The 72,089-nt window shown below is 33.5% G+C and overlaps 1 protein-coding gene across 3 annotated transcripts; it reads right to left on the reverse strand.

The window, feature by feature from the left end:
- Nucleotides 1–8,572: 8,572 nt before the first annotated feature.
- On the reverse strand, nucleotides 8,573–59,988 carry prkcq (protein kinase C, theta). Of its 3 annotated transcripts, none has more exons than XM_056455468.1 (18): nucleotides 59,927–59,988; nucleotides 42,339–42,720; nucleotides 35,801–36,000; nucleotides 33,420–33,480; nucleotides 33,067–33,247; nucleotides 31,411–31,442; nucleotides 31,214–31,299; nucleotides 29,457–29,586; nucleotides 26,487–26,596; nucleotides 24,699–24,837; nucleotides 19,563–19,720; nucleotides 17,960–18,133; nucleotides 16,483–16,574; nucleotides 16,317–16,379; nucleotides 14,883–15,021; nucleotides 13,292–13,480; nucleotides 13,086–13,214; nucleotides 8,573–10,387 (listed from the first exon to the last, which is right to left on the reverse strand). In XM_056455468.1, the coding sequence occupies exons 2-18, from the start codon at nucleotides 42,454–42,456 to the stop codon at nucleotides 10,229–10,231; spliced, it is 2,160 nt and encodes a 719-aa protein (XP_056311443.1). In that variant the 5' UTR covers nucleotides 42,457–42,720; nucleotides 59,927–59,988; the 3' UTR covers nucleotides 8,573–10,228. The 3 variants fall into 3 exon arrangements, with proteins under 3 accessions (XP_056311443.1, XP_056311444.1, XP_056311445.1); XM_056455469.1 differs by lacking the exon at nucleotides 59,927–59,988 and adding an exon at nucleotides 44,251–44,293; XM_056455470.1 differs by lacking the exon at nucleotides 59,927–59,988 and adding an exon at nucleotides 44,199–44,246.
- Between the last annotated feature and the right edge of the window lie 12,101 nt (nucleotides 59,989–72,089).

Consider the following 72,089-nt stretch of genomic DNA (forward strand, 5'->3'; position numbering starts at 1 on the left):
GCATGATGCTGCCACCACTGTAGGGATGGTATTAGCCTGGTGATGAGCCATGCCTGGTTTTCTCCAAATGTAGCGCCTGGCATTCACTCCAAAGAGTTAAATTTTAGTCTCATCAGACCAGAGAATTTTGTTTCTTATGGTCTGAGAGTCCTTCAGATGCCTTTTGGCAAAGTCCAGGTAGGGAGTGGCTTCCGTTTGGCCACTCTATCATACAGGCCTGATTGCTGGATTGCTGCACAGATGGTTGTCCTTCTGTAAGGTTCTCCTCTCTCCATTGAAGAACGCTGTAGCTCAGATAGAGTGACCATCGGGTTATTGATCACCTCACTGACTAATGCCCTTCTTCTCCCGATCACTCAGCTTAGATGGCCGGCTAGCTCTAGGAAGAGTCCTGGTGGTTCCAAACATCTTCAACTTGCAGATGATGGAGGCCACTATGCTCATTGGAACTTTCAGAGCAGCAGAAAGTTTTCTGTTACCTTCCCCAGCCTTGTGCCTCGAGACAATTCTACAGTAAATTCCATTGGCTTCATGCTTGGTTTGTGCTTTGACATGCACTGTCAACCCTGGAACCTCATATAGACAGGTGTATGCCTTTTCAAATCATGTCCAATCAACTGAATTTACCACAGGTGAACTCCAATTAAGCTGCTGAAACATCTGAAGAATGATCAGTGGAAACAGAATGGACCTGAGCTCAATTTAGAACTTCACGGCAAAGGCTGTGAATACTTTGTACATGTGATTTTTCAGGTTTTTTATTTTTAATAAATTTGCAACAATTTCAAAAAATCTTTTTTCACATTGTCATTATGGGGTATTGTGTGTAGAATTTTGAGAAAATAAATAAATTGAATTCATTTTGGAATAAGGCTGAAACGGTGCAAAGACATGTATGCAGACAGACAGAAGTACAGGGAGGTAGACAGATAAATAGATTGATAGACAGACAAAAAGGGTGACAGACAGACTTTGAGCATTATGACAATAAGTCTCTTAGGGACAAAGTACTTCCTCTACAGTGACATGGCTACTTTCTTTAACCTTGACCAAAGTGGAGTTACTCCTGTGCGAGTGAGTGAGTGAGTGAGTGAGAGAGTGAGTGTTTATGGAGTCTTTGAATATACAAACGGAGTAATCGCTCTACTTGGAAATGGGTCAATTGCTCTTTATACATGTGATGCCAGGGGAAGGGTGATTTGCAGGGTGTGACTGAGAGTTTGCATCAGCTCAGAGAGCAGAGGTCATGCATTTACCTAAAACAACCCACTATTCTTTCTCAACAACTATTAATGAGCATTATGAAATAGTGTTTGTACACATACAGTACATGCATACTTAAACATTAAATGTGTATAGAACAGAATAAAACAAATATAAAAGTTGTAAGTTTAATAAAAATAAAAAAAAAGTAATTTCCCCCCCTAAAAAATGTTATTCCACCGAATATCGATTTCGTAACTATTCAGAAGTTAAAACATTGGTATTGATGTTTAAAGCTGAATATAAACAGGACACTTTTTAGTTATTTCATGCAAAAAATAGCATTTAAAATTTTGAAGAAATGCCATCAGTTTATAGAATAAAAAAAAATCAAACACACAACTATAAACGGATATCTACACTGTTAAAAATGATATCATCAGTTAGTGAAGACAGCATTATGTTTTTAATTCATTGTGACTTATTAAACTAAGTTAGTCATGTTCTAATTTAATTTTATAAGTTATTCAAGCTGTTTTAGGTCAGTTTAACAAGTTTAATGGACTCATTTTTAAGCTGAATTAAATTAACATTTTAAGGCAAAATGATATGATCAATTATTCAATAGTTTACTTTACTTCTTAAACCAAGTTAGTCATGTACTAACTTAATTTTTTTAATTATACAAACTGTTTTAAGTTAGTTTAACATAGTATAAGTTCAATTGACTTTTTTTAAAGATGAATCAAATTAACATTTTAAGGCAACCAGGACTTTTTTTTTACAGTGTATAATAGTAATTACACATTTCATAACAGAGCAGCCAGACAGCACGTGACAAAAATTCACTACCTTTTATGGTCTTGCACCTGCAAAAGCATCAAAGTGGACCATGTGTTTGTGTGTGTTTATTCAAGGTGTGTATTGTAGAGGAAATGTCACGGAGTCAGAGTGCGCGACAGTTTACAAGTTCAAGGTGATGAAATTTGTTGTCTGAGGGTGAAAGATAAGTTAGTCGGTCCAGTCAGGGCATCTAAGGAAACAGTCGCGACAATAATCTATTTCAGCCAATGGACACTCTTTATGTAGCTACGAGTAGTACAATGCAATGCAAACAAAAAAGAAAACGACCAAAGTGACTTCTGCGGGATAGGACGAAAAATCACATATTTCCGTCAATATTGTTATATCACAATGACATGCGACTCTGACTCATTTTTCCTAACTGTGATGACTCAGTGGTCATGTGCGCTAAACATTCGGCTTTGTGCTTCCTGTCTTTCCGATTTCATTTTGTTGTACATATACTGAACTCTAGTGGACGCTTAATGTCATTGTAGACCTTGAGGAGAAATTTGCTCTTTTTTTTTTTTTTAAACTAAACAAAAGCACTTAATGGATGGAAAGCACTTTACATGTTTCTGTTGTCGCACTTCATCAGTTTGTGTCTGTGGACTTCAGTTACAATATGCTACTCATTTTAAGGGTAGGTTTTTTTTTTTTTATTTTTAGTTAATTCACCAGATCTTACATACAGTACACCCAACTTTTATAGTTTTATTAAATATCAATCTGAAGGTTTGTACAGAGATGTTCATATATGAAGAGTTCAGATGCAAAACTTTAAGTGCCGTCTGAAATTTCCATAGAAAATTAAAAAAAATTTCAGCCTCTTTGTTGACTTATTTCACTTCAAAGACTCAAAGAGGGCTTAATCTATGCCCCAAAATTGATATTACTGTACCTATACACAGGAGCCGGATAAAAATGCAAATTTTAGAAGAAAAATTCAGATGACATGTACAGGTTTTTGCATCTGAACTCTTCATATTGTTTCCAACATGACAAAATAATGTAGTAGGGGAGACCGGGGTAGTTGTAACATTAAAAAAGAAATCTTTCTTTATCTTTAAAAACATTTGAGCCAGTGTGTTCAAAATTTGATTAAATCTTTTTACAAGTGTCTGCTTAATGTCATAAATGTTATCTTTGCAGCACAAGCAGACAATGCACAGTTTAGTTTCAAACCGGAGTGAAATATTGCAATTCACCCCATAGTCTGGGTTAGTTGTAACACAACCTTGGGTGAGATATAACATGATTTCTACCGGGGTAAGATGTAATATTCTAAAATAAGAATTACGACCAAAAATGGATTTGAAAGCTTTTTATTCAACACTAAACTTTGTATAATGGTGTGTCTTTGTGTTACCAAGTCAAAATCCAAATCAAGCATTGCTATCCCGAAAAATAATTTAATTAATTAAAAAAAAAGATTCTTTTCTTAGCTGAAACTTTTTTTTTTTCCATCAAACATCTGCTGTGTATGCCACAGAACTCTACTTTTTTGTTGAGCAAAAAGAACTTAAAGACTTTAATCATTTTTGCAAGAAAATATATTGATGATCCCCCTAAGATTGTTGGGAAAATGTGGATTGACAAGACAAAAGTTAAACTTTTTGGAAGGTGTGTGTACCATTATGTGTGGCATCCCATTTTAGAAAAAGAACATTATATTAACAGTAAAATGTGGTGGTAGTGTGATAGTCTGCAGCTGTTTTGCTGCAATTAAATAGAACCATAAATTCTGCTGTAAACCAATATATCCTGAAGGTGAATGTCTGGCCATCTGCAAATGACCTCAAGCTAAAACAAGCTTGGGTTCTCCAGTAGAACAATGATTAAAGCACACCAGCATGTCCACTTCTGAATGGCTGACGATAAGTGGCCTGACCTGAATACAATTTAGATGAATATTCAATATATGACATTGCTGCAAAGAAGAGTGAGCCACAATTTCTCCATAGCACTTTAACAGACTCTTTGCTAGTTATTGAAAATGTTTGATTGCAGTTGTTACCGCTAAGGGTGGTACAATTAGGTTTAGGGTGAAAACACTTTTTCATATAGGGCTATGTAGTTTTGTATTTTGTTTTCCGTTAAAAACAAAAACATTTTAAAATGGCATCATGTGTTTACTTGTGTTAGCTTGATGATCTAAAACATTAAAGTGTGACAAATATGCAAAACATAAGAAATCAGTAACTTTTTCACACTGTGTGTAGATGTATAAATAAAAATAATGTCAGTGTTCCCTGTAAATGAAAAAGCTTCATAATAGCCCTGCTTCATAATTTCTATAACAGCAAACATGCCCTTTGTAAAAATAAAATCACAGTTTAACTATAAATAAAAAAAAAAAAACAATCATGTTTACTGCAGTTAAACCATGGTAACCACAAATCGCCCATGGTTTTGCAACACTAACCATAACCTTTGTTTGAAGTAAAAATGTGGTTTATACAATTGGTAATCTTCGTGCCATAAAACCTTTTTTTTTGTAATAAACCACAATAGCCTTACATTCTGTGCTTATTTAAAATATTAACCGCTTTTTATTTGTTTTTGTTTGTTTTTATAAACTTACCTACATACTGTAACTTTATACCTTGATTATTTTGTCTCAAAAAAGAGGTCACTCAAAACTGAAACATTAGTTTTTTTTTTTTTTTTGGTTTAAGCTTGTTGTAGCACAATTTAATTTATTCAGAAATGAGGTTTGAATTGTCCATGCACTGTAAAATGATCATACACATAATGAAAAGGAATCACATACTGTATAAGCAACAATTAATCATAATGCCGACTATACAGAAAACACAAATTTATAACCAGTCTAAATGTATTCAGTTTTTAAGCACTACACATTATTTTTCAACAATTCATATATAAACAAAAATCAGTATTATGGAACACATAACAATCATTATTCAACATATGAACAACAGCACATTAATTAACAAACTGAGTCTAAAAAAAATGATTCATGTAAACCCTATGTTGATAATTACCTGCTCAAACAAACACAAACCATCACAATATGAAATGTATTTGAAGTTTTATATTATTAATCACGTATATGTATATATTATTGTTATATACATATACAGCGGATTCTGTTAAAAAAAGCTTCTTTTTTTTGCCTGGCAACTGTAAATGTGGCCATGCCTTTAGTTCTGGATAGACATTTCACATTTAAATATGTTTATATTTCTGGAACTTAGTATCCAACTACCCCATACACTCCTCAAATTTATTAACTTTAATGAAACAGAAATGTGCATCAAAGCAGCATGCAAGTACAATTACAGACTCTTAATTCATTACGAGACATTCAGACAATGCCCAGTAATTTAATTAACTGTGTTTTTACAACTATGCTAACAACAAATTAACCATGATTTTGCTATGCTAACCTAATGGTAATCAACAAAAGATATTACTACAGTTTTAGTATTTCAAGTTTATTTGAAGTAAAACTAAAAGGGTAGGCTAAGAACCATTTGATGGTGATAAGGAAAAAAAATGGGTGGAAGAAATAAAAATGTATGGGAGGAAAAAAAACTGAGTGATAGGAAGATGTATTTTTTTAAAGTTTTAGTGTTCCCTTGCAAAGGTGTTTTGTGAGGGAATGCAAAGATGTTTTGCATTCCCTCACAAAACTGTTTTTCCACAAACACTTCCTGTTCACTTCATTCATGTCATCCGTTGCGTTTTTGTCTGGATTCTCCCGTATTTTACCATTCTATCTCGCTATCATCCTATCATTAAGTATTTTCCTATATTTTTAATCTTGGGAGCACGTTGAAATTAATATGAAAAAAAAAAACAGGAGGGTTTGAAATGATCTGAGTGGGGATCGAACCCGGATCTACGGTGTGGTTAGCAGTAGTTCAGAGACATGTCTTATTAGTAGTATTAGTATTAGTATTAGTATTAGTAGTTCAGCTGTCTGGTTCATAGTGGGAAGCTTGGGTAATGGTAACAGGTGACACATCTTACAGAACCTGTCCACCACCACAAGGATTACTGTATTTCCCTGAGACGGAGGCAATCCTGTAATAAATTCAAGAGAAATATGGGACCAGGGTCGACTCGGGATGGATAGTGGGTGAAGGAGTCCCTTGGGTCGAGTTCGAGGTTTTTTGCTCTGAGCACAGGTGAGACAACTAGAAACAAACTCTTGCACGTCTTTCCGCATCATTGGCCACCAGAACTTCCTCAAAATCAATTTGTAGGTTCTGGTAATACCGGGGTGCCCTGAGGGGGAGGAGGAATGTGCCCACTGTAAGACATCAGAACGCATAGAGTTAGGGACAAATAAGCGTCCAGATGGTCCATTTCCTGGATCAGGGTGATGTTGCTGAGCCTTTCTGATTGAGTATTCCAGATCCCACAATATTGGAGCCACAATTCTGGAGCCAGCCACGATGGGTTCAGGGCAGCATGGCTTCTCAAAAGGTTCGAACTGGCCTTATAGTTACAGGTGAAAGGAGTATTGCCTTCTTGGTCAGGGAAGTTAGTGGTTCGGCAATAGAACTGAAGTTCCTAATAAACCTCCTATAAAAATTTGCAAACCCTAGGAAACGCTGCACCTCTTTGATAGAGGTAGGCTGCGGCCAATCCAGCACTGCCCTAATCTTGCTGGGATCCATCTGCAAGCTGCCCTTAGATACAATGAATCCAAGAAAAGAGACAGAGGAGACATGAAACTCACTTTTCTTTAGCTTCACGAATAGCCCATGTTTGAGAAGTTCTATCAATACCTTCCGAACATGTTTCACATGTACATGGTGGTTATGAGAGAAGATGAGAATGTCGTCCAAATAGACAAAGACAAAGATGTTAAGCATCTCTCGAAGTACATTATTAATAAACGACCGGAAGACAGCTGGCGCGTTGGCTAGTCCAAAGGGCATAACTTGGTACTCATAGTGGCCAGTGGGATTGTTAAACGCAGTCTTCCACTCATCCCCTTGCCTGATCCTGACGAGATGGTATGCACTACGGAGATCCAGCTTGGTAAAGATGGTAGCTCCTTGTAGAATCTCAAAGGCTGTTGTCATTAGAGGAAGAGGGTAGCAATTCTTGATTGTAATGCTGTTGAGACCTCTATAGTCAATGCAGGGTCTAAGTGAGCCATCCTTTTTATCAACAAAGAAGAATCCTGGTGACATGGAGGGGTGGATAAAACCACTATCTAGGGACTCTTTTAGATACTTCTCCATAGCCACTCTTTCAGGGCCAGAGAGGGAATACAACCTTCCGCGGGGTGGGCAGGTTCCCGGTAATAGATTAATGGGGCAATCATAAGGCCTGTGAGGGGGCTGTGAGGCTGCTCGAGTCTTACTGAAGACCTCAGCTAAGTCAGAGTATTCGGGGGGAACTCAGGATAACTCGGGGGAAGAATTGAATAACTTGGGAACAATCTGTGGCTTGGGAATAGTCATGATGTCCAAGGGGATGGCCTCTGTGTGCCTGGGGGGTTCTGGTTGAGTCACAAGGGGAAGAGGATAATGGCAGAGGGTGGAACCCTTGGTTGACTGGCCCGACATGGTGTTCAAACCGACACCATTACATCCCCAACTTACTATAACTCCTTTAGACCAATCAATAAGTGGGTTATGGGTGACTAACCATGAATGTCCCAGGATTATGGGGATCTTGGGGGAATGAATGATGTGAAATGGAAGGTTTTCTTGATGATCTCCAATTCTCACTTGGAGTGCTAATGTGCATTGGTGGATGTGGCCTAAGCCTAGCGGATTGCCGTCTACTGCTGAGACTTTAAGGGGGGTTTGCAGGGGTAGGAGATCAAAGGAAAGACCTTGAGCACACTTGAGGTCCATAATGTTTCCTGCTGCACCAGAGTCAATGAAGATCTCCACCTGGTGGGGTTGTTTGAGGGAAATGACTGCCTGGAGGGTCAAACCAGAGAAAATGAGACAGGGAATTACACCTACTCTCGCCCCGGGGCCCCTACACCGGAACGAGATCTGACTTTTCCCGACAACTCTGGGCACGTTGCACGGAAATGACCCGGCTTTCCACAATAAATGCAGCACCTCTCCTTCATTCGTCTGGTTCTTTCAGAAAGGGAGATCCTTGTAGCCCCTAGTTGCATGGGTTCCTCAGGATCCAGTGTGGGATAAACAATATTGTCATGATGGGTCATGACTGTGTCCTGCTCTTTCTCGGTCTACCGCTCCTTAAGGCGGTTGTCCACCCGAATGGCTAAACCAATGAGGGACTCAAGGTCTGATGGGGAGTCTCTGAATGCCAGTTCATCCTTAAGCCTGGAGGACAATGCATTGAGGAAGATCGCTCTAAGTGCAGATTCACCCCACCCACTCTCGGTGGCCAGAGTACGGAACTCAATGGCAAACTCAGCAGCACTGCGGGAACCCTGAGATAGTCTTAGGAGACGTCGTCCTGCCTCTCCACTGTTCGCTGAATGGAGGAACACTCTCTTCATCTCTGCTAGGAAGAGCTGGAGATTGGTGGTTACAGGGGACTTCTTATCCCACAATGCTGAGGCCCAATCCAGGGCCTTGCCTGTGAGGAGTATGATTATATACGTCACCTTACTGCAGTCAGTTGGAAAACAACTGGGTTGTAGTTAAAAGATCAGAGTGCACTGAGTAAGGAATCCCCTGCAGTTCTCGAAACTGCCATCAAAGCGCTGGGGAGGGGGCAACTTGGGCTCAGGTGTTGACAAGGGGACTGACTGTCGACTAACAACCTGGGCCATTGTGGTCTGAGAGTGGGGATTCAAGAGGCAAAGGATTTCTGATAAAGTTTGATCATGCTGCTGAATAGTGGTGGCTTGTTCGGAAAGTGCAGCAAGAATGCGATCCACATTTGAGACTGGTGCAGCCTCCTCTGCTGGGCGGGTTTCCTTGGTTACCTGCTGCAATGATCTGAGTAGGGATCGAACCCGGGTCTACAGTGTGGTTAGCAGTAGTTCTAACTACATGAGGTAAGTCAACAACTGGTGGCCCAAGAGCAGAGGAGCAACAAAGGTAGTCCACAACGTATGAATTCCGAAAAAAAAAATAGAGAGGAGAACTTTACAAAAAGGAGAGACATTATATCTCTCTACAGCTAGGGTTTAAAAAAGTACAACAAAAATAAGAAAGCCAAGCTTCCTAAAACAGACACGAGGGTCTCAGAACAATCAAACAGGAATCTAGCAAGCAAAAAAGCTTGAGAATAACTTAACTGGACTCTGGACGAGGCAGCAAGAGATAGAGTTCAGGACTGAACACAGAGTAGGATATAAAGCAGTCTTATATATAGCAAAGAACAGGTGGTGGTGATTAGGCTGATTACAGGGGAGTTTAGAGGAACAAGAGTCACTACCGCCATCTAATGTTGAGGAGTATAGGGCAATATCTGCGCCCCCTGGTGGGTTGGAGGACGTGATAAAGTGCTGAGATATTACAGGGTTGACATGTATGCAATGAACAGCAAGAGTTTGTGGACAAAACATCTTTGCTAGATAACGCAAAACATCTTTGCAAGGGAACGCAAAAACTATATATATATATATCAACTTTCCTCAGTCTCAGAATTTGGCCATTTGAATAATAAAAAAATAAACAAACTTAATAATGTAGAGCTTCATGCTTTTTTCTATCTTTTTCGAGCCTAATACGTATTAGTATGGGCCACTTTTGGTGCTTTACAACCTTTTATTGGTCATTTTGTCTTTCAAGAATAAGATTTAGAATAATATTTATTTAGAACTATTCTTATAAATTTAGAACTTTCTTATAAAATGTTTTCTCTATAACAACAATACAGTGAGAATTGACTTGCATCAGATTCTGCATGCATGGTCTTAAAGCTTTTTTGATGGGTTATTTTGATAACTTATGATGACATTCATTATGGGACAAATGTTCTGATGTATAAAACAAATACTGGCTACGGGCCTGTTTAATCACAATAACCAAATATATACTTTTTTATTTTTAATATAAAAGGCTGAGGCACCAAATAAGAAGTCAAACAGTATACATTTTATTTTAGGTATTTTGTTCACTGCCTATAGCATGAAGTGAGGTTACAGTAACTAGGCTGGTATATAATGTTCAGTACGGTGCAGTATGAGTGTTTGCTTTTTGTTTTGGACTATTCACAGTGTTTGCACGAATGTCTTTTATGAATGTTAGTTAGTGAATCAGGGGCTCTTGAGACGGGTCATGATAGGGTTTATGAAGGAGAAGTTTTCAAACATGCTCTGATCCATGCTGTTGATCATCATACGATCTGTGACGGAGAGTCTAGGCTTCTCATTTATGAACTCCTTATCGAAGTTACTGCAGTCATTGGCTGATTTCTGTAACAAAAAAAAAAAAAAACCATAGTCAGTCACAGATAAATGTTTGCGACAAATCTCCAAAATCTATTGTGAAATGCTGCCTTCAGTTTTATTGTCTACTACAGACACCAAAATGTATGTAATTCAAATTATCTACACCAGCGTTAACAGTGCTCAACACTGAAAAAATGCAATTTTAACATGTTGCTAAGCTAAAAACACAACACTCAGATAATTAAAAATATACTTTGTTAATATATATATATATATATATATATATATATATATATATATATATATATATATATATATATATATATATATATATATATATATATCCTTTCTCAGAGCCAATGTGTTTTCTGTCTTTGACCTCAGTAACCTACAAACTAAATATATGTTAAATCCCTGTTTCCAAACAAAAAAGATGCTAGAAACTTGTATTATTGTCAGCTAAGTGAAGTAACAGCTAGTTTTTGAACTAACTTAGAATAGTGCCTCAGTGCCTGTGCCTCAATGTGTGCACACTTTCCACCATAAATTATTGAATATTAGAAATGTTATATACCATTTAGATCAAAAAGGTGGGTATGCACGTTGAGACACAGAGATATCAATGGTTCACACGAGTCGTTCATAAAAGATTCATTCATTCTCACTCCATTAGAACTAGAAGTGAATGCCGGACATGGATTATATCAAATTTAACAGGGAAGGAGGGATACTACATTTCCATGCAAACGCTCTTTGTTGGCAATGCCAGTGTGGTCACTTATCCTTCAATATAGAAAAGTGATGTAATATTATAATTTTCATAATTTATAAAATTTTTGCATACTGACCACTGGGAAAACTTCAGATGAAAGATATATGTATATTTGTTGATATATCTATGGCTCCGGATGGCCAGTCTTCTACTACATCTTGGTCCCACATTCATTTCAAAGGAGCACTATCCTGTAGTAAAATGGCGGCTCTATTGACGCATTCCTTTCAATAGACGACAATAGCATAGGTGACATCTAATGATCTGAGGTTAACTGCTCATGCTTCTGTAATATGGCAGTAAATGTCATGTAAAAGGTATTTAAACTCACATTGGTAGCGTTTAACACTGAATGAAGCACATAATCTACCTGAGGTGATCAATGTCTTAGTAGTATGTGCTGTAGTTTAAGCTGCAATGTCACAAAAATAGAAAGCATTTCTAAAATGTAAATTTCATGCATTGCCATCACAGATAGTTAGGACAAACTCATTTTAACATGGAAAAGATACATTTTATTGGATGTCGCAGCATAGCATCGCATGTACTTAGAACAGCACCAGTTTGTACCAGTAGGCAATTCAATAAATATTAGTATGTAACTACAAATTATAGCATCTGTAAATAAATAAATACAAGTATCTAATGAATAAGTATTTAATAGTGAATACTATTATCTAATAATAATAAAAAAAGTTGCATCTAAACCAGGGGTGTCCAAACCTTTTCTTATGAAGGTCCAAAAACCAAACTTGATTGAGGGTGGTGGGCCGACACTAAATATACCAAACTGTACTCCATTATTTGCCATGGTAAGTTACTAATTTAAAAATATTTAAAGACAAATTGCAAAAAAATATTTAATCGTATTAATAATGAGGACTTTTTTACATTATTGTACTTACAGTATAATACAAAAAAAACTATAAACAATCTCATTAGTAACACAATGGAGTTCCAGGCTTTTTTTTTTTTTATTTACAAAAATAACCATTTTTCACTCTATAGTGAAATACATGTGTCCTAAAAGTGTTTTTAGCAACGTGCCACACACATACTGTATATCTCAACATCTAAAAATGTGCTTAAGGGTTTCATGCCTCTTTAAAAAAATCCAATTATATCACAACATGTTATTGATACATTTAATTTTTTTTAGCTTTAAACAAACAAACATGAGGTTATGTTAAACTAGTGACGATCTCTTTTGAAGACATTCGCCCCAACCTTATTATTCTCCCTCTCAGATGGGATGGCAGGCCAAATCAAAGGTTACCATGGGCCAACTTTGGCCCACGGGCCCTAGTTTGGGCATCACTGATCTAAACAATAAGTTTGTGCTGCTAGTTTCTAAAGAATAAGCATTAGTAGCTAATGAAAATGTACTAGTACTTACTGGAAAGGGTAAGCTAAAAAAGTGCATGTGGCATGAAAATAGTTATGTTAATTAAATCTTAAACCACTCTGTTGAATGTTATCAGTGTGTTTTGGATTAGTGCAAGCTGGGAATTTTTGGTATATGAAGTCGCCAGGGTAAAGAGTAAATGATGAACCTCTTTACGTCATAAAAACAAATTATGTGGAACAAAATTATTTGTCTTTTCAATTTTTGATAGTTGCAGCTTAATTCTAATTAGCCTCAGGATACATTTGGTCTGTTTTGTAACATTCTTTGAATCTGGTGGCTTTAAAAACCAATTCAAACTCTAAAGACAAACGGCAACAAACAAACTGACTATTGTATTTGGTTGTACTGTAAAATCCATGATCCACAATAAAACAGACGCAGATTAAACATGTTCAGTTGGGTAAAAACAAACTCAGATCAATGATAACAGACTTCAACAGACTAGTTTATTGGCATTTGTGTGCTGTTAATTGACATTTAAATGTTATTTATATCAACAGCACATCAGGTTTTAGAACAGAGATGACTAGCGATGAACTCACCACAGTGGGCCTGAAGGGTGGCTCCACTTGTCGTTTCTCCAGCGCGCTCCAGTCTATTTCTCTAAAGAAGAGATGTTGCCGTATATTCCCTTTCACACCCAGCCTTCGCTCCGGCTCCCGGACAAACAGCTAGAACCAATCAGAAAACACTGTTATAGTTCATAACAGACTCCCAAGTCCTGTATTGATTGCTAGTTCAGATATACCTTCACAAGAATGTCTCGTGCGTCTCTAGTTAACCAGCGTGGGTAACAAGGGTCGTCAGTGCGAATCGACTGAAACAGCTCTTCTTCATCGTGCCCATGAAATGGAGACTGGCCAATCAGCATCTCATAAAGTAGAACGCCAAATGACCACCAGTCTACAGATGTCCCATATTTCTGACCAAGCAGGATCTGTGAAGTATAAAGTGCACATTAAATGTTACAAATAACTTTTATTCACTTATTTGCATGGTTTAGTTATCTATTTTAAAACTACTGTAAACAGAATTTTAGGTGTGTGAAATTTTTATGACCTGCTTATGATGATATCATATTTGCTGTTTTCATGACATGCAAACGGACATTATGTGTGACCCTGGACTACAAAACCAGTCATAAGTGTCTATTTTTGGAAATTGAGATTTACCCAGGTTCAGGTTCTTTGATCTGATTGGCTGAGTGGAATTATAAAGATGCTGATACAAATTTTTATTAGCCAGAAATGTGTGTAAACATGCATGACATGTGAGTATCTTTATCAAATCTTTACATTCAGGCAATCCCCAAACATTTTTGTAAAATTTTTATATTATATTTTATATATTATATCATTTAAATTATATTTATATTTTATTTTTTTTTAAGATTATATATTTGTTGTAGTTAAACCATGTTAACAGCAAACTAACCTTGAAGAAGTATGACAAAACACAGTTTTGAGTTTGTTTGGAACGTTTTTTTATAATAGCAGAGCAATAAATATGTTTTCTGTTGATACTTTGTATACTTTTGGCAGTAACGTACTGCCTGTTCTGTGTAAAGCCACTGCAGCCTAGAGCTCTGTAATGCTTTAATCATCTAATTAATTAAATTGATTGAACTTATTTAAAGCCTCTGACTGATGTTTTAACCTGGGAGGACTAGGAAAAGTGCAACAATTTGGGGGCTCGTCCGGGATTCGTCACAAGGAGGCTGGTGGGTTTTAACCCAGGTATGGAAACTTCAGAACTCCTCATTTAACCCAAGATGTGTATATATAGGATAGGTAAATATTTGGCTGCATACAGCTATTTGAAAATCTCAAACCTAATTGTACAAAAAAAATCTAAACCTTGAGGAAAAAATACCTTTTAAAGTTTGTCAATTCAGTTCTTTGCTATGCAATTTTCTTATCAAATACGGGTTAAGTTAGGAAATTTACTAGAAGTCTTCATGGAAAGCGATCTTTACTTATTATTCTAATGGTTTAAGACAAAAACTAACAAAAACTTTGAGGATCCAAAAGATTAAAAGTTAGAATGACCCTATAATTTAATGCAAGAAAGCAAAAAAAATGCTCTGTAGGAGTTTTTGTTATAAGATGTAGGGATGTAACGATTCATTCAATTAATGATTTGATTCAATAAAATAAGATGATTTCTTCAATAAAATAAGATTAATTGAATCATTTATTTATTTATTTATTGAAGAAATACACTAACTACTACTTTGTGGTTGATTTAGTGATATTTTTCGATGACGGGCATAAACAGGAACACACAAAAAGTATCTGGAAAAAAATATAAATTCAGTATCATGTAGTAGATATGCTCACCTCAGGGGCAATGTAGTCTGGTGTTCCACAGAAGGTACATGTTCTGGCTTCTCCAATCATGTTCTCTTTGCACATGCCAAAATCTGCGATCTTGATGTGGCCATCAGTGTCTAGCAAAATGTTATCCAGCTTAAGATCTCTGTAGTGCAACAACACATTAATACATTAGGCAGGGATGATATTAGGAAATCATTTCTGTAATATGAAGAAATGCAGGAATTCCCACCATATAACATATATCTATATTATTATAACATTTGAAACTGTAACATTTGTAAATACTTGCAAGTTCAATGGTTCTTAAGATCAAACAAAAAAATAAATAAATTAGGCAAGATTTTTGCATAATTTCACAGAAATATATAAGAACATAAGCAAATAACTCATTGACAAATAACTACAAAATAAGTTTTAAGAAAAGTCATTACACAATTTTAATACACAAATGCAAAATCCTGGAGAGACTGGGAAATTAATTAATCATTTTGCTAATTGAAACGTTTTTAAAACTATTTAAAAATGCTATATGGTGATTGTTACTCTTGAAAATATTTCAACCATCCAAAACAACCTTTTAGATCTGAATGGTTTGTGACAATTTTTTTAATTAATGAATTATTTTTAAAGAATTTGTTGTTGTTATTATTAAAGAATTTCTTCTTATTAAAGAATTTATCATAAAAGAAAATAGCTATAGGAAAATTCCTATCAGTACATGTATATTGAGAACCGCTGATCTTGATTTTTCTTTCTCTTTTTTTTTTTTTTTTTTTTTTTATGGCCACCTGCCTTCTTTTCAAATGGGTCCATTCCAATAATAGGCATTTTTAACACTGCAAGAAAACAAAAACGTGTACATGAACAGGACACTTTCTCAATTGGGCTAAACTTTATTTAGCCATTTAACATGAAATCACTATGTTTTAAATAAACAAAGATAAATGTGTAGCATTATTAGCACTTTTTGACCTAAATATTTTACATTAAAACCAGAAAGCCCGGATTTTACCTTTTAAGAAATTATGCTAAATAAATCACATTAAACATGTACTAAACAAAATCAATCTATACCAGCAGGTGGTGCTTAAAGAACAGCAGCAATAGAGGTTTTCTTTACTGCTGTAAACAATGCAGCAATGTGTTTATAACCCTTCTTTAATTTTCATTATAAGGAGTTAAGATGAACAGAAAAAGTAAACTTATTTAATGAAAGTAGCCCTAATTCAAATATTTAGGATATTCTTTCGATATTTCACCTCTGCTTGGTACAGTATTTTGTATGATGGTGCGACTACAAATAATGTTTTGCAAAATTAATGCAATGCAGCACAGAAATCAGTCCAAAAATAAAAGTAAGAATAAAATAAATGTAAAAATGTGGTTGCACATTTAAAGCCAGTTTAAAGCCAAACAACCAATCTCAGTAGTGCATACCTGTACACAATGCCTTTGGAGTGTAGAAACTGCAGTCCACAGATGATCTCTGCTGCATAGAACCTATTGACACAGAGAAGAGGAGATGTGAGAGAGTGAAAAACAGAGTAGGCTGAGTCTACAGCCTTTTAAAAATCTGTGTGTGGGGGCTGCATATGTAGCTCACGTGGATCGTGGGAGGTCAAATCTGTGACAGGTCTGGATGTGGAACATTAAGTCGCCTCCGTTTAAGTACTCCATCACAAAGAAAAGATTTTCCTTTAGAGAACGATACAGAAACAGATCAGTTTAGGCCGGTCAAACAACAGCACAGTACTTCAATAACAAGAGTGACTCAATGTGTGTAGTGGGGGCTTGGCAGAATGTCCAAAAGCATAGTATCTCAGTATTTTATTGCTATCACACACTGTAAAATAAACAATTAATTATCTTACTTAAAGTGAGTAAACCTCTTGCTTTAAAATCGATAAGTGATTTTACATATAAAGTGACAAAACCCGTTGGAACTTGGTTTTAATAAATTTGTATAGTTATGCATATAGCTCATTTACTTGATCATTTTAAGATAACAGGTTTACTCACTTTAAGTGAACTAATTACTTTAAAAACAACAGGTTTACTCACTATTTTAAGTCAGCTATTTATATATTAGGGCTGCACGATATTGCGATAAAAATCTGATATTGCAGTTTTATATTTCTGGGATTTTTAAATATCAATATGAATGTGTAATGTGAACTGGGAAGCTGACAAGGAAGTGCGGATCCAAACGTAGGTTTATGGAACAGAGAATTGTCAGGCAAGTAACAGTCAACATAGGAGCAAACAGATGTATACGGGCAATCCAGAGTCATGGTTGATAAACAGGCAGATGGTCAAAAAAAGGCAGACAGGAATAAACAAACAAAACAAAGCAAGGTTTGAACGCGGTAAGGAAAATGTGTCGTAATAGTCACAAAACTGTTCAACAAGACTCAGCAACTTCTGTGTGTTTGTGTGTTGACTTTATAGTCCATGTAATCAGTTCATGAGTGGCATCAGCTGTGAGTGTTTGCAATCAGACAGGATCTAGGCCAGGTGTGTGAGTGGTGCATGACTGGATGTTTTAGTTCTTTTGCTGGCAGATTTGTAGTTCTCCAGCGATCTGCATGGGCTACATCGCTGGTGACTGTGACAACACAGTTTTCAAGATAGCTTAAATAGCTCTATTTGACGGTTTTCTGAGGAGTCTAACAGTATTTAGGTACAGTAATTTAATAATCACAATGGCAAAAGTTCTTTTTTTTGAAACAATATTGTGCAGCCCTTTTATATATACCATAAATATTATATAAAACAAAAGAAGATATTTTTAATATTGTTTGAAGCTTGTAACCACTGACTTCCATAGTAATGGAATAGCATTCTTTAAAATATCATTTTTTGCATTCAACAAAAGAAAGAAACTCATAAAGGTAAAAACCACTCGATGGTTAGTAAACAGTGATTACATTTTCATATTTGGGTGAACTATCCCTTTAACCTAAAGTGTCTGCTGCACATTTGTCTTGCAAAAATTAACAAAATTAATGCAAAATTCATTGATATATTGTATATAGTGTGTAATTTCTAGCAGCACCCTAAAATATGTCAGTGTGTATTACCTTGGTCTGGAAGGTACAGTAGAGGTGTGTGAGGAAAGGATGTTCCCAGGCTAGAGATAACACTCTCCTCTCCACCATAGTGCATTCAACATCATCGTCCATCAGAACCACATCTTTCTTTAATGCCTTCACAGCAAAAAACTGCCCTGAGCCTTTCAGCTCGGCCAGAAAAACCTACAACACACAGACATATCATTTGGTGAGAATCATATTTGGACGAATCTATAGTCCTGTATGCTTCCACATGCAAACGGTCCTGTGGTTTGGGGTTGGTTCTCATTCATCAAGTTCTCATAATATTTTTATAGACTTAACATGTAATGTTGTAATGACATCAAAGTTTTTACAACCTAAAAAAATCTGTTCATTAAGTTTCTGTCTTTTGTGATTCACAAGTGTTTTTTATTTATTTATGGATGTGAATTGCATTTTGGGACATTGATCTCTGGTCTGTCGACTTTTGATGTTGAAAATTCAACTCTACAGTTTAACAAAGTGACCTTTATTGACATTTTAGTAGTTTGAAATTATATAATGTATAATAAATATTATATAGAGATATAAGTTTGTAAAATAACAGAAAATGTACTGCCAGTTTATTACAAGGTGTTTGTACCATAATGTACAACACCAACCCAGAAAATATACACCTTAAAATTATTACAAATGTTAATAAAAATCACCTTTTCAAATTTTTCAAGATTAAAAGTTGTTGAGGGAAACATCTAGATCCGATAATGCATTTCAAAAGCGTAAATAAAGGGGAAATATGAATCACAAAATATGGAAAACTGCTAATTTATGGATATTTTTTTTGCAACATAGGGTTATAATGGGATCACATTTTATTGTTATGGTAAATTGCTGAATCTTTTATCACAGTATACAGTATTATCCAGATATTGACCTAAGCTACAATAAAGTTTAAATAATAAAAAAAACTGTGTATTGCTTTATTGTATATACAATATGTTCAGAGTAAACAAATGTTTCAACAAAATTCTAATGCAAACAGAGTAAAGTACAATAGGGAACATTTTATAATAAAGTCTCACTAGTAAATGATAGTTGATTGATTAAAATCAACAGTAAGAAAAAGCTAGATTACAGCTACTATGGTAATATAAGTAAAAACAACAACATAATTTTATTAGTTATGAACGCCATTTAATAAAAGTGTTATTAGGCATCAAATAAGAAATTAACATGAACTAAGATTAAAAAAGATTTTGTAGACAAGATTAACATGTGCTAATGTTTATGTATATTGAACTATTAAGCTAACTGATTTCGTTTGGCATGGTTATGAACACCACTGCAAATACAATGTGAATATCCTTTAAAAGCACTCAAGTATTTTTTCATGGTATTTGGAAATGGCAACGATATTAATATTTGGCACTTGCGTTTATTATCGCTGTATAATTAATTATTAAATATCGGCATATGTCTAGTTTACACAAACACAATAATGGGATTGCTTTTTTTTTAAACTTGCTCTTTAAAAACACACTTTTAGTTCCTAAATTTCCAAAATGAACATGAATAAAACGATAAAAATTTTGGTGAAAACTGAAAATGCTGTGTTGAATACTACTCTTACCTTTCCAAAGCTTCCTTTGCCCAGCATCTTATGCAGGATGAAACTGTCTATGGTGAATTTGTGGTGCTCTTTGCGTGGGCTGGCGTACAGGGGCTCAGGCTCTTCAAGACTCGGCCTGCGTCCGTCAGCCGGAGTGTCCCATGAAATACCTTGATGCTCTGTACGCAAAAAAGAACAGTTGGGCATCAATCGATGGAAATCAATCCAATCAATCAATCAATCAATCAATTCTTAAATGTATCGAGTTGCTCAAAGGAATATTTATAGGCATTAGATAATTGACCATATGCATCTTAGCCATATGCATCTTAAGCATTTAGTAGTTCAAGAATAAAACGAGATGAAAAGATTTAAATTAAAGCACAATGAGGGGACAATATTTTAAGAACGTGGCATTGCACAATGCAATATTATGCAATGTTTTTTTACAGCAGATGGCACTCCTATGCAAGTTGTGAACAACAGATGGTGCTATAGGCTAGTTTTTAATAGCACATGGCTCTCTGGCCTAGCTTTTAACAGCAGATGGCATTCTAGGCTAGTTTTGAACAACTGATGGTGCTCTAGGCTAGTTAATAACAGCTAGACTAGTTTTTAACAACAGAGGGTGCTCTAGATTAGTTTTTATCAGCAGATGGTGCTATAGGCTAGTTTTTAATAGCATATGGTGCTCTGGGCTAGTTTTTAACAGCAGGTGGCACTCTAGGCTAGTTTTGAACAGAAGATGGCACTCTGGGCTAGTTTTGAACAACTGATGGCACTCTGGGCTAGTTAATAACACCTAGACTAGTTTTTAACAGCAGAAGTTGCTCTAGACTAGTTTTTACAGTAGATGGTGCTATAGGCTAGTTTTTAACAGCAGAAAGCACTCTAGGCTAGTTTTGAACAGCCGGTGGCACTCTAGGCTAGTTGTGAACAACTGATGGTGCTCTAGGCTAGATATTAACATGTAGACTAGTTTTTAACAACAGAGGTTGCTCTAGACTAGTTTTTAACAACAGAGGGTGCTCTAGATTAGTTTTTATCAGCAGATGGTGCTATAGGCTAGTTTTTAATAGCATATGGTGCTCTGGGCTAGTTTTTAACAACAGATAGCACTTTAGGCTAGTTTTGAACAACTTATGGCGGTCTAGGCTAGCTATTATCAACTAGACTAGTTTTTTAACAGCAGAAGGCGCTTTAGTTTTTAACAGCAGATGGTGCTATAGGCAAGTTCTGAATAGCCTATGTCACTCTGGACTAGTTTTTAACAGCAGAAAGCACTCTAGGCTAGTTTTGAACAGCAGATGGCACTCTAGGCTAGTTTTGAACAACTGATGGCGCTCTAGGCTAGATTTTAACATATAGAATAGTTTTTAACAACAGAAGGTGCTCTAGACCAGTGTTTCCCAACCCTGTTCCTGAAGGCACACCAACAGTACACATTTTCAAGCTCTCCCTAATCAAACACACCTGAATCTACTCACCAGAACATTAGAAGAGACTCCAAAATTTGAAGTGAATGGGTGAGATAGGGGAGACATCCAAAATATGTTCTGTTGGTGTGCCTCCAGGAACAGGGTTGAGAAACACTGCTCTAGACTAGTTTTTACCAGCAGATGGTGCTATAGGCTAGTTTTTAATAGCATATGGCGCTCTGGGCTAGTTTTGAATAGCAGATGGCACTCTAGGCTAGTTATTAACAGATGATGCTCTATGTTAGTTTTTAAACAGTAGACGGAGCACTACACTAGTTTTTAAAAGCAGAAATTGCGCTAGTCTTTAGCAACACACTCATAAGGATGAGCACTTGTGAGTTCAGCAGAATCATGCAAGTTACTGTTATGTCACAAGATTAATGTAAACAAGATTAATGTTAGCTCACACTAAAGACTTGTAATTCCCTCAAACCTTTATTCCCAACTTGATTTTAAGTGGTATATGGGCAATTATTCAACTACGGGCACTTTTAGCCTTGCATAGTTGAGTAAAAAGAACTTGTTCAAAATTAACGTAACATAGTCTCATGAGTTTAAACAATTTGTCTAGTTTTAAGATCTGTAAGAGGACAAATAGATATGAAGAGAAATTGTTAATATTTAACATTTTTTACATTGTGAACTGAACAAATGCCATTTCCACCACATCTCAATATACAGCTTTTATTTCAAAATGTAATAAATGATGGCAGTCAAACATTGTCTAAGATCATTTTTGTATCTAGTTTAACCAATCTTTCCACAATATATACAAAAATTATACATTTGTCAATTAAATAAATTGTTAAATAAAAGTCTCTTTGGAACGAATTGCTGAATTGTACACCTGTCACACTCTAAAATTTTAAATTTATTTGGTTAAGAGCTTGTTAGAAAATAAATAAACTGAATTTGTATATTGAATAGAGCATGAACTCATAAATTGTGACTACACTTTTAATGTGTGATAAGAACTTTTTAAATATTTTTAAAAAAAATGTCTGTGGTGATGGAAATAACAGGGCAGTGGTGGAAATGACAATGAATTAATGTTAATGTAGAAAAACAATAGAAAAAATATTAAACTCTCAAACGTACACTTATTTAACTCAATTTATAAAATTACTAAGCATACCCACACATTTTTTGCATGTGTAAAGCTGAAATTTATCTAATAAAAAACTGATCTCTCTAACAGATGAACAGTAACCGCATACTGTAAATAACAGATTATTTTTCAAATATTATATAAATTAATTTTATAATAAAAAGAATTACACATCTACAGGGGTTAGACAATGAAACTATAAGGCCTGGTTTTAGAGCACAATAGTTCATTAGAGCGGTGGCGCAGTGGGTAGCACTGTTGCCTCACAGCAAGAAGGTCGCCCCAGCTGGGTCAGATGGCATTTCTGTGTGGAATTTGCATGTTCTCCCTGTGTTTGCGTGGGTTTTCTCCGGGTGCTCCATTTTCCCCCACAGTCCAAACATGTGTGTGTGTGTGTGTGTGTGTGTGTGTGTGTGCATGTATAGGTGTTTCCCAGTGATGGGTTGTGGCTGAAAGGACATCTGCTGCGTAAAACATAAGCTTGCTAAGTTGGCGGTTCATTCCGCTGTGGCGACCCCTGATGAATAAAGAGACTAAGATGAAAAGAAAATGAATGAATGAATAATTCGTTAGTATCATGTAGGGCCTCCTTTTGCGGACAAAATACCATCAGTTCATCTCAGAAGTGAGAGACACAAGTCCTGCACAGCGGCCAGAGGGATTTTGAGCCATTCTTTTTGCAGAATAGTGTTCAGGGTCACTATGTGATGCTGCTGAAGAAACACATTTTCTGACTCAATCCCCCACAATACCCCATAGTGCTCAATAATATTTAGATTTGGTGACTGCAGCGCATGGGAGATGTTCACTTTCATGTTCATCAAACAACTCTGTCACCAGCCTTGCTGTGTATATTGGTGCATAAACATCCTGATACACGCCACTGCCTTCAGGATACAATGTTTGAACTACTGGGTGCACATGGTCCTTCAGAATGCGTTGGTAGTCCTTGGCAGTGATGCTCCATCTAGCACCAGTATTGGGCCTAGGGAATGCCATGATATTGAGCCCAAACCATCACTGATTCCCCCCCATGTTTTACTCTGGGCATCAATAGTCTTGGTGGGATGCTTCTTTGGGACTTCTCCACACCGTAACTCTCCCGGATGTAGGAAAGACAGTGAAGGTGGACTTATCAGAGAACAATACATGTTTCACATTAGCCACAGCTCAAGATTTTGGCTGCTGCACCATTGAAACAGGCGTTTGGCATTGGCACGAGTGAGCAGTTGGCCATGTATATCGACCCTTTGGAGGAGCCGACCAACAGTTTTGGTGGGAACGAGAGTTGAGGTGCACATTTAATTCTGCAGTGAATTGGGCAGCTGTGCTTTTATGTTTTTTGGATACAATTCCTCTTGTGTCCATAGTTACTTCGGTTGGATGGGGCAGCAAAACTGTGCTGTTACTCTGCAAATCGACCTTCACACTCTGCTCTTTCTGGTGGTATGTAAAATCAGCCACCAGCTGCTAAAATTTAGACATGAAACCTCTAACACTAAATTGGCCAGTGTTTCAATGTCATTGTTCAACCCCTGTAATTTTACAGTCCGTATTAATTGTGTTTTGAAACCATAAATGTCATTTCCACCACATGCTGTCCTTTCCACCACAGGGGGTAGTGGGGGTAGACATTTCTACAGTTTATTGTTAAAAAGTTAGAGAAAGCTTCACTGATTAGCTTTGAATTGATACTAGCATTTCATGTGTACAAAATACACTTAATTACCTTAATTTTGTTTGGCTTTTAAAAACACCTTTGAAGGTAAAACATGTTTGGAAATGATGTAGAATAAATGTATTTTCTTTTCAAGCAATATTTACCTTGATTTTTCTTCATGTGTTGTTGAAACTTTAAAAGCGAAATTTCAGTGGTGTGGTGGAAATGACACTGATACTGTGCGACAGCTTTATTTTGTTTAAAAATTAATATTGATAACAGTCTCACATTAATAACTATAAAATATTTAACTTATTTTATTAGTGCTTCATTAAGATACATTAATAGTTACCAGATAAATAATCTTTTACAATGTTATTTTTATTGTTGAAGTTTAAAACTCTGGGTGTGCGACAAGGCGAAAACAGTGATTTTGACACCTAAAAGGAGGTTGAATAATATGAAAAAAATATAATAGAAAGCTAGTAATAATAGCTAATAATTAAGTTTTATTGTTAGTTTGAGAAAGAAAAAGGAATTTGATCAAAATTATATATATTTTTGGATATATGATCAAAGGACTTAAAAGTGCCCATAGTTAAAAATTACCCATTTATGAATTGGAATGCAAGCAGGGTATGGCTCTTTGAAAAACCATACAGCAACATCTGCTGCTAAAAACTAAGCTCAGAATTGATTCATGATAGAATAGCGATGCATTTTGAAAATCTCATAAGCAATGCAGTATTGATTTTTCAAAATTTTCTCTAAAAGAGAACATTGTTTTCTCCAAATTTTAAGGCAAGATGTTTCTTTATCAGAGCAGTATATCCCAATCGCATGGATGCCATGTCATGATGAACGGATGTGAACAGATGATTGTATGTTGTTTAGACATATTCTATATTTACCTTTACGTGGTAGAGGTGGTGCAGGCGTCAGGGGTGAAATGGGTAAGCGTCCTGAAGGCTCTCTAATGACCCCTGGCTGATCTGCGCTGACTGGACCCTCTCGACCAGCAGTCTCAGTATCCCTAGAGCTCCGAGCTTGCTGTAAAAACAAACACATTTAATTTAATATTACTCTTCTATTTGATTTATATTATTACACTGCTGTCTGGAATACTCTATTCTGATTTGTCAGTTGCGACACTCAAAGGTATGTTATTCCCAGATAACAACCACTGCATATGCAATAATACAAATGCATATGCAATAAACTCAGCCACAACAATCAATGTGTCAACATCTAGAGCAGCACAATGCATCTGATAATTATCTTTATCGTGATATTAGTATTTTTTTTTCAAACTGGCAACCGATATTATATAAATAGTACTGGTTAATTGGTCAAAAACCACTGTAAGGGAGTGTAGTGCCAACAAGCAACCCATAATATATAAATAGTATTTCTTCCTAACATTTATTTCTTAATATTTGACCCATACATGTTTGTTTTTTTTTTCAAACTGGCAACCCATATTATATAAATAGTATTGGTACTTGGTCAAAAACCATTTCAAGCGAGTGTATGGTGGAAACAGGCAACCCATAATATATAAATAATATTGGGTAATTGATCAGAAAACCACTGCGAGCTAGTGTTTGTTTTTATTATTTCTACAAATTAAGGCATTTTTAAATTTTACACTCCTTTCTCATGCGATACTTCAAAATGCGCATTGATATACAGTAGGGTGATGGAAACCCAGCTATTGTTTGTCACAGATCAAGAATGTAAACAATAATGTTTCCCAAAACCTGTTTCACAAAATGGCATTTTATGCTTTTAAAGGTGTTGTATATCAAATGTTCAACACTTAAAGTACAATGCTGTAGCAGCTCATTTTCATAATGCTAACACAGAGCATAAATTAAGCTGCAAACCATCAATCTTGATGATGAAATGTTGTATAATCCCTAAAATTTCAGTTACAAAATGGGTAAGAACATGCTTTATTGAGGATGTTAAATAATGGTGCAAATAACAGTAAACTGACTTCTGAAAACATTGCATTGTGTGACTCATTTAATGTTACTCTCCCATAACTATAGTATTTGAAAGGAAAATTTCTGCAAATGCATATGCAAAGTCAGCCACAAGTGCTGCACAGTACATCTGATAATTATCTTTAGCGTGATATTAGTATTTGCAATATCCATATCGCAGGGAAGTGTGATAATTAAATTAGTTTTATGTGCCAAGCATTTGTGTGCTGCATGCAGATGTTGTTTATCCAAATATGACCAATCAGATGTGGCCTATACTATCTGCATAGTAGATAGTAAATGACAACAGCCAATAAAATTAGGGTTTTCATTTTTTTCAGTGGTGTTTCAAAGTCTAAATGTTTCCACCTTGACGTAGTTTTATTTAGATTTAATTATATATTACCTGTTAAAAATATCTATTATTACCTGTTTATTTTAGTATTATCATTACATAAATAGTTTTAATAATTGCTGATAAAATAGTTTAAGTTAGTTATATCATAAGAAATTGTGATATTTATATTATAAATGTTGCAATTGTAACAAAAATATTGCATATAAAAATATTTTTTCCAGTATCGTGCAGCCCTATCCATTTCTTAATTCAATTTTGTGTTAATTCCTCACGATAAATTCTACAATCTTCCTATTTAAACAACCGAACAGAGGTAAATGACATTGACATTTGCTACATGCTTGTTTTCTAACCTGTTGAGTGCTCTCAATCATAGCCAGGGCCTCTGCCATTAGCTTCTGATTGACACCACAAAGGTTTGCTACTTTCTTCTGGCATTTATGGTGAACGTTCATGCCACACTCTGCAAAGAAAACACACTCAAATTAGTAAAGTGAAACTTCATGTAGACATTTAAAAGTATATTTATATTTCAAAATAAGCTATTCTTGTTTGTTTTAGGTGCATTTACACTACATTGCTTTAGCGGTATTCTATAAAATGCCTTATTAATATGTCTTATAGGGTTTTTTAAATGAATGCTTACATTTTACTTTTAATATCCATTTATATAAGAATTTTATATTTATTTTAATTTTATATTTATTTTATATTTATTTTATATTTATTTTTATTTTTATATTAATTTTAATGGTTGATACTGATAACCAGTAAATAGGCCTAAAAATACAAATCTTGATATATTTCATTTTTAAATGTCATTTACAAATTGAATTTCTGAACTCTTCTTTCTGCTGACATCTTGTACGCTAGCATAAACTCAAGCATTTGTTTTTCTGAATGTTATGTATCATGCAGAATGTACTGTAAAGCACAAATTAACAGCATGGATCTAAAGTGTAGAAATAATTTCTAAATTATTGCCTGATAATTTTCTTATTGGACGATACCGATTACGTTAAGCATTTACTGTAATGGCAGCTATTGATACGACCTCTGATACATATGACATTGCTAATTTCTTATTTAGCAACTTGTGGACCTCCATTACATCATATCTGTTATATTCTGTTAAAGACATCTGTACTGTAATGCCAGTGTATCATGAAAAGAAATGAGGATACACTCTAAAAAATGCTGGGTTCCACACAACTCCATGTTGTCACAATACAAATCGATGAGGTTAATTTAATCGTTTTTTTTTAAACAAATTTGAACATAAAACAATTAGGTTGTCCCAAAAATACCTTAAGAATTGTGTTTTAACTTATTATAAATAAGTAGTTTAAACAAGCAGCAAAAGTCATTTTTTTGAGTGCAAGTCAAACTTTAGACTAACATAGCCAGATCATTACTGTTAAAAAGTGATTAGTCAAAAGCGACAAATTGACTTTACTTACTTACTAAAAAGTAAATTAATCCGTAACTTGGAACTATTAAATTGGCTTAACTTTTTTTTTTTCATTATTGCCAGGTTTACTCAATTTTAATGTGAACTAATCACTTTAAAAACAACAGGTTTTCTTCTTTTAAAAATAAATAAATAAATAGATTCCGCTAATTGCTTTTTACAGTAAAGTGCAAAATATACTTCATAATCAAACTATGATAAATGTTATTTCATAATTTCCCTTTATCGACTTTTCTTGCATTTTATTATGTAAGCTAAATCTAAATTTTCAATGGAACGGTTGTTTTGTAAATAAATTGTATAGAAATTAACTTTAAAGTGGTCATGAGCTGAAAAATCTAATTTCGCTTGATTTAAATTATTTATTTTATTATTATTTTTTTTTGATGTGGTCATTTTACGCAGGTAACAGTAACGTTTTTATTATGCACTTACTATTGCTTTGCCTGTTAAAGGGCTAGTTTACTCTAAAATGAAAATTGGTATTAATTAATTCCCCTCATTTTAATCTCCTGAGACCTTCATTTATCTTGGAACACAAAAATTAAGATATTTTAGATGAAATCCACGAGCCCTCTCATCTTCCATATACAGCAACGGTTCAGAGACTTTCACCAAATGAACCAAAAACATATATATTTGTCAAAATATATGCTCCACACAAAGCTCCATGGACACTTTTGTACACCAAAATCCTGTAAATATAATGTTCACATATGTTTTCTTCCAGGTCATCATGGTGCTCGATTACTATTGGCAGTGTGAAATATTGCCATTAGAATCATGTAAGCACCACATTGCCTGTAGTAAATGCAGTAGTACTCCCAGATCTGATATGAAAGACAAAGGCAAATTATGTTTTTTAATTTAATTTTTTTACTTTTTCTTTTCTTTTTTGTGGTACACAGTGTTCCTGAAGCTTTATATGATTAATGTTTAACACTGAATTCACGTGGACTGTTTTGACAATATTTTTGTTTCCTTTTCTACAGTTTTAACATCTCAGTACTGTTACGGTCCATGGAGGATCAGAGAGCTCTTGGATTTCATCTAAATTTGTGTTCGGAAGACGAATGAAGGTTTCAGGAGATTGGGAAGAACATGATGGTGAGTAATTAATAGCATAATTTTTATATATGGGTGAACTAACCCTTTTAAATCTGTATATTTTAAAATGTATGTATTTAGAGTAAATAATCACAGTAACGTTCATCTATAAAAGATGTACGTAGGCTGTCAAGCACACATGCAGAAGTTTACATCAGTGGGCACACAGATGAACTATTTTAAATATGCAAACTGTTAGTCAATCATAGCAGTGGGTGTTTATTTCCAAGTCCTACAAATGCATCACTTATTCAAACATTGAGTTGATGAGGGGGCTCAAAACAGCACATAGATTTTATGATTTTGATGTAAAAAAATATTGATAAAATTATAAGTAGACAATAAATGAAGCAGTTTATGACTTATTTAAAAATGACCATTTCAGAAATATACCGCAGTTTCACAGTTATTCACAGTAAGTTATACACAAATTATTGTAAACACTTTACAGGTTTGAATGATGTCTTGCACATGTACGAAAAAAATGTATTAGAATAGGCTAAAACATTTGTATGCCATTATTAATTAATATTAATACACTAATATTATTTAAATAAAATGTGTTGTATTTGATGCTTAAGTCAATATAACCTATTTAAATTTGCATAAAGTGTGTGATTTGAAGATTGATATCATATCCGTTTAGTGGAGTTACATTTATGTGACCAAATATAAATGGAACCGTATAAACGGGTGTAAACAGGCCCTCAGACACCAATACAGCTGTGTTTGTGTAATGAATCACCTTCACATTTAAGGCCCTGTCGAGCAAGACCCCACAATAAGGTACCACAGTGCTCACAAAATGTAGGGCTCATGTAGTTGTACACTTTAAACCTGTGAGGCATGTCAATCTTAAAGCGTTCTTTGTGGATCTGAAACAGACAAACACAGATTTAGTGCATTTTACAGTACAACAGAGGGCTGTTGCATAAAAGCAAGCTCAGGGGTTAAGCTAGCATTTTCAAGCTAGCCTGGTGGAATTTAGCCCTGAAGCAGGCTAAATTAATCTAAATTTAAGTTACTATGGAGGTTTATTCTTTGCAGCTCTATAGCAGGCTAACGACAGAGCTAAAATTAATTCTAGCTATTTATCTGTAAGTTTCTCTGTTGATGCTACTAGAAGTGTGTGTGATTTTTACAGTCACTCCATGTTGTTGGCTGTTTACATTGCCCAACAATTAGAATTCAAAATATGGTATGCTAAAATGTATTAGCAATAATTGTATATATGTTTATATATGGCCATTTAAGTGTAGCCGAGAGGTACTGTAAGTAGGACAGATAAAATTGATGAGTGATTGGAAAAGAAATAGTCATATTATGTATTAAATACAAGTCAAGAGCAATATTACATTGCCTGAAAATAGTCCCCAACTAGGTAACTGTGCTGTGTAAAAACATTGGGTCAGCTACAGCTACTGTATGCTATGGCAGCAAAATTCCTTTCCTATAAATATCAACCTTTTCATTTTTCATCGGGCTTAGCACACGATGCTACTAGTCAAGCTTTAAATACCAAAATTATCAGAACTCGTAAAAAAAAATTGAGCGAGATGCTAATGGTCTAATCTGATTCAATTAATTATGCCGAGCTATGCTCCCGCCAGACCCTGACATCGGCTGAATGGATTTATAACCAGTAAAACTCAACAGTTTAATTCTAGGTGACTTGTAAAATAGTGCTATTTCCAAAAATATATCAGCAATAATGGTATATATGTTCATATATGTGCATATTTTAGTATAGAAAAGAGATAGATAAGACAGATAAGATTGAGTGATTGGAAAAGTAGTCATATTATAGATTAAATGTTAATTATAGATTAAAATAAGTCAAATGCAATATTACACAGTGCCTGAAAATAGTCCCCAACCACTTAGGTAACAGTGCTGCGTAATAACATTGGGCCTGCTACAGCTACTGTATGCTACAGCAGCAAAATTCCTTTATTTTTACACCAGAATGAGAGTATAGTTCCTAGGGCTTAACACGCAATGTAACTACAGAAGAATCAAGCTTCAAATACCAAAATTATCAGAACTCTTTTTAAAAAAAATTGAGCGAGATGCTAATGGTCTAATCCGATTCAATGAATAATGCTATAAGCTAAGCTAAATGTGCTCTCGCCAGACCCTGAAATCAGCTGAATGGATTCAAAACCAGTAAAACTTCTAAAATAAAGATATTTGCAAAAAATTTTATTCCTTTAATTCTACTTTTGTGCAATACCCCTCAGGTCATAGAAATAAGTCCATAACATCTTCCATCATCGTGTGACTCAGCAGATTGTGGTAAAACCATTTTGTGGCGTCTACTAATAACTCAGAGGAAGAGGTGTGAGACCAAGATGATTCATTTCATTAAATATTTACAATGGTATTTTTTTATCTGCAGATTGAAAAAGCTTTAAAAATAGCCAAAAATTATGAAAAAATGTCCTTAAGGTCTCTAATTCATTTCTGTGAGTGTATAGTAGCAAAACTCAGATTTGTATTTACCATAGTTTCTTTACTGTTTACGGCTGAGCCTGTGCATTTGGCAATGACTTTGTCAATACACTTTTTGTGGATGGCGGCATTGCATTCTGGGGAAAAAAAACAGACAGAAGTGGGTAGGAGTTGTCATCATGACACTGACTTAATGGAAACTTGTTTAGGAACTGCAACAGCTTTGAGGATGTGAAAAACGGACTTACGTCGACACTGGTATCCCTGTTTGTTCAGGCCCCTGAGGTAGAAAAAGAAAAATATTATTCCATTGCCCAATCTAATACAGGCGGGTTCAGTCTTATAGATGCCATGGACATAAGATGCTCATATTTATGCCATTTTAAAATGCTTAGGGGATCTACTGTGTATATATAGTATAAAACATTATAAATATTATATGATAAATCATATATTAGCATATATTATTTAAATTTAAGTTAATGAATGTGTAAATAAATACAGTACTGTGTTTTATGCAATATACTATTCTACTATACTTACTTGCTTACTCAAGCGGCCGTTTAAATCGAAGTTGATATTTAGCCGCACCATGTTGGTGTTTCGTAACATCTAATTTTTACAAGGTGGGTTGTTAGTAGGGCTGGGCTATTTGGCCTAAATCCAAATCTTGATTAATTGAACATTTTAACTAGATTGCGATTAATGAACGATTATTTTATTTATTTATTTTATTTTTCAGCCCTCATAGTTCACTGACAGGTTTTTTACAGGAAATATGCTCACATATTACAAGTCAGAGACTTTTGAATGAAGGGTGCATTACTTTATTTTAAAATAATATAAGGAAACACACACTATCTGTTATATATCTTTATTCATTGAGCATCAACGTTGAACAACTAAAATTAAAACACACATTGCCTAAAACCAAGTCACTTTTTTCTTATTAAAAAGTGAAAATAAATAACTTGCACTTTTGGAAACAAAATTAATTATTTTCAATGTTGTCAAAAGTAGAAAATATAATTTTCAATGTAAATAATTTTATCGTAATGGAAAATATACCGTCTCAAGGCATATCTGGCCCAGCTTCCAATCATTGTCAATGTAATGCAAACGTGCAACGTGTAGTTAAATTTTTTTAAGAGGTGTGTGAACGCGCGAAGTCTGTGCTGGACCATACCTGTGCGTTTGACGCAAAAGTATAAATCAGCCTTAACAGAGCGGAGTCATGTGACTCTATATGCGGTAGGAAAATTAATTGAAAAAATTGACCTGGAAAAATTAGACCGATTATAGGTTCTGAATGTCGATTTCAATTACTTTTTGATTAATCGCCCATCCCTAGTTGTTAACCTAATGCTCAACCCCAAACTTGGAGGACCAGGACATACACACATACACTACGGACAATTTAGTTTAATCAATTCACCTACAGCGCATGCCCTTGGACTTGTGGGGAAAACCAGAGCACCCGGAGGAAACCCACTTGTAAACGGGGAGAACATGCAAATTCCACAAATGCCAAGTTGCCAACTGACCCAGCCGGGGCTCGAACCAGCAACCTTCTTGCTGGGAGGTGACAGCGCTACCCTCTAATTGTTGATTTTATTGACATACATTTATTTGTTTAAATCTAATGCCATGTTTAAACATATTCTGATAATTTTCTAATTATAAATTTAGATTATTTATATTAGTCTTTATATAGTCATACTGTAGTAATTTTAGTGACATTATTTTATTCGTATTATTATTATAAATTATTTGTTGCTCATTATTATTTATTGTTGCAACCTTAATATTATTAATAATAATAATAATAATAATAATAATAATTTTTAGGTAATTTCCTAAAAAACAAATGTTTGTTGTAAATTGTTACAGAGCGTGTGTAATACCAGACAAACTCCTTGCAGACTGAACAGAAGGTCGGCTGAGGAAAAAAGGTGGCTGTAAACTCGTGGCATTTGACCACATGAACTTTAGCCTGTTTAATAGCTCCTCGTCTGTGATGAAGGGCAAACACCCCTTCTTTTTCCCGTTCAGTTTCTCCATCTCCTTCACCATGACCTGCAGCATCTGAAAACAAACACCCAGTCCCACACAGAAATGCCAAAAAGTATTTAGTCCTCAGAACCCTGTTTGACAACCCTTGAGCTAGAGCTATTAGAAATGTGTTACTATATAAAAAACTGTTAATAAATGAATCTGTAATTGACCATATGTCTATGTGATTTAAAGAAAGGCTCACCACTTCTTTCCAGAAAATACCGCGCTTCCATCAGTAAACGACCCTGTGGCTTCAGTTCCACCTATAATAGATAAAATGTATATTCATTAAAATTATTGAAAATAATTTGGAAACATTGATTTATGTTGTGGCAATATTGGCAAAATCTCAGAAGGTAAATGAAAGCTGAGAAATATTTACATCGTCTTATTATCTTTTGAGAGAAATCGCTGTCATTTCCGGTTAAAAAATAAATAAAGTTACTTTTATTCAACCAAAAAATTTATTTAAGTCAGAATAAGCCAGGGTTAGGCATACTTTTGGGCTATATAAAACATATTTATGTGTTTCTTTTTTTTTGTTTGTTTGTTTGTTTGCAGGGTTTAGTGTTCAAATCTAAAAATGCAGGTTATTAAATAGCCAACATATTATCGCTCCTCACTTGTCAATTTTACGGTCAGTCAGGAACCATTTTCGTCTCTTTGTGGTGCTCCAGGTATCACTTCAGCACAGTTTTATGATGCCCTAAGTCCATCAATGGTTTTGGTCATTCACATCATGTGTCCCATTAAATGGTTTGCTTGTATTTGTAAATTACGAATCATTTCATAAATTTGGAGCACCTAGGTTTAATGCTGGATGAAGGTGCAAAGGATGAGCAACAGTACAATTACAGAAATGTATTACAGGTGTGATTACATGCAGGTATTTAATCAAATATGCTTATGATTAATTTCAGTGTAAGTACATATTAGTTAAGACCACCTAATATAAAGTGTGACCAACGATACTGCATATGCAGTAAAAAGGCTTCCGTTACATTAATGAAAATATAAATTTGGTTTGGAACTTGTGGAGCTGCGCATCGATGGATTTGCTCTTCAGTATTTTAATTTTCATCAGTGAAAATTAAACCACACTGAACTGAACTAAACTGAACTTTAACTCTGAAAACTGGACTGACATAGTTTTAATTTACTAGAACTTTTATGTTAAGCTGCTTTCACACAATCTACATTGTAAAAGTGCTATAGAAATAAAGATGAGATGAGATGAATTGAATTGAATTGAATCAATTTCCAAGACCAGGATATTAAAATGAAATGCTATTTTTGTGCTTTTATCACATATTTACTTGTTTAAAAACCTTAAATTGGTCCATCTCGACCTGCTGGTGAAACAGCACCTGAAGAACTCTATTGCTTTTCTTGCAGTTCCCGGATGTAATGTTGAATTTTAACAGCTGAATTTATGGAAGTGAATTTTTGAACTGAAATAAAATGAACTGAAAATTGACTTTTGAATAGTAAATATGTAGTAAATTCTGGAAAGTGCTTATGAAGTATTGAATTTAATTATAAAAATGTGTCAATATATTTTTAGGTAGAAATATTCACAGTTTAAATAAACAGCTAGGTTAAACATCAGGACCTAAAAATACATTATAATACATTAAAATACATTATAAAAGTCATTATAATGCAAGCTTTTGTTAATTCAATACAGTACATAATTTTTTTTCAATTGGTGCTATTCAACAAGCTTTTTATTTGGCATTTTTGGCATTGATATTGTCCCATACCTTTGCTTACACAATGTGCGGCATGCACTGAAAGTGAAAGTGAACTTGAACTGAGGCTTAATCTCTTTCTAAACTTGCAGGGTATTTTTCTTTTTTACATAGAAGAGCTCTGCCAATAACAACCCACTACATATTCTACACCTTCATTTACTTAAAAAAATAAATAAAAAATAATAATAAAAAAAGATTAGAATAATATTAGTTCCTCTGAGAACTTCCTGATGCAATACATGCCGTGCATACAGATTAATGAAAGTTGAAAGCAATGTTTGCTACTTTTGTATTTTTGTCTTTTTAGTTCAGTAAAATCACTGTCCATTGAGACTATGTGTCTGTTCCCGCAGAGAGCTCATTCTCCTAACGAGTGTGATTCCACAAATTTTTGTTTTTAATTTTTACACTAATTCAAATTCAGCAACTTATTTTTTAAAAGCAAACTAATTAATCTAAAAATTAACTTGTTACATGTTTACAAAAGTAACTTAAAAATTGCTACTTAATTTTTAAAAGTAATGCGTTACTTTACACTTTACTTAAAGTAATTTTATTACGTAACTCGCTTTACTTGTAGTGTGTTACCCACAACACTGGTTGTAAATGAGCCTGGCTAGCTAAAACATGTTTTTAAAGATCACGGTCACATTTTATGCTTCTTTCTCAACTATAATTCACATCGCAAATTTTTTGTTATCTGATATGAGGCCAAAGTGGGCAAGGCTCCTGATTGGGTCGGTCAGGCCCAACCTGACCACCCATGGAGCCAGGCCTTTGTGTGTTTCATCTCTGCACATTTAGTTTTGATTATACAGATAGCACTCGCCCATATCTCCAGTTTGCCGTTCTCTTTCTTGCAGCGTGAAGCGAGGGTGTCGAGCTGGACTGTAGCCTCCGTCTTTAGCTCAGCTGTCTTGTCCTTGACCACCACATGCATCACTCGTCCTTTGTGGACGTGAGCGTCAAAAGTGCTGCTCCACGGGGGATACATGGTGGGCCGCTTCTGTTTGTACACTTGACCTTTTTCTACAGATACACACAAATATATAAGATAAATACTGCAGTACGTTTCACTGACTGAACAGAAAAACATTATGCTGTAGTGTGCGTTTTACATCACTGTGGATTTACCGGATCTGAAACTGATACTACTTAAATGACACAAAGCTCTAATTGTTTGATTGTAATCTAACAGCTGTGCAATGAAACAAATACAGTCTTGTGCAAAGGAAACCATGCAATTTGGGTAGAATGTCAACATTTTCCCTTAGTTAAAGACAAAGTGTCTTTCAAAAACTGCCCTGTTTCCTTTGTCTTAAAGAAATAGTTCACCATAAAATGAAAATGTAATCACAATTTACTCAAACCCAAGTGTTTCTAAAACTTTTTATTCTGTTGAACACTAAAGTCTATATTTTTTAAATGTTGGAAACTGGAGACCGTTGGCATTCATAGTAGGAAAACAAATGTTATGGAAGTTAACAGTTAACCGTTTCCAACATTTTTCCCAAATAACTTATTTTGTGTTCAAAGTGTCTTTTGTCACAAAAGATTTAATCTGCCTCTAAAACAATTTAACATTTTGGTTGACGTCAGGACATCAGATATAAGAGTATCCTCTTATTTTTTGATAATAAACTTCAGCTTCATAATCTTTTGTGAAAACAGCTTGCGGCACCTCTGACCCCACTATCCCTTTTGCTGATCAAGTCCTTTCATTTTTAGCCCCTCTCTCAAATCAAAGAATTTGGCTGTGTCAGAAACTGCCTACTATTCAGTAGGTGCTGCATTTGAACTATTCGGCCGTTTAGAAAAGTACAGTATGAATGGTGAGCAGTATGAATGGAACATACTATATCCGGCAGTTTGTCATGATCACTTGACCTCCCCACGTGAGTTGCATCACTTCACACCCATTCACGAATTCTCTTGCGGGGCATCATGGGATAGCGTAGCGTCCATACAATGCACACTTCAGAGTCTTGCCGGAAGTAGAAGGTCATCCGGGTACTTCTCGCATACTGATTTTTGAATTCTATGAGTTCTGACATATTATTCTGCTCGTATACTGATTTTAGCATACTATATAGTATGGAAGTATGCGATTTTGGACGCAGTCTTTGTCTTAATAACCTACTCAAAAAAACATGGTATACCTCTTAATATGTATAAAATCAAAGATACTTTTTTTGTATGTAAATAGCAGTGCTAGTTATAAATGATGTATCTGTGTACTTCATTGTTTTGTAAAAATTTATTTAATCAAGTACCATAACCTACTCTTCCCCCTTGAAATGACTTTACTTCTGGTCACATGGAATGACTTTTGGGAGGGCCTAATAGTGCGGGTCTCATTTCTGCCCTGCTTTCGTCCATTCATCTATCTTTCTCCATTTTGTTAGCAACACCCATTTTCCAATGATCCAATTGGTTTCCAAAAGATAAAATCATGCGTCAGTTTAAATTCTTTTTTACATTTATCTAATTTCAATTGCACTTTATCACATAATGGGAAAAATGACAAATCTTCCATTTCAAGCCAACATTAAATCATTTTCAATAATTTTTTTACTTCTTAAGAATTTTAAGTATTTTTTAACATCTTCAGGTACTCAATTTTAGCACCTTCCCTCAAACAGAAAACATCCAGCTTCATAATCTTTCTCAAATAACTTGCTGCATCTCTTAAAAAAGTGTTCCTCTTTGCAGACACCAAGACCCTTTAATTTTTATCCCTTTCACGTAAAACACAAAAAGTTTGTCTTCATAAAATTGTCAAAAGAACTTGCTGCGTATATAAAACAACTTTTCTATTTTAAGCAATTCCAGCCAGAGGGCCCAAATCCTGAAACGCACCCGTTCTACTTTTATTTTATATTTATTGCGGTTTGTTTTTAAATCGCTCAATCTTCTTTTCAACATTTTATCTTAATGCAATCTCTACATTTTAAATGATTAGTTTTCTTAAAACGAATTTACAAATAAAAATAATACTTTATAAAAAAATTTTTTTTAATACATTTGACTGCTGGACTGCTCCATGATAGATATTTTAATTTGTATTATTATTATTATTATTATTATTATTATTATTATTATTATTATTATTATTATTGTTATTATTATTATTATTATTATTATTATTATTATTATTATTACATAACATTGCATTATTAAAATAATATTATATTTAATTGTATATTAAATATTTAATTAAGTTAATTTTTTTTTTTTTTACTTTTACCATACAAAATATGGTATAGTTTATGGGTATAATTTATACTTCTATATATTTATTGGGGGCCCCAAGATTTCCTGAGGCCCTAAGCAGCTGCTTACCTCGCTTATTGATTAAATCCACCCCTGGTCATAGTGCACTGATAAGCTATGAAAAAACTTATTTCAATTTGAATTTGGTTTAATTGGATATAGAGATAATCAAATTTAATTTGAATTCAGTTAAATTGGACAGTGAGATAATCATTCTGCAAAAATGACAGCTGTTTGTGTCACTTTACTAATGAACTACTGCTGTAGTAATAGCAACATATAAAATTACAACATATAAGAACATGTTTTTACTCCAAACTCGCCTTAAAACTACAGTTGAGTCTTCGTAATAAATAATTCTGTGAGATGATTCCATAATTGTGTGTTAAGTAGTCACACTGAATTAATAGCTATGTTTTCATGCACATTTTGGATATGCGCTTAAAAAACGGTTGATAGAAACAGCAAGATGCGCATCAATTTTGAAAATGTGCATATGCACGTAACTGAGCAGGATAAACTTTTTGTTATAAGAAATCATGTGATGATAAAAATGTGTGTGAATGGACAAACCAGCTGGTTGAGCACATTGTAAAACATCTGAAATGTTGTTTTGGTCATTCTAAAACGCCTTTTCCATTTCAGTATTAGTGCTATTATATTATTAATTACTTTCAGGACTGTCAGAAGCGTCTGTACTCTATGTCTCACCTTCAAACACCACCATGTGTTCATTATGTGTTGACATTGTCTTCTGAGGCACAAGTCATTTATTAAGTAAAGGAAAGATCCAATTTTTACTTGATGTTTGGTGCCAGTTAATCAGGAAGTGACTCTCTTTGACTCACTGGTTGGAAACGGTGCTTTATTCGCACGCCTTTTATGCGATATTCCAGTTTTGCGCATAATTTTATTTGCATATTTGGATGGAAACAAAGCTAATGAAAGCAGTTAAATCCTCTGTTTATTTAGCAGCTGCTATTTCCCCAGTGGATTTCCTGGGTTTCTTTGTGTTTGTACAGATTAGTTTCCACAAGAGTGCCTTCTGGCCCTCAGAAGATATTTACTACAAATTCTTATAAGATCTGCACAACACTCACAGCTTTGCTTAGTTACGATTGCAATCTCAATTCGATTAATCACCCATGTCTAGGCCCACACGGAATCTGCGTGCACAGAATTCTGCAGATTTTCAGCCCATTATTGATTCTGTTTATTTGGGTAAATGTGTGCAAATCTATATTTTTTCAGTTTTTAAATTAATTACAGTGATATTATTGACTAATATGAAAATGTTCATCTGATTTATGTACAATGCAGTTTGTACAGTAATACTTTTAGTAGATATATTACATGAGAGACTTGCTTTGTTTACCAAATAAAGTGAATCTAATAGGATTTGCATTTTAAACATTAAATACAAGTTAAAAATATATTGTTTTTTATTTCACATATTAAGGTTTTAGTTATGATACTCCCAAAATAATTCAGCAAAAATCCGCAGATTTTTACCAAAGTTCTTCGCAGAAATAGGAAAAAAAAAACGTCCGCAGATTCCATCTGGCCCTACCATGCCTAAATAGGTTTTACATCAAGCATCATATATTGATTCAAAAATCAGCCAAGCAGTTGTTGAGAGTGTACATTCAGCAGCCACCAAACTTAAAAATGTTAAATCTTTAGCTTCAAAAACACAGGAGAAAGTCATATACACTGATAATGGCTTGAGAGTGATTAAATTATGGGGTAATTTATGGGGTAAATTTCTGTGAACTATTCCTTTAAACCACCTGGGTTCATAATAATGTCTTCATAATGGCTTAATATTATGTACTTTTTCAGTTATTATATTAAATACAGTACATTTAGCATAATAATGATTTCATTTATTAAAATAAAAATACCTACTGTCTATAAAATACATCATGAGCAAGGTCTATTGTTGATTTTAATGTGTATATTTAAAGTTATATCAAACATAAATACATCTGGAAGTGCATTTTTTTTATTGAACTTAATAAGCGGAGTTGGTTCAAAGAAATCTGAGTGTAACTTGACACTTTATACTTTGACAGGTATGTGTGGTTGTGGTTGGTTCTACAGAATGAGACCAAGGGGACTGCAAGGAACTACTTGTGTCCGCAGAACTGATGTTTTGTGATAAGTGTGTTTGTGTGACCACTTATCATATCATCTAGTCTGATTTGCAAGTAAATTAATACTGCACATTAAAAAAGAAATACCACACGTCTCAAAAACAAGTAGAGGATATATGCTTGCAGAAATGCTTCCCTTCATAATATTTTGAAAGTTTGATTTTGTTGTTGAAATTTTGGGGCTCATATAGCACATGAATAAATAATCCAATAAAAAAAGAATGTTTTCTTAAAGTATTAAGATACTGAAAGTGAAGTTAGAAAACTTTTTAAAAACAATCTTAAGTTATTACATATTTAAAAGTGACTGCATCTGTCTGACATCATTAATGTTTATTTTATTTTGCTAAAGTTAGTCTAATGACTGAAAGAAGTGCTAGACTAAGAACGTGCTTTATGAATCACCTTCTAAACAGTGAGTTTAATAAGACAGAAACAGATACAATTTTTTGTTCAGTATGACACACATTTCCATTAAGTTTGACATTTCACACATAATCCAATAATAGTAAGTGGCTAGAAACTTGTATTTGCTTTGACCTATAGTGGAAGTTGAGTTGGTGGGTCAAGCATCAGTTTTTTCCAATATGTAGACCTATTTTTTTTTAACAAGTAAAATGTTTTAAAAATGAAATGTATTACAATTTTAGAATAAAATGGATGTTCTTTCTTTGACTTAAATTTTAAGTATCATAAATACCCACCCAAACGTCTGGCTTGCCCACCCAATCAAAAAGACAGCAATATACAAATACGTTTTTATTATTTTCTTTTGTACGATTTGTGATTTGGCAAGTTGTTCTGTAGAATATCAGAAAAAAATATAGCTTAAAGGGGCTAATAATTTTGACCTTAAATTTGTTTTGAAAAAATGTAAAACTGCTTTATTCTAGCTGAAATAAAACAAATAAGATTTTCTCCAGAAGTAAAAATATTATCAGACAAACTGTGAAAATTTCCTTGTTCTGTTAATCATCATTTGGGAAATATTTAAAAAAGAAAAAAAAATTCAAAGGGGGTCTAATAATTCTGACTTCAACTGTACATGCCCCAGTAAAAATCATTTGTGCACCAGTAAATTCTTTGCGATACGATTTACATTATATGTCATTGTATTTATTAAGAGTACTAATCCCAGAAAAAAAGACGTTATTCTATATGTACAACTGAACCAATGCTGTTGAAATCATTTTAGTTTGGTAATAGTAAGGCAATAAGTTATTCTTTCCATTTTATAAATTTCTCAATTTTTTTTGATCTGTGCTCTCAGGCACCATAGGTCTGCCACAGGTGGATCAAAGGGAATATCAATATAAAACATGTCTCCAAGTACCTTATAGATATCATCCCAGAACTGTTGCAGTTTTGGGTAATACCAACAGATATGAGAGTTGTTCCCTAAATGATCACCGTATTCTCTCCAGCATTTGTTAGATTAGCCTAATAAATTAAAATTTTTAATCTTTTATATTTTTTTTCCCCACTGTCCTTCAAACTATTAGGTCTTAGAAGTTTTTAATCATTTAAAATGGAATCAAATTTAGCATGATTTCTCATTCTTTTCTACATGCTAATAAATACAGGTCAGAGTATACATGTTGGCATTTTCACAGAAATATATATAAATTATGCTGTATAATGATGAAACATAATTTTACACATACTTAAGAAAAAATTTGCATTTTTATGGATATATCACCTTGATTGATATTAAAACCTATAATTTAGCTTGAAACCTGCATCTAAAAATATAATTTTTTAAAAAAGGACAAAAAAAGGTCTAATCTCATCTTAGTGTGACTTGCATATACAAGAAAATACAAATTACAATCTGAATGAATAATAAAACCAACACTTGAATACAACAAAAACTGTCTATCTAGTTTTAGTGTTTCTAAACTCTCCTTATATGATATATATGTAGAAAGCACAACTTACCAGTCTCCACAGCCTCTTTCATATAGACGGCACAGTATGGATTGAGCACTTCTTCATGATAGGCAAGTCCTGGGTCCATCTCAAAACTGGAGAAACCAATCCTCAAAAACGGAGACATGACTGTAAACGCTCAAATGTCCTCTGATAAACAGCGTCCCTTTGTTAATTCCACTTTGTAGGTCTTCTGAATTGGTGATGCTCTCCTATTTAATGCTAATGTTCACATTTGTAATGTCTGTTAGATGAGTTTCTTTACTCCAGTGACAGTAGAAGGGGATTAGCGTTTTGTCTTTATTTTTTCAGGTCAAGTGTTTATTTTTTGTTCTGTGTCCATCAGATCTTATTGCCGGTGGTGTAGAAGGAAAGATGTTTGGATGAAAGCCTGGAAGAGTCAATAAATGGAGAATTAAGTGTTGTAAATTACTAGTAAATACTTAAAATGTGTAATAATATGTAAATTATATATTTTCATAAATAGGGATTCATTCAAATGTAAGAAAACTATTTATATTAAATTAATTATTAGTAAAAAGAAAAAAAAACATTTACATTTTTTTGGGAAAAATAAGAGACTCTTGGAAAAATTCTTATTTTTCTGAATTTACTGTATTTCTAGGTGTTGTTTTAAGTAAATTTGTATGTGCTAAATACTTTCTATCAAAATCTGATAACATTTCTTACATTATTTCTTTAAATTTCCTTTTCTATTCTATTTACTTAAATACTACTTTTGTTGCAGGGAATAATATTTTTATTTGTCATGAATGAAAAACAAATTGGTGGGTTATTTCACCAAAAATTAATTTCTTAGCTGTTCTAACGGTAAGAAAAAAAAAGATATAAACATGTATAAAAACCATTGTATTTACTTTTTAAAAATTGGACCAACAAAAAAAGTCAATTTAAAAGTAAACAAATACAAATAAACGAATGAATGAATAAATAAACCCAAAACAATATAAATAAATATAAATAAGAAATAAAACAAATAAGAATTAAAAATAGAATAAATAAATAAATAAAACAAATAAATAAAAATAAATAAATAAATAAATAAGTAAATAAATAAAGAATTTTGTACAAATATATAATTTTGGTTATGCAAATTAATGGTAGATTTTTTTTTTTAAATTTATTTATATATATTTTTTTGCATAGGAAATAAAACCTAATAATAATAATAATAATAATAATAATAATAATAATAATAAAATGTATAAATAAAAATTATGAATAATATAAATAAAAAAAATTAAAAATGAAATATATATAAATAAATAATTATGAATAAATAAAGAATTTAGAATAAATATATAATTTTGGTTATGCAAATTAGTGTTTTATTTTTATAGTTATCAATAAGTTAGTTTCAGCAATTATTATTAGTATTATAATAGCATTATCATACTACTACTACTACTACTATTACTACAATAATAATAATAATAATAATAATAATAATAATAATAATAAAACAGCAAAAAGTATGAAAACACCAAAAGGTGTTAGTTAACAACATTATTAAAACAATTAAATTATAAAAGACAATCAATCAGTACATGTAGTATTCCAGTACATTCCAGCATAATTTAATGTGCATACTGTACAGCTAATTGGATCATAAAATTTAGATATTTCTAATAAGTTATAAAAACATTTAGTAAAAAAATACTTGTAAACCTAAGATCACTTAGATATGCTCTCTGTCTGTCTAATGGAAAGCAGATAAACTCTGACATGCATTAACTTCTTTCCATATGACACATGCCCTTTAAAATGAACACGACACAGGTTTACACCAACCACTGATGTTTCACTCAGCCAAAAACAATCAAACTAAGCAGAAAACAGAAAACACACTTGTTAAACAGTTGAACCACAGATCCACGGTTAACACGAACCGAGTACTCACCAATTGAAAACTGAGGTAACCAGCGAAGAGAGAAAACCAGAAACTATTTATAGATGTGAAATACTAAACTCCCATCCAAACAGCCAGCCAGGATTCACTTCCCTGCTGAGTCACAGCCTACATACAGTACTAACGCACACACACACATGTATGTGTCACGCATTTATTCAGGCGTTGATTCAAACTCAATATGTGTGTTGCAGTGCACATTATTTAGATTTTATATAATAGAAAAGAAACAAAAAAAGCTAGATTTTAGTATTTTCACAGGAAAACTGTGAGCAGCACTAACCCATATTTATAAAAAGGTTAGTTATTAAAAAACTACAGCTAAAAACTGACAAATTTTCTAATTCATTTAAAATGTAAAAAATTTACAAACTTTTGAAATAATAATAATTATTATTATTATTATTATTATTATTGTCTCTTTGTAAATGACCAAAATGTGATTGTTTATTACATGTTGTCATAAAAAGCTTAAGACTTGTTGCTTTGCTGCCCAATCTAAGTGTATCTGTCAGCGGACTGCAAGACAGGGGCTTAACATGAAGGGGCGTAACTTAGTTAGAGAGACGTAACTTGCAGTTATCGAGATCCCATTGAACCATGCGAGATGGTGGAACAACAACTCACTCCACTCACTGACTTCATCCATTTTGTCATGACAGTTAGCCTCATAGCCTCAAACCTGCCAACACTCCTGTTTTTCCCAGGAGTCTCCTGTATTTTAGACCCATATCCCGCCACCCTCCCGTTTTGTTATTTCTCCTGGAAAACTCCACTAATTTCACCCATCCCCTGACCCCCAGTCCTCAGCTTTTTGCTACAGTCTGTAATATCTCCAAGTCTACAACTTTGGTATAATATCTGATCAGAGCAGCCACCCGAAACCCGTTACAGTTACTAACTCTGTTCTCAACTGTGTTATTCAGACACCATAACCCCCCACACCGGTCCCCCAGATGTTCAGAGACAAATATTGGCAGGTATGGTTAGCCTACTCGGCGTAGCTCCCTGTGGTTGCAAATAACAGTACAATGATGAGCGCGTCAAGTCATGGCTGTACGTTAATAACTGTGATTGTTGGGTTAAGCATTGGGGTATGTGTAGACATTAACAACTATGATGTTAGGATTTAGGTTTGGGGTAGGTATAGACGTTAATAACTGTGATGGTTTAGGTGTGGAGTAGGCGTAGACGTTAATAACTGATGTACAGCGCCATCTTGCTGACAACATAATTTTGACATGTGGGACTCCATAACTTCAAGTTACACCTCTAACATACTACACTTGTACTTATAGGAGGCACACTTAAACATACATCACAAACTACTTAAACAATTATATAGTCTTTTTTTTCATGCATCACTCTGAGTGATGACCGAGTGACCGAGTGCGCGTGACACCGAGAGCGCGTGCGAGAGGCCTCATTCATATCTCCATCTGCCACCATGGCATTTTAGTTGTGACAAAAAAAACAAGTCTTATATGGTGAATTACTTGGCCTTCTCAAGAAAAAGACGAAAACCTAATTAAGGCGCAACTGCTTTTAAAGGCACAAAATCACCTTTTGTGATCACAGACGCTCCCAAGTTAATAATACCAAACTCGCTTTTGATGATGGTCCTTGGCTGAGAGATTTTAGAATGTAGTTTATGGGCGTTTTTTTTTTTTTTTTTCAATAAAACGTTTATCTTACTCAGTTGTGCGCATACATTTTTAAATATGCATTTTCAAAATATATGCGCATCTTGGCATGTCCATTAATGTCCATTATATTCCAAAATGTGCATAAAAATAGGTGTATAGAAAGATAGCTAGTGTTCTTGTCTGTATGTAAAACTTCTCAATCACAATTTTTTTTTTTTGTCATTTTTTACTTTGATCTGACTGAGAGAATATTTATATAACAATAACAATTTCAGCATCAGGTATCATACAAGTAGTGTTTTAGTAGTGCTGCTCACGTCTGATGTGGACACCATTTTAGCTCTTGTGAACATAGCTTGCAAACAACTGTGATTTTGTCAACTTCATATTCACTGTCATTGCCTTTTTAAATACTTTCACACATCAGACTTTAATTTTGCAAGCGCTGGGATCACTCAGCCACAACCTTTTGCTATGATACTTTGTCTGGTTTAATTTTTAATCTCCAGGCTTTCTATATTCACATCCTCTGAATAAAGCATGCACATTACCAATCATTTTAGGGTTTTGGCATTAGATTGTAGGAGGGTTAGAAGGTTTTACTTTTACAAGTGACTTTTAACATGGTCGCCATGATGTTTTTGCTTAAGGGTATGCATATTTGTATGCTTTTGTGCATTTTTTAGATATTTAAGACCATTTATGTAATCAAAATTATTAGGCGGATGCTAGAGTGCTGCTGAATAGTTCTTGAGTGGTAGGTGATTATTATGGTGTCAAAGTAAAAGTCTCTAAATATCTCAAGCTGTTGTCACACTGCACTTTTCGCCCCATAGACTTCCATTCATACGCAAACGAATGCGGCAGACTGGAAACCCGAGCTCAAGTTTGCGACAAGTTTCGCAGTTTGCTGCATTACAATGTTCAAGCTTGTTGAATGCTGACCTGCGAAATCGCATCATCTGGTGTGCATTATTATTAATATATTTATTATTTATATATATTATTAAAACAAAAATGATGCAGTGCAGATTGATTTTCACAGCCTTATTTACTCCATTCACTAAGTGTGCCATGGTAAACATGCCACTTTTTTATTTCATGCAACAAAAAAGCTTTCAATGACAATAGTTTGTCAGTTTATTGTCAGTAGTTTAGTGAATTATACAAAGAATATGTTTTACTCAAACACATAGCTATAAATCATAAGTCAACAGAAAAAAAAAAATGGTGTATATTCTTTTCCTTTAGCACAAATTTCTCAAAACTCTGGCTTGCATAAACTTTTCTTGTTCACAAAGTACGCCCTTAGTAATGTGACTGCCAAGCACTTCCTGTGATTTGACTGACAACTCAAACCGCACTTCCTGTGTCATTGAAGGACTGGAGCGTAGATACAGAGTTGCTGCTCTTACCTGCTGCTGCTGCTGCTACCAGGATATATAGACGAAAGAAAAACTAGACAGACAGAAAGAAAGAGCTCAGCAGGACAGAAACTTTTATGTCACTACTTTGTTGTGTAAGCCTTTACTGGCTCTGTGAATGTGATATTTCATCAAACAGCGTCGATACTGACTCTAGGGTCAGCACAGATGAAGTGTCCCAGCATGGAAAAAAGCGGCAGGGGTGAAAAGAAGTGTGGGATCAAAAAAACAACCCCCTCCATTGAACTTAAACACACTGGACTGGACTGAACTACAAATACATCTGACCTTTCACAAGCCTCTCTGGAGGTGAAACTCATAAGGCTTGTTAAAGGAATATGCCTGGTTCAATACTTAAAGGGAAAGTTTACCCAAAACTGAAAATACTGTCATTTATTCACCATTCACTTGCTCCATATTTGTACCTGATTCAGTTGAACACAAAAGATATTTTGAAGAAAGCTGAAAACCTTCTATGGAAGTCAATGGTTACAGGTTATCAGCATTTTTCAAAATATCTTCTTTTGTGTTCAATAAAAACTCAAAAAGGTTTGTAAGCACTTGAGGGGGAGAAAATAGTGAGTAAAATATAATTGTTTGGTGAACTATCCATTTAGCAAAGTGGCTCAGAAATATCATCTCTCAGTTCATAAAACCCAAGGTTTTTTTTTATTTATTTATCTTTTCATTTATAATACAAGTCTATTAGTGAGTTTAAAAGCAAATGCCTTACAGTATATAAAATCTTATGTAAAAAAAACAAAAACGATGCTTTATTCCATTAATTCACGACCACATTATTTTTTATGTTAACTGTAACTTATTAAACTAAATAAATCATTTTTTCAAGTTAAACTGACTAAAACCTTGTATAACCTAAAATTAAAATGTAATTTAAGATAAATTGCAATTAGAACTTTTTTTTTACATAAAGACAGAATTAGCTGAAGTGGCAGAATTGAATGAATTTTTAGGGCTGGTTATTTCAAATAATTTGGTGATTTGATTACATTCTAATTCAGTTTAATACAAGGTTGATTCATTGATTCATTCATTTTCTTTTCGGCTTAGTCCCTTTATTAATCCGAAGTCGCCACAGAGGAATGAACCGCCAACGTTTTACGCAGCGGATGCCCTTCCAGCCACAACCCATCTCTGGGAAACATCCACACACACTCATTCACACTCATACACTACGGACAATTTAGCTTACCCAATTCACCTGTACCTCTTGTCTTTGGACTGTGAGGGAAACCGGAGCACCCGGAGGAAACCCACGGGAACGCAGGGAGAACATGCAAACTCCACACAGAAACGCCAACTGACCCAGCCGAGGCTCGAACCAGCGACCTTCTTGCTTTGAGGCAACAGCACTACCTACTGCGCCACTGCGTCGCCTACAAGATTGATTAATTATCAATATTTAATTTAAAGGGCACCTATGATGAAAATGATATTTTAGAAGCTGTTTGGACAGAACTGTGTATAGTGCAGAAATGCCAAAAGTAGGGCCCGCGGGTCAAAGTTGGCCCATAGTAACCTTTGATTTGGCCCGCCATCCGAAAAGTGAGGGAGAATGATGGGAAGGTTGTTGGGGCGAATTCCTTTGACAGAGATCGACATTAAAATTAACGTAACATTTTGTTTATTTGTTTTATTTTTTAAGCTACAAAAAAGCCAACTGAACTTAAATGATTCAATTAAATGTTGTAAATTACTTTTAAATTGTAAATACCGATAGAGGACTTGACAGATAGTGGACAATGCATTGCGAGTAAATTAAGGTAAAGACAGGAGCAGCTCGACTATTGTTTTTCGCATCGAACACCATACATTGTTTGTTTTTACTGTAATAAGTTCATTATTAAATGTTACAAATGATACTGCATTAGTTAATACACAAAAAAAAATCAAAAATGATTCCTTGAATTTACTACATTTTTGTTTTTTTAAGTGGTTGTAAACAGTTTATTTGTGCTGAATTTAAACAAACAAATTAAGTTGAACACTACCAAATGTAATTTGTTTGTTTAAATCCAACCCATATAAATAGTTTGCAACAATTTTGCAAAAGTCATTCTTTTCAGTGTATGAGTTAAAGTAACGTTTTCTAGTTATTTTTAAATATTACCGAATTAATTAGGAAATTACCCATGGAAAAATTTAATATAGACGACTTTGGTAAATATATTTGGCCCACAGCCCTCAATCATGTTTGTATTTTGGCCCTGTTTGGGTATTCCTGGTATAGTGTGTCCACAGTCATATTGGAGTAATAGAAACACAATAAGTTTCTTTTTTTAAATTTCCTGACATTAATAGGACCCAAATCCCTCCCATTTTGAGGCCCACCGCAACGTGACGTAGGAGTGCAGTGTCCCCGCCCACTGAATTGATTGACAGACATGTATAATCATATCAACAAGACAGGACGTGTGCGAAGCAGCTGGGATTCAAAGAACTGGGGAGGAGGATCCGCGCAAACTTCACGACATTGTGTGACTCATCGTTGCAGAAAGGCTTAAATTAACTCCACAACAAATATATCAATTAACAGTTGGAAAAGTTTTTACTGTAGTAGGGGAGATCTGCTTCATTCGTGTCTGTCACTGTGCTGTTTATCTACATAAAAGCTGCACCTATTAGAAGGATCTCTGTGGCCCTGATACGCATGTGGGAACGGTGAGCAGGGAGAACCAGCTCACCAGGCAACAAAAATAGCTACAATGTCCTAACAGCTCAAATTTTTCAGATTTAAAAAGATATAATAAATAATCTGATGGGTATTTTGACCTGAAAAACGAGCTTATATTAAATCTTGGCAAATGGCTAAAATAGGTGCCCTTTTAAAATGTTGCTTTTGTAGACATTGAATCCATATTTAAACTGCCCCTATTGTAGATTTTTGACAGTGACCCTTAATGCAGCATGTACCACAGCTCTAAAGATGAAAACGTCCAGCTAAATTTTGAATCTAAAAGTGTTACATGCATAAAATTCTTGACTCTAAAAAAGATTCTTGTTAGTTGTTAATATGAATCATCATCCATGTGAATCTTTAGCCATGTCATCATGACGTCTAAACAAATGTCTAAACAAAGCATTGCCAAAGCTTCTGCTTCCTCAGAATTACAACTTGTATGTGTGATTAAAATGGTTGTCGTCTTGCAAAATGTGTATTTAGTTGTGTGGAGCTATTACATTTTACTGACTTGGACCTTTGAGTCTCATTCATCAAGATGAACAAATCTTTTTTCAAGGCAATTCTTTGATTACATTCATTCATTTTCTTTTCAGCTTAGTCCCTTTATTAATCAGGGGTCACCCCAACGGAATGAACCGCCAACTTACCCAGCATAGTGGATGTTCTTCCAGCTGCAACCCATCTCTGGGAAACACCCATACACTCTCATTCACACGCATACACTACAGACAAATTAGCTTACCCAATTCACCTATAGCCATGTCTTTGGAATTGTGGGGGAAACCGGAGCACCCGGAAGAAACCTACGTGAACATGGGGAGAACATGCAAACTCCACACAGAAATGCCAACTGACCCAGCCTAGGCTCGAACCAGCGTCCTTATTGCTGTGAGGCGATAGTGCTACCTACTGCAACCGCTCTGCCCTCATTTTGTTCAATTTGCCAAAATATTCTTACAATGTTTAGAGTTTCTTCCAAAGACATCCACAACTAGCTCAAACATTGATCCCACTACAAACAAGTTATAACTAGAATGCTATAAGAAAGAGAAGATAATCATTCATTCATTATTTTTTTTCGGCTCTGACTGCATATGATTGCCTTAAACGATTCAAACCTGATAAATGACTCAAAAGAACAACTAATCCTGTATTCCACCTGCACAAATATATAATTAACAAATCACTCCCTGTGAGGACTTGTTCTCAAGTCACATAAAAGATTCGTTCAAAGTAAACAAATCATTCAAGAATGAACCATGACTATTCTACAGTAGCTCTCTGGTAAACGTGTTAGCGGCTTTCACACTGGACATGGAGAGCACTACAAAACGCATTCATTCAATGGCTTGAATATGCCAAACAAAGCTCTCACACACCAGAATGAACCTCCAATCGATCAGTCAGCGAACCAATTACCACAGATTAGCTTCATGTAAAGAAAGGGTTAGGAAAAATCAATTGCTGAAAAATCATATGGGCATCATTGGAATAATTACCTTTAAAAATGTCAATTGTCTGGGAAAGGGCTGGGCGATAAATCGATTTTATCGATTAACTCGAGTGTGTAGTTTACATCGATTTGTTTGAATGAAAACATGATGCGTCCCTCTGGGTTCCCATAGTTCCCGCATAGATCCCGCATTTGCCATAGATATACACAAACAGCATGCAGTAACCAAGGAAGAACTTGAAGAAATTTCACACTTTTAAAATTAAATTAAATACAACACGGACACGCACAAACACACTCTCCAAGAAAAAAACCTAATCCAAAAAAAAAAGCCTAACCCAGTCACGCATTCACTGTCAGACACGTGCATTTAAACCTGTTCTTCTCACAGTGAGAAGTAATAAATAAGACAATAATGGAAAAGATGTGCATATGAAAGGAATTTTTACCAATCAATGTTGGAAATAAAAGCAATAAAATTTAACCCACTAGCCTAGCGTGAAAAGAATAAACCTCTGAGTGTTGAAATAAAGCATACAAAATAGTAGGGAAATAAATGATCTTGAAAAAGGTCTCCCTTTTTAACAATCATGAGTTTACTTTCATTGTAATTTTATGAAATGGGTTAATATATATTATTACAATTATAAAACTCTTGTATACAATTGTAATTAGAACTTGTCCAACTTGATCTTTAAATGACAGCTAGCAAGGTTCTTGAGGGAAAGGTTTATTTTCTCTAGCATTTTTATACATCTCATAATACATATTTAATAAATATAAGATTATAATTATAATCCTTAAATCGTAAATCATTCTTTTTTTTGGAAAAATCTGGGAAATCATCGTCCAGCACTAGTTGGGGACCCAAAACCAAAATATGTCCTTTCTATAATCCATAATAGTGGCACTTTATATATAAATTCTGATGACTAAAACTCTTAGCTAAACTGTCTGGATAGTCAGTATACAAAACATATTTTAAATATGTCTTATGTTGCGTAGGTATATTTGTAGGAATAGCCAAAAATATGTTGTATTGAGTCAAAAAGATTGATTTTACTTATGACAAAAATCATTAGAATATTAAGTAAAGATCGCCTTCCACAAATTTTTTTTTGACACTGATTTATCTGCTCTAACTTATTTATTATGACTAAATATTTTGTTTTGCATCATGTTTACTGTATTTTGAATCTAATAATTGCAGCCTTAGCAAGCATACAAGTTTCTTTTCATGCCTAAAGCTAATCCTGAGTCATGGCATATTTTCAAATTTCACAATATACTCCGCTAATCTGAGTATTTGTATACTGTTGTTTAATGCTGTACAGTTTTGTTTTGTGGTGTCACTGCCATTGACAGGACAAATTACCTGTTTTAATGAAGCCAAAACATTTGAATCCCTATATTTAGTAACTTATGACATGTAATTTGGATTATGCAATCCTGAATATGTATAATTCATGAAAGTAAATATTTTGTTTCTCTCTAATTAATATTTATTTTCTCTTTTAAATGGTCCTCTCTAAAAATATCTAATGTATGTTATATATGAGAGCTTTTGGAGCTGCGCATCGATGGATTTGCTCTTCAGTGTTTGGACTTTCAGCAGTTAAATTTAAACTAAACTGAACTTCAACTCTGAAAACTGGACTGACACAATTTAGTTTCACTAGAACTTCTGTGTTAAGGATGCTTTGACACAATCTACATTGTAAAATCGCTATAGAAATAAAGATGAATTGAATTGGTTGAATATATTGTTTAGATTTAGAATATTTGTGAATATTCACTTTTTTTTAGATTGACATGAACAATGCTTCTGAATTTGGAGGAAAAAGCACCTCTTAAGGAATTCAGCTACAATAGGAAAGAAAATTATGCAAGTTAATAAACACTGGTGATGTTTGGTTGTGAAACACTGCCGTCATCAAATTCAATGACGTTCAGTAACTGTCGATTTTGAAAGTCTGGACAGAAGTATTTCAAGCCAGTGAAACTTTGATCATGTGATCTTATCATATTCATTAATGTTTGTTCACGTAATGCAAAGATCCCCAGTTGTTTCTGTTAGTGTTTTAATTATTTGGTCAAAATTTCATTGTTTAATTTCATTAATTATTAGCTTTTCTGACACTTTTCACAAACCCACCTCTGTTCTTAAATTAACCCAGGTTATGGAAACCCCGGTGTAATGTAAAAAAAAAATCTTTGCTTTATTTAAATGGGACACATTAACTTTTTAGGTAAAAAAAAAAAAGATAAAAAGTAAGTTTACCTAACATATGCCTAAACATAACATTACCTAAAATATGTAACATTTAACTACAATTTTCATCATGTAATCTGTAACGAATTACAATTTTGACGTAATCTACTAAGCACTGCTTGCTTATGTTGCTATCAAGTTGTCTTTCTTTTTTAGTAAATTTCTTTTTTCTATCTTTCTTTCTTTATTTCTTTTTTTAATGGACTTTTTGAAAAATCACGTTTAAAATCGAGCAGCTCTCACGTCTGCCCACTGATGCTAATCAAGCTTGAGTTTGGTCAGAGTCTGCATAGGTGTTCAGCTGAAAAAAAATCTAGGCTGCTGCTGGAAAAGTTGCTATAGTGAGTCTAATATTTTAAACCAAGGTCCTGACTTTTTATGGCAAAAAAAAAATCCCAGGATGCCTTTAAAATAGAAAAAATTAAATCAAATAGGAGTGTAAACCCTAGACAAATCTGCTCACTGGACGCTGGGGCTGTGCTATAATCAAAATTAAATTTTATAATCACAGTTTCAATTTTGATTTTGGCCTTTATGAAAATTATGAAACAAACATAAATCAAGACAAAACCATTTTTGTGTTTAGGCATGGGACGATAACTGTTTTTAAGGTATACCGTGGTTTGGAAAAGTCAAGGTTTTAAAACCACCAACATTTTCTGTAATACCATTCCTAAGGTATGTGTAAGATTTTTTTTTATTTACATTTTTTGTTTGTTTTTTAGAACAACATTAACTCCAACAGAAAAAATATCATGACAGAAAAAAGATGCCATTTTAAATAGTAAAGAAATCTGTGTTTTTGAAACAATTAAAGACAGCAGAAGTCAATGATTCATTTGAATTGTTTAGCCTGACATGTTTACTGCTACAATTAGAAATCTTTCAAAAAATAAATTATATTGTTTTTAAAGGCAAAAAAAGTTTGTTTATTAACCCACACATTTAAAAAGACTACATTTTAGAGCAGTAAGCACAATATCGTGATATTGTGTATCATGAAACAGTGATATTTTTATTCAAGGTTATCATACCGTCAGAATCTTATACCGGCCCATGCCTAATTGTGTTATAGCCTGTCATCTTTCTAGCAATTCACGTTTGTTTTACCCAAAGTCCAGTTTCATATGGAAATCAGAAAAATCACACTGTACAAAATGCTGGGTTCCACAAAATTAATTTGTGTTGGCACTACATGAAGGAATTTGTTACCACGGAGGGAGATGAGTGACAACAGAGTGAGGATCCTTATGCTTATTCAGGTTTTATTCAGAATCATGGTGAGACAGGCAATGATCATGAAATCTGAAGGCATCGTCAGCTAACAGGCGGCAGACAGAGTAAACGATAAAACAAAGCAAGGGTCGGAACACGTGGAAACTATACCGGGAAAAGCTTTGTAGTGTTACAGGGTGTTAACTTAACAAGACTCTGCATTAAGGGTGTCAAAGTGAGCTGTATATATGTATTTAATCAGTCCATGGGCAGAATCAGCTGTGGGAGTGTAATCAATGGAGACTTGGAGCAGGTGTGTGTGTTGCATGACAAGACTTGTAGTTCATATTGAGGCAGGATTGGAGTTCATGTAAATGGGAATGTTCTCCAGCAATCTATGATGGTTAGAACATAAAAACAACATAAAGCAATTGCGTTGTCCCAAAAAAAGCTTAAGAATTGTGTTGTTTCAGCTCATTTTAATTAAGTAGTTTGAACAAACAACAACTATTTATGTGTTATTACCACTGTGAAAGAAAACTTAATGAATGAACAAAGAGTTGAGAATGTTGAGAATGCATGTTTAACAGTAAATTGCATCTGTGTGACTTTTTAAAGTGCCAGCAGGCTTAATTCCTGCTGCTGACTGTGCTTCCTGTTATTAATTAACCATAAAAAAACATAAATCACTCACTTCTCTTAGACTAAAGGACTTTTGTAGATTTAATTTAAAAACCAATCAACTTGTTCAACTTGTGAAGAGGCTTATAGCAGTTTGTTTAATTTATTTGGTTCTATTCTATGTTTTTATTATTATTATTGTTATCAGTAACTATGAGGGCTTTTTTTTTATTTATCCATTCTGCAAAATGGTTTTGGTCATATGGTCACCTCATAATCATTTTAAATAATCACGATTACATTATTGACCAAAATAATTGTTATTTGATCTTACATTGGCTTCATCATTCTGTCTCCTCTTCACCAATACGATGGTGTGCTCTGCCACAAAATGGTTGTCTTTGCATTAACCAGGTGGACCTGCATTGATATAGTGTTTTAGGAGAAACCTCTCTTCAAACTGACTGCTTAAAATTCTGTAAAAATGTAACAAATTAGTATTATTATTAAAACTAGGTAACGGATTTCACTCTAATTGATGCGTTGAAATAACGATTATGTTAGAATGTTTCCGCGAATTTAGGATTGCGGATTAGGATTTAGGACTGCGGATATGAGAATTTAGGATTGTAAAATGTAATCGTATGAATACAGAGGGTTAAGGGAAGAGTGGAGACAAAAGTAACACAGTTTTCTCTGAGCTCTGACAACATTTGCTTTCCAGACTGTAACAGCAGATTATGCATGCAACCCTTGATGGAGCTGCTCCGAATTTTGTTAAGTCTGAATTCCAGATTGCAGAAAGTAAATTTGTAAAAAAGCTGTACTTTTTTCCATATAACAAGTTGTGTTTCTCTTTTTGTGCGTCAAAGTAATGATCAATCTACAGGTTATTTAGTGCAACAACACATCCTTATGTCTTTTAGTTTTTGAATGTCTTTGAATATCTTGAGTTTTTCAGTTTAAAAGTAACTCAAGAGTTCCTGTGGGTATGAAAGTAACACTGTTATTTATGTCCCACTGCTAATAGCCATACCTTAAATTCCACTACCCCATTGGAGTTTGCAGTGATTCAATTCAGATGTTTTTTTTTTTAAAAAGAATGCATATTGATAATAATAATAAAACATATTCTACATAAATATATTTTTTTCCCGTGGGACCACTTTAGAAACATTTGATGGAACTGGAATTTAAAATGAAAATGCCGTTTAATATTTTTTGCAAAGATAAAAGACAACATATGTTTGCAGTTTACATAACAACCCAGTAAAGCCAGTAAATATAGCACATATTTTTGTTACTTTTGGCCCACCTACAGTATGTGTTATATTTGTCACTACCGACGGACTCAAAATTAACAGTGTGCTATTTGTTTAAAGTGAAATTATTTTGAAGTTGTTCTGGTTGTACAAAATACCACCTGATTTTCATAGACCACAGTTTAATCTTTTAAAAATAGGTTATTAAGAAAAATGGTACTTTCGTCCATCCTCTCCCCTACTTTTTAAACCCTGTATTAATTATGAGTAGTGAGAAATGTGACCCCCAATATTTTCTGAGGTGGATATAAATATATAAACCTTGCACACAACAGTGCACACATACCTATAGGCCCAAGTCTATTCAACGTTTAATTTTGGAGAATTCCACTCAGAGACAATCATCCATGTCTTTACTATAATGTGATCACCCCAGGGGTCGCAAAAAATAAATAATCGAAAGGCTGATGGCTTTTTATTTGCATGCTGTTTATTATTAACATGTTAACAATGTTACTATAAACTACTATTGTGTTCTTCAGTTATGGATAAAATATGCTGATTCTAATAGTTTAATAAAATGAATTAGATTTTTGTGAAATCACCAAAGGACCTCTACCCCCCACTCATTGTCCCGCACATTGGAACCACTGGCCTACAGCATGCAGCTGTTATTTACTATTGCTGATGCTTGTATTGAGTTATTGCATGCACTGCTTCATCACAGTTATTTTAATCTATGGTTTTCTGCCACAAGTCTGTTGAGAAAGCACAGTGCACTCCTCAAACCATTATTACATCTGACTTTGAGGTTTAGGCTGTTTTATCAACCAATGATATACAGTTGAAGTCTGAATTATTAGCCCCCCTTTGAATTTTTTTCCTTTTTTAAATATTTCCCAAATGATGTTTAACAGAGCAAGGAAATTTTTCTTCTGGAGAAAGTCTTATTTGTTTTATTTTAGCTAGAATAAAAGCAGTTTTTAATTTTTTTGATGAACCATTTTAAGGTCAAAATTATTAGCCCCTTTAAGCAAAATTTTTTTTGAGAACAAACCATCATTATACAATAACTTGCCTAATTACCCCAACCTGCCTAGTTAACCTAATTAACCTAGTTATGCCTTTAAATGTCACTTTAAGCTGTATAGAAGTGTCTTGAAAAATATCTAGTCAAATATTATTTACTGTCATCATGGCCAAACTAAAATAAATCAGTTATTAGAAATGAGTTATTGAAACTATTATGTTTAGAAATGTGTTGAAAAAAATCTTCTCTCCGTTAAACAGAAGTTAGGGAAAAATTTAACGGGGGCTAATAATTCAGGGGGGCTAATAATTCTGACTTCAACTGTATATTCACTGTGTCTTTGTTAATCTTAGACAAACGGCAATGTGACACCTTGATATTTAATTTAGGATGAGGTCTTGTGTTTTCTGAATATTAATAAGAACACAACTGGAAACATTGGTTTAGCGTTTTATTTAAAACATGAAGAATATCATTAATAGTTTTCAAGTCATCTCATATTTTCCCCACGACTATTACAAAATAAAAAAGAATACCAATTACTCAAAATATACCATTTGCAGTGTCATAGAAACAGTTGAAGTGACCTGTTTTAAATGAAATCATCTAATCTAACACTGACATGATTTGTGCTATTGGTTAAAATGTGGTTGGAAATTGCAGTATGATTGTGAGTAAGATGTTCCAGTGCCCGACATTTACAGTTCCTCTAATTCACACTTTTCACACAACTAAACCTACTAACTGTGCTCAAAGTTATTTCGTATCTTTTTTGTTGCTGTTGATGACGATAGAAGTTCAAATGTGCATTTGTATCCTGCATGGTGGATCACTTGCATACAAATCTGTCTACAAAATATCACATAATGTGCACTACAACCCACATTCTGGTAAAAAAAAATGTACAAGCACAACCATTGGGTTAAAAATTATTTTCATTTTTAACCTATCAGTTACCATGTTTTACTCAAATTTGGATAAAAACAACCCAACATTTTATAGAGTGTTATTTAAACAAACATGCACTTTAAAAAAAAAAAGAAAAACAAACAATTCTTCAGAAATGGTTTTTCGTCTGCAGTAATGCAGTTTTATAATCAATAATTGTCAACAACAAAATCTGTCAAAAGAATCAAGTTAAATCTCTCACTAATCTCTTTTTCACATGTGACTTGAGCTTCTTAGTTTTGTCCAGAGAAAAGGAATGTATCAGTGTCTCAAACTGAGCTCAGATTCAATACCAAAATCTGCCACAAAAAGTCTGAAATGTCAATATCGCCTCATCAAATTGTTCTATGTTTGTCAACAGTTTTCATTTTTAGCAAAAATCCAACTTTGATACTTAAATTAAACGCAAGTTTAAAAAAACATGAATTTTGAATTATAAAATCTCCTGAAACCTATAAAAAGAGAACTGTGTTCACCTTTGGGGGTATTAAAGTACATCTAATTAGGTAAGGCTAAAACCACAACAATTCAGCGTGTCATAACAGACCAATAGTATAAAAGTCCAATTGAGCAAAAAGTACTCAAATAAGTTATAAATAACCTCGAAATCCTCCAAAAATCCAGGCTTATGCTTCGAACTGCAGCAAAAGCTCATGATCCAGAGCTTTACTACGCTTGTGTGGGTGAGAAAACTGTGGAAAAAAGATGTTTTCACAAAAGAACTGAAAATGAAATCTAAATACATCCCACACACAGTGTTGTTGTCTCCAAAAGATCATCTGCTCTCCAAAGCAAAGTTTACTTCTGCACTTTTTCTTCTACGTTTTGTGGTTTCCTGCACCCTAGGCGCAAACAGCTACAGCAAAACCAAGTGGAAAGGGGCGCAGAATGTATGTGTTGGTGGTTTAACATTTTTATTACTGAATTTCTCAATAGTCAACACTTACATCACCCGCAGTGCAGTACGTTTAAATTCTTTTTATATGCTTGACGTTTGTTGTTGTCTATTTACGTGTAACGTTTGTGTTTATTAAAGCTAAGCTTAGTTTAAACTTTAATTGTTAAAGTTGATAGCTCAAAAACAAGACTTACCTACAAGAAGCTCAGATCAAATGTTCGCAGCTTTCATGCAGATGTCTAAAAGCGCGCCCGCTTATAGGACTTGTGTAGAGCTTCAGGTTGCGCGCGCATGTTCGAGCACCGCGTTTCACACCTCTCATCATCACTATCATCACACACCAAAGGAAGCTGAAACAAGCGCTCTGTGCCTGCGGTTTGCAAAATCGCAGTTACCTACAAAAATATAGGCTGTTGGGTTTCATTGAAATCTATTGCACAAAAGATTATTGAAGCTTTATGTAATTAACTGAAAAGTGAACTTATTATCTTTTTTTGCACCGCCAGCCAGCTTATAAAAGTTTTTTTAGCCTAATTTATTTATTTTATGTATTTATTACGACTAATTGACAAATTACAGTATTATATTGTTTATACGTAATTAGCGAGCAAAGATGATTTAATGATTCTTCAATACCGAAACCCAAAAGATTCATGCGAGTCGACTTTTCTCAAACGAGTTAGCAAATGATTCGCGATTCTCTCTGACAAAGCGAGTCGTTTGGATTTGAAGTTATTTATATTCATTGGTGTACATATAAACGACGTATTTTTATAAGTAATAAAGTAAGATGTAAATTTAAAGTAAAATCTTTTACATTTTTATACAGAATATATCCTTAAAATAATTATTTGAACGGTTTGAAGTGGATAGAGAAAACTCTTGCGGTTCTTGCTTTAGCCTATCGTTAAAGAATCTGTTACTCATTTGTTTTTTCAATGTGTATACTTAAGATAATTTTGGGTTGATATTTTTAACTTTATTTCATGGACATTTGGTACACTAATACAAATTGTATTATATGATGTCATATTTGCTTTAGTACAATATAGAATTGATTCAAAAAGTACAATTAAATTTTCTTCTACAGCTAATAATATTGCTTGGAAAATACCATGTCAAGAAGTGGGCCAAAGCTAAGCCAAATTGTAAACATTTTATAAAGGAGATTATTCAATGTGGTACTAAACTAAGTAACATTAGATACAGAAAAAATAAAATAACATATCAAGCTTTATATCAATTTCATTTGATTAAATATATGTTTTTTATTATTATTATTATCTTACCTATTTATTTATTTTTACCTCTGGCATCTATTTATACTTTGATTGTATAACTAATATAATTTCTCTTATTTTTATTTTGTTTTATTTGTTCATAATTGTTGTGAGATGTATATTCTTGTACTAAGTTTTTACATATTTACAATAAAAAAAGAAAAAAAAAGTTAAAGGTTGGTAATAATAGTTATATAATAAATGAAGAGCCCAGATGGAAAAACCTTCAGGTGGTGTCTGAATTTTCTTCTGAATTTTTTTTTTATCAGGCTCCTGTTTATGTTCAGTGATTTCACTTTTACGGAGTTCTTACTGATCAAAAATAGGATGTTGAGAAAATGTCAGACTAAACCTCTCTAAACTCAAATATAATTTAATTATTACAGTTACATGTTCGTCTTTAAGTATTTCATTTTTAGTATAGGCTACAGTTATAGAATACAGTATAGGTTACAGCAAAACAAACAAACAAACAAAAAAAGAACATAATAAGGTCAGTTACACCATGATTATTAATTGAAATATAATTTTTGAAAATGAGTCAGACAGCAGCAGGAGATTGTTTTGACAGCAGGCGGCGCTAAATCACAAAAAACAGACCGATCAATATAGAAGACTCTCTCTCTTTCTCTCTCTCTCTCTCTCTCTGTCTCTCTCTCTCTCTCTCTCTCTCTCTCTCTCTCTCTCTCTCTCTCTCTCTCTCTCTCTCACTCTCTCACTCTCTCACTGAATTATTGAAATGTATCTAGGGTCAAACCAAATTAGCGCTAAACATGAGAAGAAAGGACAAGAATGAAAAGGTATCTGGCTAAAATGGTATTGTGTTGTGTAAAAAAAAAAAAAAAAAAAAAAAAAAAAAAAAAATATATATATATATATATATATATATATATATATATATATATATATATATATATATATATATATATATATATATATAAATTTTAATTTGGAGGAATGTTAGAACTTAAAGAACATAACAAAAATATATGTTTTATGTTTTACACAAATACTAGTAAATTGTATATCCAGAGAAACTGTGGCTTTTCAAGTGGTCTCCTATCATTTTTCATGCCTGTATATATGCACTTTCAATATATAATAAAAATATTAAGAATAACAAGTAATATAACTTGTTAGAACCCACAATAATACTTTTATCAAATAGTGTAACAATGAAGTATCTGAAGATAGTGATTCAAATAACAATTTGCTGTTACTTCATATATATATATATATATATATATATATATATATATATATATATATATATATATATATATATATATATATAATTAGATACACCTCAGTGTTTACCATCAAACAAAAGCGCATTGTTTACAATACTTGAGAATATACATGGACGTTTTAATAAAAATTCATGAGCTGAATACTGTATATGTATCTAAATATAGATAAAAATGTAAAAAGTTCTTAACCATCAAATTCAATCATGATTATTTCAGATACAGACCAAAGCACAAGAAAATGTTCATAATAGTTCCTCCTACCTGTGGTTTCATGTTTGTGTGTAAATATGTACACATGGAATTAACAATTTTAGTCAAAACATCACTTCTATATCACAAAACAGGAGACTACTTATTCTTTGAATACTTTGGTTGGGTAGACCAGCTGTCAGTCTGATTGGGCCTCCCTTAATGCTTGGCCTCTCCTTTGATTGACTAATTAACATTATTTTCAGATGAATGTACGGCTAAAGTAGTCACAGGCTAAGTAAACTATTTCCATGTTTTTCTCTCATATTTACATGTTATTATGTATAGTAAGCATGTTTTAAAAAACAAAAACGTTCCAATCTAATACCAAAAATGCTGACCATTGGCCAACAGATGCAAATATGAGACCAGAGCTATAATGAATCTTTATAATGAAACTGATAATTATTATTTTATGTGTTAAACATAAACTACTTAACATTATAATCTGAGAATAATTTTGTAAATTAGATAAGCAGATTTTTCAGTAACAAATGTTATCATTTGAATGTAATTATAAAATATGTAAAAAATATTTTTAGTGAGGAACAAATAATAGTGTAACAATAACCCTGTTAAATGTTGCATTTTTTCCCTTTTTTAGTAAACACATATACACTTTAAAAAAGTTCCAGTTAGCACAACACTAAAATATTGTTACCAGTTTACCTTTAGTTTTATCTTGTTTGCTCAACTTTGATCAAAACCAGCTATCTTACCTTAAAATAATTGTTAGTGATACAAAAAATGTTAAGTTGAGTCAACTTAACATTGTTAGTTTTCTGGAGGTTCAGTATTCTTGACAATTCATTAAGGTGCATCAACTAACATGCCTGTAAAACTTAAATATAAAAAAAGTGAAGCGAGGGGACAAAAGATATATGAAATTAGTTTCCCACAAAATAAAATTGCCATTTGCTCATCCTTCACTTGTTCCAAAAACCAGTTTCAGCTCTCTCTTTCTTTATTTCATTTGTTTGTTTGTTTTGTTCTAGTAAACACAAAAGAAGACATTTTGAAGAATGTTGGAAAGCCAAATTATGGAATGCAAATTTAAATTTAACTATAAAATATTTGTTATAGAATTGTTACTGTAAAACCCAACAGTAAACTTTATCAAATGAAATGAGTGTAGTTAACTCAAAATTGACTGAAAGTTAATTCTACTCATTCGAAAAGAGTTTTGAACTCAGTGTTGAAGGTAATGAGTTGCCTTAACTTATTGAGTTTTACAGTACTCAGTTGGTTTGAGTTTTCTTCATTTATCAGATTTTACTGTGCTCAAATAGCTTCATTTACTCAAATGGATTAAGTTCACAGTACTCATTAGGAATAGTTTTTGAACTTCAATGGTTTGCTGCAATCGGTTTCTTCAATTGGTTAAGTTACCTTAAACCTACACCTTTTTGGGTGTATGCTGTACTAAATTATATGATCAATTAGATTATCAACTTAATTTTATGTTACGCAAGCTGTTTTAAGTCAGTTCAACATAAGTTCAATGGACTCATAAGGTCAATTTGATTCAGCTTAAAAATTTAAGGCAACCAGAATTTTTTAAGTGTGTACACTTCTAGAAAACGAACAATATTAAGTTGACTCAAACGTTTGTATTTCAAATTTTGTATCATTAAAAACTCAATTTTAGTCAGTAGAAATGGTTTTCACAAAAGTTAAGCATACAAGAAAAAAATGAAGGAAATTCATAAAGTTTTGTTGTTGCGTTGATTGAAATGTTTTTCTTTACAGTGCATTTAAAACAAATTGTTAGTAGAAGCATAATAAAAATGTACTGATATTTCTTTAAAGTGTATAGCAATACATTAATGTTTTAAAGAGGCAAAAGCATATGCTGCATAGAGTAGAAAAAGATGTTATGAATGACATTCATTGTGCAAAGATATTAAAATATCATGATATTCACATGCACACCGAAGTGTTCAAAGTACAAAAGGAAGACACTGGTGCATAATGTGCAACAATTTACTGAGTCTTTTATTTCAACAGTTTTACATTTAAATTACTGTGCACATGAAGAACAATTCATAGTCTTTTCTACTCACATCTAATAGACACCCGATATCAAGTGCATGCTTAAGAAACACCAATGAACTCGTTGTGCAATCTTTTATGAACCCTTAACAGCAATGAAGTCTCTTTATGCAAAGCCATTATCTACAAGTTAATAATAATGATAGCGGGAGGACTGCATAATCTTGGAGTGTGCAACCGAACATAACGCATAGTTTGAATGCTGAATGCGGAATGACTGACAGCCACAGTGAACATAAACATTATGTTGAACATTTTATCAAGGGAGAATTATAGCTGAGTGACAACTGGGACTTTGTTTCCTATTAGGTTAATCTAGTTTTTCTTTTGTTTGTTCCTTTTGCCACCAGTTTGTTTCTTTAAATATTAATTTAATTAATGAATTAGGTGTTCCTTTTAAGCTCATGATCTTGGTTTACTCGGTTCATGGACGATTATTGTTTCCAATTTGTGCAATTTTTTTACCTTGTTGTTTGTCCTTGAATTTAATTGATTAAAAACTCCTTAAATAGATAGTTCACCCTTTCCCTTGAGTTCCTTTCTTCTGTTGAACACAAAAGAAGGTATGCTGAAGAATATTAGAAGGGAACGGCCATTGATTTGCATAGTATTATTATTCTAATCAATATGCTAATATGGGTGTCAAACTTTCCAACATTCTTCTTAATATCTTGATTTGTGTTCAACAAAACAAAGAAATTCATACAAGTTATGAACCACTGGAGGGTGAACTTTCCCTTCAATTGTATTGATATTCATTTATATCCTAGCCCTACTTATCAGTGATGCATACTACCATATCACTGATCTATATAATGTCAGGCCCATAGCAAGCCTGGTAAAAGGTGTGGTTCTTTTTTCACAAAAAGTGGACCTTTCTGCAGTTATACATCTCACTTTTTTTATTCAATTATGAGATTTAAATACCGCAGTTTAGTGATATTTTAAGCATTTTTTTAGTTGAATTGGCTTGTCGGATGGTAATCATAACCACATTTTTTGATATACCAAAAATGTTTCCTAAAGATTTATAATAAAGAAATGTGAAATAATACTTTATTACATCATCTATTTATTTATTACATCATATATCATTAGAAAAAAATAGGAATCATTTAAAGTTTTAAATTAAAAACTATAGTCTATTGTTATTTATTAGGCAAGTAACAAACTTTCCTCAGTCAGAATTTGGCCATTTGAATATAATAATAATAATAATAATAATAATAATAATAATAATAATAATAATAATAATAATAATAATAATAATAATAATAAATGTAGATCTTCACAATTTTTCTAGGCTCTCTTGTAAAAAAAAAAGTACATTTAAAAATTTAAAACAATATAGTATTCGAATCAACTTCAATATGGTCTGCTTTTGATGCTTCACACCTTTTTATTGCTCATTTTTTGTTTTATGAATAAGGTCCAAGATTTAGAATAAAAGTTTCCTATAAAATGTTTTTTCTGACTTTCTGACTTTTCTTATGTCAGATTGTAAATTGAAAAAACTGATTAGCCTGTCACACTAAAGCGATAGCCAACAGAGGATTCGGCTTGGTCTTAAAACCTTTTTCAATGTTTTTTTTTTTCATTATTTATGATGGCATAGCAGTCAAAATGGGACTAATGAGCTCATGTATGGGATCAAGTCTAGATCTTTGTCATTGAGCTGTGTGTCTTCCAAACCACCTGAACCCCCTTCTGGCTATGGGCCTGAATGGCCAAATCAGAACATAAAGCATAGAACATAAAACATGTTTGACTTTTTTTCTTCTGTTGAACTCGAAAGAAGATATTTAGAAAAATGATGAAAACCAGTAACCATTGTCTTCCATAGTATTTGTTTTTTTCTATTATGGACTTCTATACAGACAAATCTTTTTTTTTTACCGAGCTTTGTTTTGAAAGTCTTATTCGCTATGGAATCACAGTCTGGTTTGGAAATTTGTCTGTTCAATTGAAAAATAAATTGGATCAAATAAAAAAAAAAAGCCATGTACATTATAGGAATGAAACAATACGAGCCCATAGAGACTCTGTATGAACAGGTGGTCATGAGAAGAGCAATAAATATTAGGGCGGATTCCAAACATCCTCTTTTCAGTGAATATCAGCTGTTACCATTAGGAAAAAGATTGAGAATGCCAATGTGTAAAACCAACAGATTGAAGCTTTTCGTTTGTTCCTACCTCTGTAAAACTCTACCAAGAACAATGCATCTGTACATTAGCACCTCACTGTGTTCTGTGCTTTATATATTTCATATTAATATATTTATATAAAGTCTTATTTTGTAAACATGTATGTTTTTAATTGTTTAGTTTGTTTTATTTTATTGTCATACAGCAACACACTTTAAGGGGGTTTCAAGTTGTTAGAGCAGTTGAAATAAAGGTACAAGAGCTGTCACTGGGGTGGTACTTTTTTAAAAGTTACACACTTGTACCTAAAGGGTCCCTATTAATACCTCAAGGGTGCAAAAGAAAGTACAAAAGTGAACATCCTAAAATGTTTTGGTACAAATATAAGCTTTTAAGGTACCAATATGGACCCTTTAAGTACAAACGTGTATGTTTTGAAAAGGTACTACCACATTGACAGCTCTTGTACCTTTACTTTGCAGAGTGTAGTGTTAAGGACTGTCTATTATTCACATGAACCATTTTTTGTCCAAAACAACCAGTGAGTGTAAACACTTGTTTTGCAAACTAAGGAATTTTTATTAGAAATTTGGTGTTTGTATCTTTTGTTTTCCCCATGACACTTCAAAATGTGATTTAAAGACTGTGTATAATTTAAATATGTATATAAATTAGCAATATTTATTTTGCTATCGCACATTGTTGTTCATGGTGAACAGTTAATCAAGTTGCAAGTTAATCCACTGGAAAAAACTTTTCTTCTCAGTGTGATGGCTTCACATTATTTGATGGCCACAATATTTTTAACTACCCCCCTGCCCCTATTATTATCCTGTTTCAGTTAGAATTGCATCAATATACTGCAGTAAAACTTCCGGTTCAAACAAACTTTAACACAGGAAACCCAGCTAGTGGCTCAGTGGAACCACGGCAGTATTCGAGCAGCCATTTTGACATTCTCTACAGACAGAGGCTCCAATGCTTGGATTCTAGTGATCAGAAGAGCCACTTCAAAGATGAGACACTGTTCAGCTCCCCCAAAGGATGTGGCAAATCTGTTCTCAGCTTCAGTTCAAGCAAATGTAGTAGTTTATGTGCAAATTTAACTTTTTTTTTCTTACAAAGCAAGATTAGTGTCATTTGGAAATAACATGATAAAATAGTAAAGAGTATAAATGCAGAAATCTATTTTTCACCTCTAGAGAGTGCAAATTTACAACAAAAAAGTTTTTTTGATGCCGCTGTAACTGACTGTGGAATCATTGTACAGTAGTTAACATCTTCATTTGCATCATACAGGACTATGAAAGATGAGCTAAAGTACTCAAAACTTGTCTCTGTCCAATAAAACTATTGATTGGGAAACAGTGTGGGATAATATATCAGTTTATTCACTTCAAAACTATTCACAGGGCATATTTAACTACATGTATACAAAATAAGTTTATCTCCACATCCTTATTGTAAGTTTTGTGAACCAGAGCAATCAGATATTATTATTATTATTTTTTTTACATATGCTATGGGAATGTCCGGAGGTGCAAAAACTTTAGGATTCTATGCTGGACATTTTATTAAAATTTACAAAAATTTATTTCCTCAAAAATCCTGTATTGTTATTGTTGAACTCTCAATTTCCCTTAAATGCAAAGGTCTGTAAATTTCAGTTAGCTGCTTCAACTGCTACAAAGAAAATGTTGGTACAGAGGTGGAAACCTCATGATGTCTCTGTTAAGCACTGGTTGCATTCACTATTGGAAATACTGTAGCTCTAACTGTCATCAACATGGATCAACCAAGCTAAACTGGACATTCTGACGGTCAAAGAAACTGAGACACTTAACCCTCATCTGATACTATGAAAGTCAAATTCAATGTAATTTATTCACTTGCTTGGTCTACAGTTATCCTGTGTTTCCTGATGTGCATATAACGGGATTCGGGAAGTATATGGGGTAATAGCTATTAAAAATATTTTTATATCTGATTGTGATAATTTTATATATTCATTGTGGAAATAAGGTAATAAAAACTTATTACCATGGTAGTATGAAGCAGAATAAAAAAAAATCAATGAGGTTTTTCATCATTAACTTCACAACATAGGACAAGATCTGCGTCACTAGCTAAAATTGCTTGTTTCTTTAGGATAATGTAAGTATAGAGTCAGAAAAAGATAGAACAGTGTTTGAGGGGTTTTGTATAGTGACCGAGAGAGCTTACCACAAGTGTTACCACACTTTATAATAACTACACACTGTGAATCATTTATTAAGCATTTGCGTCTAGTGAATTCATTATTTGTTAAGCATTAACTCTACATTAATAAACGTTAGTAAGCAGTTGTTGTACTTTCATAATTTGTGACTGGTTGATTTTTCATTACTAAATGAGGTTTTGCATTATTCACAAACCATTTGTATTTAAGAGTAGTTGAGGGTTTTAAGATTATTATGAATGAGTTAGTAAACGATTAATAAACTATTGAACTTAACATTTTATATATCTTATTATTCAGGCATATAGTAATGGTTACCATGCATGTTAATAAATGCTTTATTAACTCAACTTCATGCAGTTTTGTGACCTAATCTAAAGTGAAGACTATTTATGCTTTATAAATCCCTTATAAATGACAATTAAAGGCTCAGTATCAAATGAACAATAATACATCTTTGCAATCTTATCTAAAAAGTAAAATTACTGTAAAGTTTAAACACTGCTGAATAACAGGAGTGTCAAAATATGACATATTGGATAAAACAACAACAATATAATAATTTAACAATATAATAGGATGCAATGTTTAAACTGTACAGTAATTTTATTCTAGATAAGGTTGCAAAGATTTATTTTTACAGTTTCATTTGTGTATCTTCAAACGAATAGGAATGAATAAAGTCATTTATTTTCTTTTTTCCTGTGTAGAATTTAACTGAGCCTTTAACTGTCATTCATAAGGGATTTATAAAGCATGAATAGTCCTCACTTTAGATTAGGTGATGCAGATTAGGTGAAACTGGATGAAGTTGAGCTTATAAAGCATTGATTAACATCCAAATAAACTATTAGTTCATGCCTGAATAATAACATATATGAATGTTCATTTGAATAGTTTATTAATCATGTACTAACTCATTCTGAATGATCTTAAAAAAACCACCAACTATGCTTAAATAAATGGTTTGTAAATAATGCAATACTTAATTTAGTCATAAAAAATAAATCATTAACAAAGTATAAAAAGTACAATTATTAAGCACATTATAAATGTGGTTGCAAGTCAAGAATAAAGCATTTGTAGCTGCAGTTTTGAACTGCTCACTAACGTCTATGAATGTAGAGTTAATACTTAACACATAATGAATTAACTATTTGCTAATGCTTAATAAATGGTTCATAGTGTGTAGTTATTATAAAGTGTTACCAATTTTTGTTTTCCAGAAATTTTTTATTTATTTTAAACCACAGTTTTTCATAATTTTACAAAACAAAAATGTGTACTGTCTCATATAAACAGTATGAACGATATAAAAAAAACATGAGTGTATGGACTTTAAAATACAAAACAAACTGCGACATAAAGAGCAAAATCTGCTCTGAAATAAGTAGACTTCAGAAAATAATGTTTTTGAGATGCATTACGTTTGCACCGGGCTTCAGTCCATCAAGTTCAAGAAACTTCACAAGTATATTTAAGTTCCTTGAGGTAGCAATTCAAAGCAAAAATGAAGAGTTTGGATGCAAAAACCTCTGTGCCATCTGAAATTTTCTTCTAATATTAGCATTTTTCTCAGGCTCCTTTGTCTTGATTCAGCAATTTCACTTTTATGGCAAAGAAAAGGTTATTTTCATCTCTTTTAACTTGAAATAACTGAACATAAACCCAACAGGCTGAGAAAAATGCTTATTGTAGAAGAAAATTTCACAAGGCACATTAAGGTTTTTGCATCTGAAATCTTCATATTGTGGTTCAATTCAAAAGTAGACAGATCACCAATGATGGCAAATGTCATCACTTTCATAGTCCTCCTCAAATTCTTGTGTATTCTTGTAAAGCAAGAAAAAAATCTTTATTTGAGTCAGAAAACACTGCTAACATCAACTGTATTGACCAGCAGTAGCCAACACTCTTGTGGAATGGAGAAAATTGATTTGGAAATTAAATAAATCTCCGATATCTCACCTTAAAATGTCTCCCTAAAACTTGTCCGGACTTGCTTGTTCGATGGGGGAGGAGATTTGAAATCCAGAATTATATATTTAACAAGTTAAATATTGTTTCAAACTAATTGACAGACATATCTTTAAATTAGCTGCATTTTAGTTGATGTAATTATCAATATTTTCCTGTTGTGAAAACTTTAATTATTCTGACAACAAAGTTTTAATCTAATCAGCAATTAAGAATTTTTAAGTTAAAACAATGTATTAAACTATGAGTGGTAACAGACCTCTTGAGTTACTTTTTAGAATGTATTGGTATTTTCACAATTTATGATGGCATACTGTCAAAAATGGGACAAATGAGCTCGTATAACAGCCAAATTCTGGACTTTGTCAGTAGGGGGATGGGTCTTTCGGACCGCTCGAACCCTCCCTGGTTACGGGCCTGCCTAATACAGTATGTAATAAGATTTCCATTCTACATGAGGGTGAAGTCTGTCTGCTTTTCCAACATGTTTTCAGAAAAAAAAAGTTGACCAAAACAAAGCTTACTGGGTAGTCCTTTTCATGTTTTCGATGTTGGTACTGTAGATGCACCGGGGATCCGATTATACTGTACAGCACTTAAACATGGAAAATTCCTATTATTTGTTTATTTAGTTTTTTTTAAAGAGAGACTGGTGGAGGAATAACAGTGGGATAGGGATGTGGAATTATGGGGGGATGGGATGGAGAGTATGAGTATTGTAATTGTTTTTTTGCGTCAGGGAACGTGCCTTCACTCTATATTTCTGTTGCCATGGAAACGTGTGAGGGAGTTGGGAGAGGTGTGGGAGACCCCCAGCGAAGTGCATGCACACACGTCCACATACATTCGCACACACATGAAGGGTTTTCATATTATATGGGCACTTCCAATAGATGTAATGATTTTTATATTGTAAAAACTGTATATTCTGCCTTCTTACTCCAACCCTCACAGAAAACATTGTGCAGTTTTACATACTTTGCTTTCCTCACGGGGACCAAAATGTCCCAACAAGGTCAAAAATTACTGGTATCATTATACTGCATTTTATTCCAAGAACACACTCGCATGCACACAAACTCCCACAATCTCCCCCTCTCTCTCACACACACACAAACACACATACACACACACACAAATCCTTGTGTAGGCACATCCGAATGCAATTCGTTTTAATTATTTGA

Source organism: Danio aesculapii, chromosome 4 (assembly GCF_903798145.1).
Source record: "Danio aesculapii chromosome 4, fDanAes4.1, whole genome shotgun sequence".
Lineage (NCBI taxonomy): Eukaryota > Metazoa > Chordata > Actinopteri > Cypriniformes > Danionidae > Danio > Danio aesculapii.

Excerpts from the sequence above, each read along its gene's own strand:
- prkcq (XM_056455468.1), bottom strand. The coding sequence starts at position 42,456 with ATGTCTCCGTTTTTGAGGATTGGTTTCTCCAGTTTTGAGATGGACCCA. Across the intron at positions 16,575-17,959 it reads ACTGTACCTTCCAGACCAAG|GAAAATCTTTTCTTTGTGAT; the intron begins GTAATACACACT and ends CGTTCTCTAAAG. Across the intron at positions 13,215-13,291 it reads CACGAGACATTCTTGTGAAG|CTGTTTGTCCGGGAGCCGGA; the intron begins GTATATCTGAAC and ends GATTGGTTCTAG.